The sequence below is a fragment of the Phoca vitulina genome, unplaced genomic scaffold (assembly GCF_004348235.1).
Source record: "Phoca vitulina isolate PV1807 unplaced genomic scaffold, GSC_HSeal_1.0 scaffold42, whole genome shotgun sequence".
Lineage (NCBI taxonomy): Eukaryota > Metazoa > Chordata > Mammalia > Carnivora > Phocidae > Phoca > Phoca vitulina.
The window spans coordinates 2332871-2402986 of record NW_022589745.1 but is presented as its reverse complement, the minus strand read 5'-3'; the positions used below and the strand labels follow the sequence as shown (position 1 = coordinate 2402986).

The following is a 70116-nucleotide window of genomic DNA, read 5'->3' as shown; positions in this document are numbered from 1 at the left end:
ATTCACAAAACCAGATCGTTTCTGAGAACCACAGCAGCCAAGATTAGGTCTGTAGAGCAGAGAGCACCTGCCAACATCAACTCACATTATCTGATTCTAATAAAGTGAATATTTTTATTTGTTTGGCCAGTACTTCCTAGAATGTGGGAGCAAGCTTTGTATATATAGAATTTTTCATTAATCAGAGTATTCTACTGAAACCAAACCCTATATATTTTTACATGAAAAATTTGATGAAACTGAGTGATCTGAAAAAATTTCAGTAGAACAGTCTTGACATTTACAATAAATAAAACCAGACTATGTTAGCATAATACCCTAAAAAATATACTAGAGGGAGTAATTTAGCAGAAGCTAACCTATGAGCACCACTGCTCTGGTTCACTGGACACGGTGATCCTCTTTGATGGTATAGAAGATACTTGTTTGTTGAGTGTAAAGCTGACTTGATATTTTAAAAAATAAGATTCTTCTTTACAGAGTTAATATCCAGCCTCACTTTTAATGAAAACTATCAAGGATATTAGACATGCCCCTCCATGCTCTGAGGGTGACTCATTTAAAGCAACCTGTTGCCATCCTATATGCCCCATCAGGTTGTCCTACTGCTTCCTTCCCCTTTATACTTGGACCCCAGGAGAAAATATTTGCAAATCATATATCCAGTAAAGGATATGTATCTAGGATAATATAAAGAACTCTTACATACTCTTACATAAAAAACAAAAACCCAACTTAAGAATGGGCAAAAGATACTTTTCAAAAAAAAATGTTTATAAATACATGTGTACATATACACATGTATATATAAACATACTCAAATGGCCAAAGTAAGGAACTGAAAATATGCTCACCATCATTAGTCATTAGAGAAATGCAAATTAAAACCACAGTGAGATACCACTTCACATCCTCTAGGATGGCTACAATAAAAAAGCCAGATAATAGTAAGTGTTAGGAAGGATATGGAGAAATTGGAACCCTTCACACTGCTGGTGAGAATATAATATAATGCAGTCATTTTAGAAAATAATCTGATGGTTCCTCCCAACAATTAAAAACATAGTTATCATATGACCCAACAATTCCAATCCTACATATATACCCAAATGAAAAATTTGTACAGGAATATTTATAGCAACATTATCCCTAGGTAGCCAACAGGTGGAAACAACCCAAATGTCCATCAACTGATGACCTGGATAAACAACGTGGTTTATCTGTACAGTGGAATATTATTCTGCCATGAAAAGGAATGAAGTACTCCTAATAATGTTACAACATGGATGAGCCTTGAAAACACGCTAAGTGAAAGAAGCGAGTCACAAAAGACCATTTATATGAAATGTCCAGAATGGTCAACTCTGTCAAGGCAGAAAGTAGATTAATGGTTGCTTAGGGCTGAGAGAGATGAGGGTTGATAGTAAGGGTATAGGATTTCTTTCTGAGGTGAGAAATCCTTCTAAAATTGACTGTGGTGATGGTTGCACATTGCTGTATATTTCTGTAGACTTTAAACCATATACTGACGTATAATATAACCCACTGAACTGTGCACTTCAAGTAGGTGAATTGCATGGTATGTGAATTACATTACAATAAAGCTGTTAAATAAAAGAAAATGAGGGTCATTTGTACACACTACTTGATCTGCTAATGTGCCCAGTGAAATAGAAATCATTAGAAGCTATTTAACCTAATACAGCTCAGTTCCATCATATCCTAATTGACCTAATGCTTTTTCAATAACTACCAACGGATGGTTGGGTTGGAACAAGAATTTCCTAGAGCACAAAAAGGGCAAATTATAACCCTAAAATGTTAGAGCGATGAGTGACTTCACTCTGAAATATGCCCACATTAAGTAAAGAAGCCACAGAACGGCAGATGGGTCCACATCATATTTACCCGGGAAAATGTTGAGTCTCACGTGACTCCATCTCTGCTGGGAATTGACAGGAAAATAATTGTGGCTGGAAGCAGGCTTTCCTGGTTTAAGCTCTGTCATAGGGACCAGGTAGTTCCAGTCATTGGACTTCAGCTAGCAATAAATATAAAAATGTCAGCAGCGGCTCCGGGGAACAGTAAATTTTCTCATCCTAGTGCTCACGTGGGGCCTACAGGATAGAAATACTTTGGAATAAAAATTGATGATGGATGTCTAGTAAAATACTTTAATAAAAATACTAATAAAGATTAAATCTCAGGGTTACTAAACAGAAAAAAGGCCTGAGGGTTTTTTCATCCTGATCAGAATAGCCACTGGGTTATGGTGGCAGGAGAAAAGGCAGGGGGGTTTGGGAATGAAGGACAAGATCTGAGATTCCCTCTGGGGATTCTTAGAAGAAACCAGAATGGTTATGTGAACATTCAGTAAAAACTGGGCTGTCCTCAGGGACCCTGAGACCTGGGGTTGACCAGTGACCTGAATGTTGTGACCATTTCCTTTAGATTCTTGTTCTTTAAACTGTTGTTGTTACTTATTTTCCAGTCTGTTATGATCAACACTTTTGTAAAAGAGAGTATAAATTAATTACTAGACAAACTTTAAAAAACAAGAATGTACCAAAACACAAGCCCAAGTTGTTTATCAAACTCATCAGGCATAAAGTTTGCTTTGTCAAACTGCTATATAAGAAGTATGTAAGCTATTACGGTGGATTTCTGTATTTATCTCATCAGGGCAGCATCCGGTGGATGAGCACGGGTAAGCAGAGCGCCCTGAGACACACTACTCTAGACCTCACACGGGCCATGGCATTCCCTCGTACAGGGGTTGCATGAAGCATTCGAGAAGCATCTGCAAAGTCACGCCGGGCCAGTAAATGAGGGGAGGTGTACCTGGGTTGAATGTCCCAAAGAAGCACCCTCGTGGCCAGCCATACAGAGCGGTTCCCTTGCCGCCCCAACCACCATGACAGGTCCCCGATCCTGTTTGCAGGCTCACCTCAGCAACAGCCTCAAACTCCTCCGGCGTGGCTGCCACTCCTGTCCTGACTCCTCTCTGTGGGATTTCTGGTTGTTTATCTGAAGGTAGATTGACCAATAGGGTTATGGTTCATGTTCAAAATCAAAAAGAATATAGTCTCATAGTGGGCTGTATGTTCATTTTCATTTTGCCAAATAAGCCCAAAGATGACATTTCCTAAGTCAGAGTGTCAGATGACCAAAGTAATAGACACACTTGAAGTTCCTCAGTATTTAAAACACTAAGTAATTCCAAAAAGTCCTGCAAAACATATGGTAGGACATTTGCTTGTCAAAATAATACATACCATTTCCAGGTTAAGTCCAACTGCAACAAATGTATCATGACTAGAGTTTTTAGAAGTTGGATCAATGGAAATTCTGGAACATTGCCAGGTCAGTTCCAGAAACAGGACCCCCCCCCGCCCCGCCACCCCTGGCATCCTTGGAATTGATATTTGGGCAATATCTGGGACAATTGCTGGACTTGCAGAAGGAATCTTACTGTTTGTCCTTAGTCATTTCCTGCCTCCAGAGTAGCATCTCTCCATCATCCCCTAACTTTTCAGGTTCCCCCACTGTCATCAGGAGCAGGGCCCATCCTTCCACAGAGCCTCGTACAGAGCTATTGAGGCAGTGCTCTCAGCGTAAATTTGCCAACTGTCATGATTTATCTTCCCTAAGTACATGCATACGCACACACATAATGGTACCTGTTTCTAAAAAAAAAAAATAATAATGCTGGGACCAACTTCAGATTATGCCAATTGAAGGAATAAAAACCCAGGTCTAACTTTAGAGCCTGTATGATTCCTGTGGTCCAGCATCCCACAAAGCAGCAAGGAACCCTTTCTGAAAACCCTGTGGCTACTGCATCATTATGCACACTGGGAGAACCAAGAAGAAGCTGATGCCACACGTCCAGAGCTGGCCCAGACCTGGCTCCACACTGTCCAGGTAGCCCACTCCCTGCCACCCTCCCCGGCAACCTCTCCCCAAACCTCACGGTGCCAGGAGGGTATGCCTCTGGGTGAGGCCTCAAGAGTGTGGGAATAATGAACTCTACATTTGGTCAAGCTAAAAATCAAAAATCACAGAACACTCTATTGGGAATCCAAGTTCTACAGCTCCGTGGCAGTAAAGTGGCCTTAGACAAGTCGCTGAACCTGTCTGGATGGAAAATGCACATCAGGGGGCTGGGCCAGATGACCCCACAACCCCACAGTGCTCATTCTGGGGGCTGGTGGTTCCCAGGACACCTTCTTCCAAGTTTGCTGCTTGAATTGACATTCGAGGAGCATAATCCCCCATGAAGTAAGAAATGTCCACGTCGAAGCCTCGGATAATCCCTTGTATCCCCAGCTTGATGATGCACCAGTCATGACCTACGAGACGTGAACAAGGACATCCCGTCAGGTTTAACTCGTTAGATGAAGCGTGGGGTTGAACAGAACTGAAATGAAAACAAGCAGCACCCTCCTCCTGCCACAGAAAAGTGCACACAGGTTAACTCTCAGCTGTGACTTAAAGATCTCCTATAACGTGGCCATACGTGGCCGCCGTGCCCCACGAGAACCCGTGTTCCAATCACAGCAGGATGTGCATATAGGCCTTGGATCCAGGGAGACCGGATTCTGGTTCCAAAGTAAAAACTGGCCTCTCTGAGCCTTGTTTCTACAACTGCGAGATCAGATTCTAAAAAGGTCAACTGTGACTGTGCACAGTGTAGACAAGATCCCACCCAGCTCACCAGGTGCTCATCGTGGAGCTGGGCCTCCAGAAGCGGCCTGCTCACCGTCACCTCAGGCTCTGGGGACTTCCTGTGGGGCCCCACCCAACTCGGCCCCCTGCGTCTGCTAAAATCTAAGAAGTTTCCAAGTTGTAGATCACCAAGTAGTTCTTGGTTACTTGCAGTCCGATGCAGACCCACCTTTAAATGCCCAGATTCATTGGAATCTGATCATGTCTGGAGTACCTTAGAAATACCCAGTATCTCTGTAATACTTGAGACAGACCCCCCCCCCAAAAAAAAACCGTTATTAGCCTAATGCTGGATTAGTTTGCTTTTATAGACATTCCTTCAACTTCAAAAGGAGTATTTTGATTGAGCCTGATGAGTAGCAATGAAGAAAAGTAGATCCTCAGGTGACAGGAAGTGTGTGCAGTGATGGGACCAGGGCTGAGCGAGTGAGGCTGCTTCCACAGCAGCTACGTGGGGATAAGAGCACCTGCCCCAGGGAACAGGGGTGAAGGCCCACCGCAAATGCGCCACACCACTCGGGGAGGTCCTCGCCGCCCCCCACAGCCTCACCGACACGTCCCAGCAGTGTGCACGCCCTCCTTCCCGCCTGCTGGTGCACACGTGACCCCTTCCTACATCCTCAGAGCCTGATGTTCAGAAGGGTCATCCGAGATACGGAGCATTCCAAGGGCCCGTGACCAACTGACCGGAAATGCACACAGGCTTTCCAACACGTGTTTAAGCTTCACCACAGTGAGAGAAAGAGAGATCTCGTTACCTGGAATCCTTTTCCTTCTGGTCTCCCATCCATCCATCCACTTCCCAAATTCAGTGTATTCGTGTACTTTGAAGCTTGGGCTGTCACTCTAAAGCAAAGATGCACAAGTCCGTCATTAACACCCATGCGAGGGCCTGGGCTTCCGGCATATCCACTCCCACCCCAAAGGGACAGGTGGGCCGTGCCCGCAGGGACTCTGTGGGAATCCTAGGTAGGTACAGGGGAGTCTGCTACGACCTTCACACACAGGGACCCCATTCCAGATCGGGGGTGCCTCCTTATCTTTGTACCACCTCCAGAGAAAGAAATTCTGCTTCTCTGTGGGCGGGCCTCAATACACAGAATAAACTGCTGATAGCAATAGGTAAAGCCCCATCACAGTTCATTCTGCGGCCCCGCAAACCACGCAGTTCCCTGTTGCAGCCTATGTGCATCCCGAAAGGAGCAAAGCCAGAGAGGACAGAGTTCCCAAGCAACCTAGAAAAGACTGCTTAACAAGGAATCTGGCCAAAGAGTATAAGTGGCAGGCTGAATGCTCGGGCCCAGCTGAACACTTAAACCCCAGCCCTTAGAGCTGCTCTGTGCCCACAGGGGGAAAAACAGGATGGTGTGAGGCTTAGCTCAGCCCCTTGTTGCCCCCTAGACAAATAGGTGAGCCCCCACTGCTTCATCCTGAAGAACGGGGATGGTGAACACATCCCTTGCAGGGCTGTTATGAGGTTGAAATAATACGTGTGAAAGCCCCCATCAATAGCATAGACTCAGAAATTGTTCTGTGCTTGGTGGGTGGCCAAGCTGGGGAACATTTTCACTTTTTACATCAACTCAAGTACAAGGAGAGTCTTATGTTTCTGCTTAGGAAAACCTCCCCAGCAGGTGCAGAGGAAAAGAACAAAGTCACGGACACGCGGTATTGGGGCCAGGCTGGGCCCCAGTGGAGATGCTAGGGGGGCAAAACCGAAGGTCCACATGTGCTCAGACGCAATGCCCGACCTCCTGTGCCTCAGTTTGTGTGTTAAAGGCAGAGATATAGTGCCGTGTTCCTTCTGAGGTCATGGCCAGCATTAAAATTTTTGGAGCAGTGCTTGGCATATGGTAAGGGCCCAATATTTGTTTAGCATTATTATGTCCAAGTTGGTGGCATTTGAATTGTGTTACAATCCGAACACATCTAAAGACAATCTGAACTCCAGTCTTTCCTGTGTCCGTAGAGGATTCAGAAGCTTTGTTGCGAACCCAGCAAGAGAAAGGGGGGTGCACCACCCACGGGAAGCCCAGCGCTCGCTCAGCCCCAAGCTTCCTGGTACTCGGTGTAGCTTTGGTGGCAGGGGTCCTCGCCGGCGCACTGTTGCCCTGCTGCCGTGGCAACCGGATCGACATGGAAGGAAACTCACGACTCAACTGGAAACAGTGCTTTCACAAAAATGGTACTCACCAAATGAGGACAAATCAGCTCGTAAAAAAGGAACACCAAAGCCCCATCCCAGGGGTAAACCCGCACGTGTGCCAATCCCTGCACACGGATGTTCATCGTAGGTAAAATTTAACCAACCTAAATGTGTGTCAGCACAGGAAAGGGTCCCAGTGGGGTGAGGGACCTGGTGGTGGGCAGTCCGGGGGCCACCGGACCGCACCCCTCCGCATGGGCAGAACACGTGCACATCCCATGCGACATGTCACAGAACGTTAAGTACTTTATAAGTACATGTATACAAATTTAAAAACAGACAGCAGGACTACTTTCTATATACAGATATATTTACTTAAAAGTATGAAATATATTAGAAGAATGTGCCAATCTCGCAGTAGTGTTAATTCTATAAAGGGAAGGAATGGATGGGCATTAAAGTGGGTGGTGAGAGGGACCTTAGCTTTATCTGTGGTTTGTTTGTTTTCAGAAAGGAAATGTACCTATGTACACACACATGCATATTATATGGATATATGTACACGCGTGTGTGCAGATATGTATGTGTATATAGAATATATACTTGAGTGTAATATAAGAAAAAGACCCCATTCTTTGTCCCATCCCCCTCCCAAGCCCAGCACCTCACAGACAACCACACTTCACCATTCAGTGTGTATCTTTTTAAACACTGTTTTATGTACATACAACACGCATGAACCTTCCGTTGCCGGCATGCGTGGAGAGCGCTAGCTCATTCTTTTTAGTGGCCACGTAGTATTCCACATCTGGAAGCTCATATCATGGGCTCTTTAACCAGTTCCCCATCAATGGACATTTAGTTGGTTTTCTCCCATCCGGACAACACCAGAATGACTATTTTCTACATATCTTTGCCTATTTATGCAAGTAATATCAATCTGTGGAACAGCTAGGCCAAGGCGTGTATGCATTTAAATTTCCTATAGAAAGACATATGGTAAAATGATCAGAGCTTTGACCTCTATTAGCTGTGTGACCTAGAACAAGTAAATCAACATCTCTGTTCCTCATTTTATTATCATTTTCTCTGAGGAGTAAGTTAATATAATTGACGAGATGCCCTTAACATGCTCCAGACCTGGCTATCTCCTGCCCAGGAAGACTGACCGGAGGGCCAGTGAGCACGGCGGAGGCTCACAGCGGAGGACAGCATGCTGGCCAGCGGGCAGACGCTCTGGCTGCAGTCACACTCGGTGCGCGTGGGCGTGGACGCTGTGTGCACCTGTGCTTGTCCGCCCACTCGCAAGAATTCACACCCCACAGCTGGTGTGACAAGGTTGCAGGATTCTAGCTGAGGCTCCCTTCTTCCCTCTATTTGTCAGTATTTTCTGAGCTTTTTGTTCAGTTTTTAGTAAGCATGTCCTACACTTTTATAATTATGATAACATTTTCCAGACTTTCGAGATGTGTGCCAGTTTTCTTCCCAGCACAGTTTACAGATCACGAACTCCACGTTAGACAGAGGACAAAATACGAGGATCTCAGTAATCTCCCCATAAAGCAGTGCGGTCCCGAATCCCTGTGTCGGGTGCCCGTCTGTCTCCAGTGTGTCTTAGCATGAGCTGGAGCTGGTTTCTACATGTTTCTACTGTTCTAACATGCTAATTCACTGGCACACGTTCCAGGACTCCCATCCCCAGCACCCCGGTGGATTTTAACTGCACAGATGGTTCTGCCTCAGCACTCCACGTTGCAGAATGCTGATGTACGATACCTTTATAAGGTTTTCCGCTGGAGCAAAAAAGTCATCCGTTGCAAATAAAATCTAGACAAATAAAGAAGTCAAGATGAAATAACCATAAATTAAAAACCATTTTATTTCATTCCCTAGTGAAACATTACAAGATGCAGTAAAAAGGAACATGGAATTGCCAGGGGGAGAGGGACGATCGGAATTAACCCACAATGTGTGCTTTTTAAATGTCTAGACTTCACCACCTGCCTCCTCCATCCTTCCTTCCAGCCTGTTTTTCACCCGCTTCACCATCTGGATGCGGAGGTGCTAACTTCTTACACTTCGCAAGAAAATACAGCAGCTCTCCTTTCCAAGAATGGAGGACACGGGGCTTTGTGATTGTCTCACAAGCAGAGCAATGGCCACCCGTGGTTTGGCCGGCTCACCGAAGGATGCGCTGCTGGAAGGTTGGCCTGGTCACTTACCAACCAAAAGCTGGACACTTTTGAGAGTGAGGAGGTTGCTGCTAATCACACCAGGAAGACAGGTGTAAAATGGATTTTCTGAGCAAAACAGGCTGCAGTCACCCCTACCTCTCCCAGGACCCAGGGACAGCTGCAGTCGGGAGGGGACACCATGCCCGGATGGTGGCGGCTGGCTGCTCTGTGACCATTTCAAGCCCACGTGTTTACGACATGAGCGAGGTGTTCATCTCGGGGTGAATGTGTGTGCGTTCAGGAAGCTGTGTCAGGGTCTCGTCGCCGACACCTGGCGTCAGTAAGCACTCAGCGGCCCGACAGCTGACAGGCTCAGCGGCGTCACGGAGCCGACGCTTAGACCTCGAACGTCAAGAATCCGAGGAGGACTTACCCGAGCGTTGGCCGATCTCAGGAGCGCTCCGGAGAACTAGACACCTGCTCCCGCGGTGGCCCTCCGGCTCCTCCCGCTCGGCGGTCTCCGGGGAAAAGGGACCTCTGCCCCTGTGTTGGCGAGGCTCCTCCTCGTGGGCGGGGTGCGAGCCCCACAACAGCCCCGGGGTACTAACCCCGCCGTTGCCCACCAGCTACAGGGACCCACGCTGGTAGGGGCCCCTAGCTTTTGGTTGGAAGGACTGACTCTACAAAGAACAGCCTCATAGAAAAGGACGCCTCACCTAAACCTGGACTTACTTTCTCTCATCTGCCCCTTGCCCGGAACAATAGTGTAATTAACCTATCATTGGTTTAGGATGTGTTATTTAGGAGACATTATCCCGCATGCTCTTGGCTTGTGAAATATTATTATCAGAAATTACAATTTCCACAGTGAACCTGTGTTAAATAAATTATTGGTGAGGACAATCTCAGTCTCTGAGTATAATTTGCCTCCAGTGAAACACCTGGTCTCCGACCCCAGCCCTGGACCTAAAAGGTCCGGGGAAGACCTGCTGCTTTGCAGCCGCAGGCTGTTTGGAAGGCAGAGTGTAGGGGAGTCCCTGCTGTGCGGGGGTTGACCTGCCCCCCACAAATGTGTCAGGTCAAAGCTCAGGCGAGCGGATGCATAGGAGTCCCTCACCTGTCCCGACCCTTCACCGGCTCCTTGGAAGAAGCCCTCAAAGGGCACACGGGGCCTTTCCAACCTCCCGAGGCTCATGCTCCCCAAACCCCAGCTGATGACTTCCAGAAACACTAAACCGACAGAGCATGTGGTGCTCCCCCCGCCCGGCAAGCCCTCCGCCCAGCATCCCGACTGAAACGGCCCCTCACCCCTTCGCCCAGCTGGCTCCCTCTCGCCCTGGAAGATTCCTTTGAGCAAACTCACCTGGACGGCCTTCCCCAGCACGCCCCCCACTCGGCTGCCCCGGCCGGAGGAGATGCGCCCCCCAGCACCTGTCCTTGCCTTGACTTCCACGTCTGTCTCCCTGGTGGAGCACTAGTGTCTCGAGGGCAGGCCCAGGCCCCTCCTGTCTGCACCGTACACAGCACTGTGCCTTGCTGGTACTCGGCACCCAGCACTGGGCTGCGGCCCCAGCCCTCGTGCACTGTTAACAAGGGCTCCAGGTTACGCCCGTGTTACCGTGTGAGGACCACTGATCTGCACTGTGAGAAAACACGCGGGGTAGAGAATCCTTCACACAGGCGCAAAATGTCTTCTTGTCCTAAGCTTAAGGCAATGCTGCCTTTGCTAGAATTGTCACCAGGTTTTAGAAAATTCTTTGGAAGCCTTTTGCAATAATGGGCTTCCTCGAGAAGACTGAACCTTGAGCCTGATTCTTGCTATTCTAACCAGGTTCACATTAACTACTCGTTCTTCCATGAGTCACATCCCCCCCCACTTACCTTTCCTCCTACAGCGTCAGACGCCATGTCAGCCAGCTGGGTGAAGTCCGGACACCTGGCCAGCTCTCCCTCCCTGGGAGAGTCGGCCATGCTTCCTAGCAACGAGAAAGGAGGCCCGGTCAGCCTCGGGTGTAGAGGGCGGCAGAACCTGCGCGAGCGAGCGAGGCCCTCACCCGGGTTCCAGGCCCAACACCCAGATTGTCATCCGGATGTGACGGGCGTCCACCCGCCACCGGTCCCTTCAGGTGACTGTGCAAACAGTGAACCAGGAGGGAATTAGAGCACGGTTTCCCTCTGAAGTAAGTAAGAACAAAATACCACTAAATACACAAATCCTACTGCCTCACATTGCAATTTTATTTTATTTTTTAAAGGGGAAAAACACTTTAACTTAGGAATAATTTGCTTTTAATAGGGTTTGGATCCATTCAAAAAAAAACATTTACTTGAGCAACTAGGAGGCAGGCCCTGGCTAGAAATGGGGTACGGAGGAGAATGCATGCCCCTGCCTACAGGGGCTCCCACATGGGGGAAACAGACACCCCCAGACGCCCATGCAGAGCAATGTTCTGGAACCATCTGAGGCTGAGGCACAGAGGTCGCTCCATCCAAGAGGATGCAGGACCACTTGTCCTATCACAAGTGGGGCTAACGTAACTTAATCCAACCCCCACCCCACACCCTTATTTTGAAGTTGAGAAAGCAGAGGTTTGGAGAAGTGCAGAGGTGTGGACAGGGGAGTCAGGGCTGGCCTGGAGGTCGCCCCACTCCTAAGCCAGTGGATGTCCCCTTGTTCCTACCGTTTCTCCTACCCCTCATGGTGAAAAGAGAAAAACTTTTTTTCTGTAGAGTCAGTCCTTCCAACCAAAAGCTAGGGGCCCCTACCAGCGTGGGTCCCTGTAGCTGGTGGGCAACGGTGGGGTTAGTACCCCGGGGCCGTTGTGGGGCTCGCACCCCGCCCACGAAACTAATCTCACTAAGAATTATTCACGATAGAAGAAACACAGTCAATGGACATGAGAAGTCAACTGTCCCTTGAAATTACAGGCGTATAATGAATCATAAAATGACATTTTTCTTATGTCACTTGTGGACGCTTTCTGTAACAAATACACCCCATCACCTGCTCTCGGGAATATGAACTTGAACAACTTCTGCAGTGACTAGTTATTATACCTTTGAAAGAGCAGGCAGCTCCTTGCCATTGTCCTGTGGGCGGTGCTCCCTGAGGTCTTCACGCCGCGGACCCGGGCTCTGCCGAGTCTCCCCCTCCTCCACACTCACCCCGGTGGCCTCACACCGTCTCCTGGCTCCTAACGCCACCCACACGCTGCTTGTCCCCAGATACAGATCGCCTTCCTAGGTTTCCTGCTGCCAACTCAAACGGTCTCGCCGGGATGTGTGACCGAGTGCCCCCCACGCGACTGCCGCCCCATCCTCGGTCTCCCCACCTCCCCTGGAGGCACCTCGTCCTCCAGCTGCTCAAGCAATCCGGGGGTCACCTCTCCTGTGTCTCCTCTTCCCCTTCGACCGCAGACCCTACCTATCAGAACATTACATCTACCCTGAAGTTGGAGCCTGAAACGGTTCACATACGGCATTACCCGAGGCGGAGGGAAAGTGCGTAAGGGCGTGGAGGACACAAGGCTGGCGTGGCTTCCTGGCTGTCGTCACTGGCGACAGCACATACACCAAGGGCCCAGATACCGTCATCTACACATGGAAATCCTCCACAGCACAATTATACATATTACGGGCATTATGCCTACACAGGAAGAGAGCGATAAGGGGGCACGGGGAGAGGGGAGGACATCCTCAATCCCTGCTGGATCGTTAACACACCCCCAGCTGGGCCGCGTGTCCACCCCTCCCTCACTGCAGCCGTCTGCCCCCAGCAACACGCCAGAGCAACCTTCTGCCGAACCCCCGGTGTGTACGGCTCCCTTCCACTCAGAGTAAGAGCTGGGGCCTCAAGGTCCACAGGGCGCCCCTGACTGGCCCAGCCCCGGCCCCCGTGTCCGTCCTGCCCCCATCGCTGGGCAGCGGCCGCTCCCCTGCTGAGAGGTCTCCCCTGGGTTTCTGCGCAGTGCACCCTCACCTCCCTCCAAGCCTGTGTCCCACGATCACCTTCTCAGTGCAGCCGGCCCTGACCCCCACTCACAGCCACATTTCCGCTCCCCCGGCACCTCCCACACCCCAAACCCATCTACCTTTGTTTCCATAGCAGACAGACGTACTGTGTCATTTGATTGTCATTTTGTCGTCTGTTCCTCCCAGTTAGATGTGTGCTCCATCAGGACAGCAATCTTTGCTGGGTCCACTGCTGTTGCCCTAGGGCTTGGAACCGGCCTGGCCCGGCACGGACGAGATGCTTCATAAATATTTGTTACATACATGAGTGAACGAAGAATGTTTTCTAACTCATTTTGTGTTTTAAAATCCTGGTTCCCTAACTGGACTAAGATCTTCCTGAGGATGAAAAGGTGCAGAAGAAATCTGCTAACATTTATCATGAGTTTGCAATAATGCCGTGCGCAGCTCACATATCTCAACTCTTCTAATCCTCAGAACAACGCTGAGATTTTGGTATTATTGGCATCTTACAAACGAGAAACGCAGCTTTGAGAGGTCACGTAAACTATAAGACCACACAGCTGGAAAGGGAGCCAGGTTTCCAACCCAGATATGCCTAACTGTGGTGGCTATCTGAAAGCCCGTAGCACAGTGCTTGCTCGTGGGGGGTGACAGACGGGTGGGTGAGCTCGTTCCGTAACCGCGTGTGCGGTCCTGTGACCTGCAGGCCCTGAGCCAAGCGCTGGGGTTCCACCTGCTCCCGGGGCTGACGGCGAGGGCAGGACGCGGACACAGCGGCAGGCGGTGCTGGTGATCAGGACGGCAGCGATGTCCTCGGCGCTCCAGGACCCTCGGGGGCCCAGGGGTTCCCTGCGGGGGCGGACTCCTGAGCCGGGGCTTGAGGAGAGGGAGGGGCAGGGGAGACACGCAGGCAGATGGGGCTGCAGGACCCACGGAGCTGGAGGACGATGTCCGTCTGCACCTGCGCCATCCGACCTAGAAGCCACTGGCCTTGCATGGCCACTTAATACACCTAATAATTTAATTATATAATGTAATTATAATGAAATACATGTAATAAAATCAACAGGGCAGTTTTTCCTTAGACTAGCCACCCTTCGAGGGCTCCGTGGCCACGTGTGGCTTCCGTGTGGGACAGTGCATGCACAGAACCGTCCGTCACAGAGAGCTTTCCTCGACTGTGCAGGGAGCGCAGAGCTCACCTCTCCACCGCCACGCGATTCCCCACTACTGACACTGAGCCAGGAGGCAGACACACACCGTACGCCAGCCTGGCACCACAGGGCTTCTGCGTGGAGCGCGCTCTGCAAGTTTGCTGGGTCCCGGCTCAGGCTCGGCCAGCCTCTCCAGCGGCCGGCACCCGGGCTCAGAACCGCAGAGCTCAGGGCCAGCCCGCCAGGTGCAGGCCCGACACGGATGGCCGCCTGGCCACGCCTGTGGGTCTCTCCGGGCTTTCCCCCGACAACAACAGGCTAGGAACTGTCCTGCGTCCCAGACAAAACCACACGGTGCCCGGCCAGCCATGGGTGCTCAACAAAGCCTTGTCGCATATTTAATTTTCTTAAATAATCACAAAACATTTTGTTTACCTGGTCATTCTTTTGAAAAGGCTCCATATTTTTTCCTGGCAGTTGCAGCAAGCTCGATATGCACCAGGACAGAGCATGCTAACATTTTGCCAAAGTCAACAACTTAACGCCCCTCTCCCAGCTACTCAGTTTGACAGAAAAAGCAAGGTGTCATGGCAACGCGGGGCAGGGGCCTTTGGGGGTCTTGTCATCCTGCCTCCCTGCTGGCCAGAGAGCAGCGGGAAGGGGGTGCTCCTTTCATCCTTGCTCTTTGATCTTGTTCTTCAATGTGCCTCGAATGACCTGCGTGGACCAGAGGCTGCCGATTTGTGGGGGAAAGAGCCAGACAGGCAGGCATTTTACATGTTTTTCCAAGGGATCCATGCTCCCAACCCCGAATTCTGACACTCAACTTAGACAATCAGTCACTTCAGCACTTCTTAGGGGAAAAAAAAAAAAAGCTCCCTTCTGCAAATGAATGTTTCCATTTGGCAAATAAATAAATGAGAAGCTCCTCTCGAGAAAGCATTAGTCAGGGTCGCAGTGCCCTCTGTGGCCGAGGCTGTGGAGCGGTAGGACCTTTCCAGCCCCGGCCTCTGTGGTCATACAGGGGAGGCCATACGGCCCGCCCCTCCAACTGGGTCAACACGCTTTCCTCGAGCCCCTTAAAACGCACGTGCATTCACTGAAGAGCTCTGAAAAACCAGGCGGACATTTTCGAGGCCGATGTCCTTTTTTCCAAATGAAGCCTAGTGTTCGGACACATCTGTTTTCATTGGCAGAAGTGAATTCGGTTTGGGGCAGAGATTTCTCCGCGGGCTCCTGCCTCAGCCTTCCCGCCGCCCCCACGCCCTGGCGTCCCCCCAGCCAGCGAGCTCCCCCCTTCTGTCAAGGGACCTGCCCCGCTGCCCCCGAGATTCAGTCACTTAGACACTTCACCCTTCTGTTGCTAAAGCTCCATTTGCAGCTAGGAGCCTGCAGCAGGCCGCTTACATGTGTTTCACTAAGATAAGGGAAAAACAACAGACTTTGTAAAACACCGCAGAAGCACCACAGGAGATAAATCTGCGAGGAGCATGAAACCCCTGCACGGTGTCATAGAGGTAGTGGAGGGGGGTGCAGGTAAAATCCAGCAACAATTTGCTCCACCCTGCGCACACCCCTCCCCACTACTGTGCACAAGGTCAGGCCTGGAGGTCGCAGAGACCATCAGTACCAGGTCCTAAGTGTGCAAAAGGCATAGCACCGGCCGGGTGCTTTATGGTTGCACTAAGATGGGAACCGTTTGCCACACGTTGTATATGCCGGTTTAAATCCGATGAAATATAAAACTCAGTTTCTTGGTCACACCAGCCACATTTTACGTGCTCAGAAGCCAGGCATGTCCGGGAGCCGCTGCACCGAACAGCACAGAAGACAGATTTCCATTGCTGGAGAAGGTTCTAGCCAACGGTGCACGTTGTAGGGGAGCACCATTGTCTTAATATCCCTTTTTATTAATTTAGACACAACGGTCGATGTTCAGTCATGGTCTTAGAACTCTTCAGCAACCTCTCATCAATGCAGGGAAGCGCCAACAAGGCAAACCGTCTCTTCGGCTCCCTCATGCCTGGCCCCGTGACCATGTGACATCACACAGCAAGGGGGAGTTTGCAGATGTGATTATGATCCCAAGACAGGGAGGTAATTCTGGGCAATCCAGGTGGGTCCGGTCTGCTCACAGGAGACCGTCAAAGCAGACACCTTTCTCTGGCTGGAAGCGTAAGAACCACAGGCAGAAAGAATCAAAGGTTTGAATCACGCTCCAAGAGAGAGGAGGCCCCTGCGTGCCCCCACGGAGGCCCCCGGGCAAGGACCATCTCACACCCCAAGGAAGCAGGAACCTCGGTCCCTACAGCCACAGAAGCGGATTCAGCCCCCCTCCCCAGAGCCTCCTGAGAGCCAGGCCCAGCCAGCGGGTACTTTGACCACAGAAACCCAAGCAGAGAAATCAGCCGAGCCCAGCTGGACTTCCGACCTACAGACCGTAAGGTAACGAACTGTGGTAAGACGCTGAGAATGCATGACGACACCACTAATACAAACCCTTACTTGTTCGTTCAAACTTCACAGCTGAGAAGCGACCATCACCAAAGAGGCAAGAGAGATGCAGAGAGTTCTCAGCTTCTGGGAGAGACGGCGAAGCCCATCGGATCCTTGAGGCCAGTATCAGCTGTGCCCGTTTTCAGGGACACACAGAGGTGCACCCGGGGACCCCAGGCCGACCTGTCTGGGAACAGCCAGCCCCTAACCCCGCAAATGCCCGGCTGGCCGCTCTGAGGCTGCCCTGGCCTCCCCGCGGGTCGAGCCCAGGCCCCACCCCACTGGTCGGCTTGAGGCTTGTCTGCCAACTCAAGGTCTGGGTCTGGTTGCAGTTGTGTTCCTGCCACGATTTCCATAAAATAAGTGTAACAACGCGAGACGGGCGTGCAGAAGACAACAGATGTCTTTAAGCCCCAACCCCGCATCTTCACACCTGTTCTCCTGCCTTCCTCATGCCAGCCGGAGAGTTGCAGAAAAGCCCAGAGAGGCAGGGTGCTTGCCCAGCGTCACACAGTAACGAAAGGGGAGGGGACGCGTTTCAAACGAGACTTGGGGTGAAGCCACAGCCCCACCCCTTTATTAACTACGAAGAAACCAGCACCGTCTTCACTGTTTCCCTAGGAGCTGCATAATGTGCTATGTGTGTTTTCCAGACAGCCTCGAAGGCCATGATATGAAAAGTCTCTCAGCCTCAGGATAGAAATGTGAGAAAGAAAATAGAACGACCCTACGAGCCAGCCCTCACACTGCTGGGGATTCACCCAGAGGATACAGAAACACTCATTCACCAGGATGTTTAGAGCTGCATTACCTACAGTAGCCAAGACATGGAAGCAGCCCCGGTGTCCCTCGACTCATGAATAAAGATAAAGAAGATGTGGTGAGTATACACAGTGGAATACTACTCGCCCATAAAAGAGAATGAAATCTTGCCATTTGCAATGACATGGATAGACCTAAAGAGTATGATACTAAGTGAAATAAGTTGGTCAGAGAAAGACAAATACCATATGATTTCATTCATGTGGAATTTAAGAAACAAAACAAACGAGCAAAGGGAAAAGAGAGAGAGACAAACCAAGAAACAGACTGTTACCACAGAGAACACACTGACGTCACCAGAGGGGTGAGGGATGGGGGAGGAGGAAACAGGTGACAGGGATGAAGGAGGCACCTGTTGTGAGGAGCAGCAGGTGATGTACGGAGGCGTTGAATCACTGCATTGTGCACCTGAAACTAATATAACACTGTATGTTAACTTTACTGGAACTAAAATTAAAAAATACTTTTTTTAAATGTGCCGAAGAAAAGAGGGGACCCCTCCCATGCGGGTTCCAGAGCACTGCACAGGCCTGACCACACACCCCACCCCAGGTGGACCTCGCGGTCTGTGTCTAAGTTTCTCTCCTGAACCACAAACCCCGAACGTGTCCCCCCGCAGCTTTCATACACTCAAGCACCGTTCATGCTTTATTGTTCCCTTTGGGATTTGCCTTAAAATAAGAAAAGACGCCCAGGGTGAGTGCAGGACTGTGGGAGGGTCGACCAGCAGGCCGGGCTATGCCCACAGGAGTCACCGTCGTGGGAGCAGACTCTCTGCGATCCTCGGCAACTGCCGTCACCGGTGGGGACTCCTAGTGAAGCCTTTGGCCAAAAGTATGAGGTTTTTGTGAGACAAAAGTTTATTCACGTTCAGGACAAAACCAGAGGGAGTTTAAGCAGTGATTGGTGTGGCCGGCGAGCCGTAAGCAGCCGCACACGCTCAGGCCTGGCTCTGAGTGCGGTTCTGCTGTGGGACACAAGCTCATTTCACCGCCAGGCCCAGCTCTGCCAGTGTTTTGGTGAAGACCAAAGTCACATGACTCACAGAGGGGCGTGGAGGGGCAGGAGGGAGAGGGGAGCGCCGGGGGGAGAGCAGGCCCCAGCCCGGCACCTCACGGGCCATGGGCTCTGGAAACACCACCAGCGTCAGGCCGGCCCCACGCGCACCCTGCAGTCCACAGACGCCACTGGGCCCGGTCCTTACCTCTCAACACTGTCAGAGGCTCATTGCGCTCCGCGTCGCTCCGCTACCTGTTCTTCCGGCAAGGACAGCTTTAAAATAGAAGTTATGTATAAACAGCACCCAACCTCACCCAGGAACCCGAAGTTCAGTGTTTAAGAGTGGATTTCTTGCTCCGCACAAGCCAGCCAAGGTCCCATGGTGCTCGCGTGCCAGCCAGGACAGAGTTTATAAGGGCCTCACGTAGCAATAGAGAACTTTCCAGAGATTGGCCCTGCCTCTGTGATGTCACAAGGGCTGTGGGGAGAGGGGGCTCGACGATGGTGGAGCAGCCCCTCCCGGGAGAATCCAAGGGAGTCGCTGCAACAGCCTTGTTGGGGGCCCACAGCCAGGCCTGGTCCCTCCCACAAAAGCCACCCCCACCATCCCCACTAGCCTGAGCCTGAAATCCCCACCTCACCTCCAGCCGTCCCACCCAGTCTCGTGTCCAGGAGCCTCCGGGAAATGCATTTATTCTGCACACCCAGCAATGGTTCTAGAGAAGACAGCCTCTGGGGAAAGAACCCTCAGCCCCGGGAAGATGCAGATGCACCCCGAGTTTTCACATGATTTAAAGGACTCCGTGGACCTTGATGAGAGGGGCTACTCCTCGTGGCGTGCAGCAGGCGCAGGTCCTGCCTCGGAGCCCACGGTCTGGAGAAAGAGCTCTCGGTGGGGCGGGAACAGCGCAGTGGCCCCAACATGCGTGGTCCTTAGCTGATGGCACCGTCACCCCACCCCCAGAGCGGTCGTGTCCTGGTCCACAGATGGAGAAACTGAGGCTCAGGAGGTAGAGATCTATCCAAGGTCCTTGAGTCATGAGCAGCTGAATGGGAGCAGGAGCTCGGCGCGTCCAGGTGGCCCCGAGCACGTGGCCTGGGAGGCCTGGAGGGCGGGTAGTGTGGGGTGGCAGTCTGTCATCGTCCTTGGTCCCTTCACCAGCCTTGGCCTGCCCCTCTCCCCTCCTGCACCCCAGCTCTCCCTGATGAAACCAAATCGGATGGGAAGCAGGCCACCTCCAGGGACCTCCCCGGGCTCTGGCTGGTTCCACGTCCTCAGGTCCGTGCTGACACGTCTGTCCAGCCTTCCAGAGGGAATTCTTAAGAACACAAGCCACATCTGTGCCTCTGTACATAACAGGTGGTGCCTTATTAAATTAACAGAAGTGACCCTGTGACCCTGTCCTGATGTTCCCTTCACCTATGACCCAAGTCTAGGCCCCGGCACGGAGAACAGCCGAGAGGGATGCTCAGGGGCTAGCGAAGGCTGCCTGAGCCACCTGTCCGCACCTGGAGCCCAGCTCCCCAAGTGTGATGTGCATCCGAGCCCCGGAGAGCCTGCTAACGTGCGGGTCCTGACTGCAGATCTGAGAGGCGCCAGGAGTCTGGACCTCTACACGCAGCAAGGTGATGCCGAGCGGCAGGTCTGGGACCACACCTGGAGAACAAGGTTCTGCAAGCCACACTGTCCAGCCACTAGCTACTTAAAATCGTATCTAAAGTTTAAGTTAAGGGATGCCTGGGTGGCCCAGTCAGTAAAGTATCTGCCTTCAGCTCAGGTCATGATCTCAAAGTCCTGGGTTCGAGCCCCATGTCGGACTCCCTGCTCAGCGAGGGAGTCTGCGTCTCTCTCTCCCCCTCTGCTGATCCCCCTGCTTGTGCTCTCTCTTGCACTCTCTCTTTCTTTCTCTCTCAAATAAATAAAAAAATAATAATAAATGAAAATAAAATTTAAATTAATTTAATAAAAGTTAAATGAAATTTAAAATTTACGTCCTCTGTCTCATTGAATTTCACGTGCTCGATGCCACATGCTGGGCGTGGACACAGAGCCCTTCCACCATTGTGCACGTGCTTCTAGGCGCTCTGGGGAGGGAGGAGGAAAACCAGAGCAAGCAGAGTGGTGGTCCCAGAGCCCCGAGCCACAGAGGAGCCTGTCGGGGCCGTGGGAGGGGTGACAGCAGACCCTTTACCCGGAGGCTGGAGTTGAGAGCCAGCCGCGGGCACCTTGACTGCAGCCCCAGAAGAGCCCGGGGCCAGAACCCCCCAGCTAGCTCAGCTGCCCCCCCGTTCCTGAGCCCCAGAAGCCTTGCAGGAGAACATCTGAGCTGCTGAATTGTAGGGTCCTTTGTTACACAGCAGTGGATGGCCAATCCCGGCGAGGGAGCCTGCTGGGGAATGACGAGGGCGACGAGAAAGGTTGGGGTTGAGGGTGGCCCAGAGACGGCGAGACGGGAGACACGGGCTCGCCCCGCATCGGGGTGCTGCCTCCGTGTGCTCGGTGTCAGTGGATGAAAGCAGGTGCGTGGGCCCTTGGGGTCACCGGGGCTGGGCTCAGCGCCCCCAGCATGGCCTGATGGCCTTGCCAGGACAGCATCGCCAGGAGCAGCCTGTCGCACGTGAGCCCCGCGGCGATGCTAGAGACTTCTGCCTTTGCGACCCACCTTGTGGCCCAACCTCCTCCCAGGCCCTGATGAGATTTGTGAGCGGCGGGCCCCACCCCGCTCACAGGGCCTGCTGCACCTTCAGGGACAGAGATAAAGGAACAGACGCAGCCCGCAGCTTGGTGGTCCCCTCGGGGGCTCCTTCCTCCTGCTTACACGTGCCAAACCCCCTGCTGGCCACCTGCAGCGTCCTTCCTGCTCCCACCGTCCTGGCAGGATGGACCTCTATACTCATTTTTGGCCACATCGGCCCTTTTTCCTGTGGGTGGCAGATTGCAAACGTGGCCACAATCCTCCACATCCCTGCGCTTCTCACATCACGCGTGGCCCTTGAATCTGGACTCACCTTAGCCGTAGAAGGGGACAGAGCCATGTTGTCCCTGCTCAATGCGTAGGCCTCGGGAGCCATTGTGTGCCCACTCTTCCTTTTTGGAACTGCCACCTTGTGAACACACTCGGGCTGGTCACTTGAAGATGAGAGTCACAGCCTGTCAGCCACGGCGCCCCAGACCAGCCACGCCAGCCCCTCCGGCAGGTGCCGGGAGACACGTGAGCCCAGCCGTGACCAGAAGAACCGTCCAGCTGGTCCCAGCCCAAATTGCTGACCCCTAGAATCACAGTTAATGGGTACACAGCAAAAACTAACCGATACAGTACATTTGGTATATGCTCATCCTTGGAAAGCCGTATTCCTCCCACCAGAGGCACTGAAAACTGTGTGCTTTCCCAGCCTCCCTCATAGCTCGGGCACAGACACACACCACCGCCATGTGTGGTAGTTCTATGAAATGGTGCTTCTGGATTTGTGCAGTGCACAACCTGTGCAGATGCACAAAATGGCCCCAGAACACTACGTGCCCAAACAGAGCCGCCCCTCTAGACTCTGGAGGTGAGCCAGTGAGGAACCAACACAGTGACTACAGCCAACTTGTATGGCAAGAGCCGCGGCAGCTGCCAGGAGCAGAGGGACCCAGCGGGCCCATCTGCAGCATGATTTATGGGTTCTGTTCCCTTCCACATGGCCCCCGATGGCTCTCCAGTCTTTCCAAAATTCCCGTGAACTCCCAAAAACCTTTCAACAAATCCCCTTTCTGCTTAAATTAGCCAGACTCGGATTTTCTTGCTTATGGCTAAGAAACACCTCCCACCCTTGGTTCGGATCTGCTGGATTAAAGTGCCTGGTGACTGTCCCTCGATCCTTGCCTGCCACCCAGTCCCCCAAGGAAGCAAGGTGGGCACACTGCCAAATAGTCCCCAGGGGTAGCCAGCTGGCATGGGCAGACAGCGAGAGCCTGCTCAAGTCTGAGTGAGGCAGAACAGGACGCAATGCTGCCCCGGGGAGAAGAATGATGGACAGTCTCACGACACCTGTCAGGGGCCCGAGTCTGCCCCGCAGAAACATCCCCGTGTCTTCTTCCCTGTCCCCGGCCTGGACCGAGCTTTGTGCAGGGATTTTTGTGCTGGGACCAGAGATTAATCCCTTCCCCTTCCTAGAGCTTCTCTTCCTCTGACACTCAGAACCACCAGTCCTTCCCCCGACTGGCCTTTTGTTTATCTGCTCTAGATGGCCACCACCGCCCTGGGGACGCGCTCGGGCTGAGGAGGAGGAATCACATGGCTGAGGGTTTTCTGAAGGGCATGGCGCCCCTGGGTCTGGGGGCCAGAGCCCCTCCTTCTTTCCCTGCCTGCCTGCCTGCTGCCCTTTGTTCTGCAGCATCTCTCCCCTCTGCCTCTAACTGCTCCCCCCTCCTCTCCCCTCCCCCCAGACGCACACGCATGCACATACACCATCCTAGAGATCTCCCCCCAGCATCTGTGTCGAGCCGACTCCCCACGTTCCGTGCTGCAGACACACGTCCTCCTCCCGCCGCTGGATGGCAGTGTGGACCCGCGGATCCGCCCCCCCCCCCCCCCCCCCCCCCCAACAGCCGGCGCCCCAGGCTGGGCTCCGCTCATCCGTCTCCGCCCACGCTGCACCGAGGGCTCTGAAGAAAACAAGTGCACCGGCTCCGTGGTCACGCCTCAGTGCGGCACCTCATGAATCCGGCTCTCTCCTCACCAGGCCGCCTCCCCCCTGCGGATCAGACTCTGCCGTCTGCACAACAGGCCCCTTCTTGAGAAGTCGGGAATTAAATTAGGGGCAGTGGTCGGCCTCTGTGCCCAGTTGTCGATATCCTATCAGATTGGCTTGGAAAGGATTCTAGTCCTGGAGAAGAGCGTGAGCAAAAGGCCGGTGTGTCTCCTCAGAGGACAGCTGAGTGCAGGAGGCGACAGGAGGGGCTGGGCCGGCCGAGCTCCCCACAACGTCTCCAGACTTGGAGGCCACATGAGAGCACAGAGGTGTTGCCCTGCACCCCCCTCGCCTCCAAGTGAGGGAAGGGAGACCCCGAGGGGCCAGGGCTCCCCCAGGACCGCACACGAGCCAGAAGAGCCCAGGGGAAGGCAGGTGCATGCCTGTCCCACCTCAGCCTGAAGGGGCAGGGGCTCTGTGCGGGGCGCTGGGAAGACGTCGCCGGGGCAGAGGCGATGGCCGTGAGGCTGTGCAGGCTCAGCTCCAGGCCCCTCCTGCCGGCGCTGCCCAGCCACAGCCACAGGCCCCCACAGACCAGATCGGCCCTGGGCGCGAGGGAGGCATCTGTGTGGTGAGGGGCGGACCCCCGGGCGGTGCTTGGGGAGTGCCAGGCCGCCCCACATTTCCTGCCCCCGTGGGCGGCAGTGGGGGCTCCGGCAGGGCATCCGCAGGGCACGTGAAGAGGACCAGGGAACCCCTGTGTGTGCAGCACGGGGGTTCCAGGGTAGGGCCCTCGAACTCAAGGAACCCAAGCCCTCCGGAGTAGGCGGGAAGCGTGCCGCCTCTCCCCCTGGAGGGGGTCATCACCTTCCCCTGCCAGACGGTGACTGCGCCTGCCCGTGGTCTCGGAGGCTCTAAGCAGACCTGCCCTTTTGTCCAGAGGGGCGACCTGGGGAGAGGCACTATTGTCGTCCACGGCAGTCAGCTGCACAACATCCTTAAAAACATGGTCCGGAACCTCGGGCGGCCAGGGCCTCACTCACGAGACGTGAGCCGCATGGGCAGCCCGTGAAGAACTGCCCCCAGCAGCTCCCTTCCTGCCCCCACGGCCCAGCTGGATGCCTTTTGCACGTGCCTATGTGCTGTGTTCCTTGAAACTAGAAGAAGTTTGGTTTTTACTGGGGAATCTGATGCACAGAAAGGAGAAGAACCACAGGTGACGTGGCGGCAGCTTCCGGACTTGCCTCCCGGTGTCCGCACCCTGTGACGTCGTCCCCTCCCTGAGCGTGCGCGGGACCCGGTGGGTCACCCCTCGTGAACAGAAGGCCTTTGTGATGGGACGGTGCCCCACTTCCCAGGTCAGGTGTGGCTCTCGGCTCCAACACAGCCACCATGCCGGGAGCTGCCCCGGGGAGAGGCCCCCGTGGCACGGAGCCGGGCCCCGCCACGATCACCACTGGTGGTCCCTAGTGCAGAAAGGGGTCCGGCTGAGCCCCAAAGAAAGTCCAGATCCACGGAAACCGTGAGATCCTTAATGCTGCCGTCACGAGACACTCCGGCGATCTGCGCCTGCCCCAAGCAAAATGTCCCTACTTACACAACAGTGAAAAGGAACGTGCGTTTTAATGTAATTTACAGAAGCATTGGCCAAAGTGACGTGGGTTCTTCTCACGCAGAAATTAAAAGGGAGATAGTCCCTGAAGCCCCCGCTACCATTGTTTGTACTCGACTACAGTCACATTTCAAGCTTTTATTCTATAGTTTGGACAAAGGCAAGCGCGACTCTGACTAAGAACTCCCTACTGAGCATGTGGCTACCGTACGAGGGGTAAAACCTGGCTTCTTCAGCAGTCACGCCCGGAAACGCTGTCTCTCCTCCCGAGCGCCCACTGCCGCCGTCTGGGGCCCAGGAACGCCGCCCGGCGGGAGGCCACCAGCGCAGGTGGCAGGGGCGGCCCGGGGCGCGGGGGGCCGGTCACCCCGAGGCCGCCCGCTCACACGTGCTCCTTGTCGAACTCGCACAGGAAGTGCATGGTGACGTGGCAGGCCACGTCGTTCCAGCCGCCCGAGGCCACCATCTCCACGCAGTCCTCCTCGTCGTAGGCGTTGTTGGGCTCGCCGCTGCGCCACTTGTTGAAGGTCTGCATGGGGGAGCGGTCCGAGTACACGAACGTGCCCTCCCTCTCCAGGTCGTTGATGCCGATGAAGACGCGGGCCAGGCCGGCCTGCGTGATGTAGGCGGCCATCAGGCCGTTGGCGGCCTCGTCCTTGGGCATGCCCAGCGTGCCCCCGCGGCCCTGGCAGGACAGCTGCGCGTCCACGTACCTCTTCTCCTCCTTCACGAGCAGGTAGATCTTGCTGTCCGTCTCGCGCACGCCGGCGACAGCTGCGGGGGGGGGCAGTGCTGGAAGGTGAGCACTCGCGTTCCCGTCATCACGCTCGGTGCGCGGCACCCACGCGAGGCCCGGACAGCGGGCGCCACACGCCGGCCGAGCCCCTCTGTCTCGGGGGTCGGGAGGGGGACAGGGAAGCCCTGAGAACGTACCATTCTTTATGAATTTTAGCTCCGTCGTCAGCTGGGTGACCTGGTTGTCCATCTCGCCGATGGCCTTCCTCAGCTGGCTGCACTCACACGGGATGCCTGTGGAGACCGGCCCCCGCGTTAGAAGACACCACCGGGGACGGCACTCGGAAAGCAGCCCCCCACCCAGACAGAAAGCTTAGCCGGCAGGCGGACCCCGTGGGCCTTCAAGGCTGGGACACGGATTCCGGGCTTCATCCCGAAGGCAAAGAGAAGCAGCGGAGGGACGTCAACAGGGCGGCCCCAGGACCGACCTGTTTTCACATAAGGCTCTGCGTGGGTGGGAAGGAAGAGGGGAGGTGCAGGGGAGACGGGGTGGAGGGCGGAGTCGTGGCAGCATCGCGGAGGATGACGGGGCTCGAGGCAGTGACGTGCGGACGCACAGAAGCCAGAACATCTGGGGACAGTGGGGGCCCCGCAGCATGAGGGTCCCTCTCACAGCTCTGCCAGCCATGTCACCTCAGGTCAGGGGTCCTGGCCCTTCCGGGACCCCCGAGCTGCCTCCCGTGGGGAGCTCCACTTGTCAACACCCCCCCGTCCCCACTGCAGCAGGGGGACCCGGCCACTGCCAGCCCATCACCTCCCCCAGGACCGGAGCACAGCTGCCCTGCACAGACCCTACCGAGAGCCCGCGTGCAGGACCTGCCTCTCCCCCTGCAAAACCCCACGGTGCTGAGCTCCAGCCGCACTTCCAGACTGAACCTCCCCCATAGAAGACGGGGCCCATCTTCCAGAATCTGAGCCCTCCTCCACCACCCAGAGTCCAGAACGCCCTCACTTCCACGCGCAGATCCGGTCCACACTCGGCGACCCCAGCGACGCTTGGGGCCAGGGGGTGGTTCTGCAGTGGAGTTCATCTGAGACCAGTGTCGCGTCCACGCCCCCTGAGGCTGTCCAAGCTTTCTGGATTGCTCTCTGCAGTGACAAGTGGTGGGCTTGTTCCTCCGTGTCCTTTCAAACTGTCCCCTGGCCTCCGGGCCGGCCCCACACACCACCAGGGCCTCCTCCCTGCAGGACCGGCCGTGTCCAAGGTGGCGGCGGGAGGTGCTGCCATCCGTCCCGTGACCGCACTCCTCCTCCTCCCCACAGTACTGACAGAGCCCTTCAGCCAAGGGCTTCTGACTCAGACAGCTCTTTCTTCCCCAGTTTCCAAGCTCCGAGCTCTCTCGAGGGCTTCTCTCTGAATGTCACACTCAGGATGAATGCCAGCAAATGGAGACACAGCATGTGTGAGACAGAGAAAGACAGGCTGACTCAGCACAGTGGATGCCGGAACGTGCCCACACACACGGCGGTCTGGAAGGGACCGTCAGGACCCAACCACTGGGAAGCCCGTTCGGCTCCAGGACCCCCCACCTGCGCCCCCAGGGCCTGACGGCAAGCTCACGAGAGGTCACGAGAGCCTGAACGAGGTGCTGGTGCAGGGACAGGACACAGGACAGCTGTGCAGACGCATGGACCATGAAGGACAGCAGGGACAGCGTGGAACAGTGTGGGACAATGTGGGTAGCGTGGGACAGAGGACAAAACCCGCGTGGGAAACGCCACGTGAGCCAAGAGGTGGTTGGACCAACGTGGGCAGCAGGACATGGTGGACATGCGCCAGGCAAGGGGACGGGTGGGGCCGGACTACGGGGGCCGAGGTGGACATGCAGCTGGGGGAGCCTCGTGGAGGACGAAAGGCAACAGACGAGCTCCACGGAGAGGGGGCCGCAGCCGCGGGACAGTGGGCCGAGAGGTCACTGTCACCAGCACCAGGACGCTGGCCACGTCCACTGAGCGGCTGGGTCCCGGGTGACCTTCTCGGGCGTCAGGCTGCAGGGAGCCAGCTACAAGGAGCTCCAGAACGAGAAAGTACAGACGTGCTTCGCGAGAAGTCTGGTGGTCAGAGGAAGGGGGAGGTACTTAGAAATGAGGAATGCGTGCCTGGGGACACATATATCTGAGCCAATCCTTGAAGTCGGCGAGCACTACAGTCCCAAGAAGGACGTGAAAATACTCAGGTAGAAGGAAATGGAATATTGAAATAGTCTACCAGAGGATGTGACAGACAAGGAAAGAGGATGCCAGTCATACATACTCTGTTTTCAGACCACTGCGGTTTTATTTCATGATTTATAGTTTTTTCTCAAGTGCAACTTTCCCCATGTCTTGATTATTCTAAATAGTGCTGCTGTGAACACGGGGATGCAGGTATCTCTTTGAGTCAGTGTTCGTTTCCTTTGGATATATTCCCAGAAGTGGGATCGCTGGGTCACATGCTAGCTCTATTTTCAACTTTCTGAGGACCCTCCACACTGTTTTCCAGAGTGGCTGCACCAGCTTGCATTCCCACCAACAGTGCACGAGGGTCCCCTTCCTCCGCATCCCCGCCAACATCTGTTAGCTCTTGTCTTTTGGTAACAGCCATTCTGACAGGTATGAGGTGACATCTCATTGTGGTTTTGATTTGCATTTCCCTGATGACTAGAGATGTTGAGTGTCCTTTTGTGTATCTGTGGACCTCTCATATGTCTTCCTTAGAAAAATGTCTATTCAGGTACTTTGCCCGTTTTTTTAATTAGGTTGTTGGTTTTGCTATTGAGTTGTATGAGCTCCTTACAGGTTTTGGGTCCATCCCTTATCAAATGTATGGTTTGCCAGTATTTTTTCACTCTGTTGGTGGTTTCCTCTGCTGCGCAGAAGCTCTTTTAGTTTGAGGTGGTCCCACCTGCTTACTTGTCTTTTTATTGCTTGTGCTTTAGGTGTCATGTCCAAAAACACATGACCAAGACCCACAGCAGGGAGCTTCATTCCTGTTTCCTTATAGGAGTTTCGTGGGTCTCAGGTCCTACATTTAAGTCTTTAGTCCATTTCTAGTTAATTTTTGTGAGCAGTGTAAGATGGGGGTCCAGTTTCATTCTTCCGTGTGACTGTCCTGTTTTCCCAGGGCCATTTATTGAAGGGTTGTCTTTTCTCCATTGAGGGTTCTTGGCTCCCTTATTAAATGTTAGTTGACCGTATGTGCCTGGGTTTATTTCCGGGCTCTTGGTTCTGCCCCCATGGTCCGTGGGATTGTCTTTATGCCAATGTGCACTGGTTCAAGTCCTGTCGATTTATGGTATAACTTGAAATCACAGAGTGTGATGCTTCCCGCTTGGCTCTTCTGTGTTAAAAGCTTCGTAAGAAATGCAAGCACTTCAAGACTGTTACAGAGAGGAACAAAAACCAGCCGACAACCTACGTGTCCATCCACGGAGGAATGGATTGAGGAGTTGTGACATGTATACAATGGAGTACTAGTCAGCTGTGAACAATTAGGAAACCCTGTCATTTGTTTTAAGATTTTATTTATTCATTTGAGAGAGAGAGCACAAGAGAATGAGAGAGAGAGCACAAGCAGGGGGAGCGGCAGGTAGAGGGAGAAGCATGCTCCCCACTGATCAAAGAGCCCAACGCAGGGCTCAATCCCAGGACCCTGAGATCATGACCTGAGCCGAAGGCAGACGCTTAATGCACTGAGCCACCCAGGAGCCCCAGGAAACCCTGTCATTTGTGTGAACATGGATGGACCCTGAAGGCATTATTGCTAGGTGAAGCGAGGCAGGCAGAGAAGGGCAAACTCCACACGATCTCACTTCCATGTGTAGCGGGGGAAGGGAGTGGGACTAAGGGGGTCAGCAGGTGCAGAGGTAAATGCCCACCAGGGATGTGATGCACGTGAGGACTGCAGCTAACCCTCTGCCGGACACACAGAGAAGCTGGTAAGAGAGCAAGTCCTTGGAGTTCTCATTGCAAGGATAATTTTTTTTTCCTTTTCTCTTCTTTCTTTTCTTTTTGTTGTGTCTATAGGAGAAGATGGGTGTTAGCTGAACCTATGGTGGTGATCATTTCACGGTATCTGTAAATCAAACCATTGTGCTGTACACCTTAAACCTTTCCAGTAATGTATGTCAATTATCTCTCAGTAAAACCAGGGGAAAGTGCAATTTTTAACACATGTTTTAAAAGCCCTTGCACCCTCTATGCCATACCTGGTTCTCCATTAGGGCCAGGGGGTCCTATGTCACCAGAATCTCCTTTTTCACCTGAAAAGGGAGAGCAAGATGGTCAAAGCAAGGTCAAGCAGAGATGGGACACGTCACGAGAGGTTAAAATTGCCAAGGTTCACAATGTTATTTCTTCCCTGTGTAATGTCCGAGGGTTTCCTGCAGACCCCCTCTTTGCTGTGAATACAGGGACTTGTGTTCTACAGGTAATTAATTTTTCGGGCTCTATCGATGTGATGTGGAATAGACGCCTATCACGAGATCTGAGAGATGACCCGACGACCCTTCTTTAAGTCGGGTCTGAAAAACCCTGGATGTGTCATAGAACAGTCTGCAGATATCCTGTCATGAACCCTTAACCCCCGGGTCAGTAACAGCTAAATCTGACTCCAGTTCTTGCCCTCCTGACGGCCGGGAAACGGTGATGCTGGCACTGGGGTGGACCTGGGGACAGCCTCCCCCCAACGCAACACCTGGGCTCCCGCCTGGCCTGAGACGCGGCCCCCCGTAGACAGGACACGCCATGCAGCCGCCCTGCCGCACCGGCTCCCAGCTGGTAAACCAAAGGGGGTGGACACAGTCGTGCCAACAAGGCTTTCTGGCTGCTCTAAATTTAGACAACAAATCTATTAAAGGCACATGAATATTCCTGCAGCGCAATCTTTCTCCCCCCGAGTCAACCTGAGCATCCCAGCCGGCGTGGGACGGGGAAGGAGTAGCGCTCCTCCCTCTGGATTCCGCTGCCTGCCATCCGCGCGGGGAGGGAGAGAGCCTGCCGGTCCCGTCCACACCATCCCTGTGACTCCCTCATCGGCCTCGGGGCTTGGAACTGACTGGAAGGTCAGCCTGACCAGGTCCCCGGAAGCAGGTCAGGCAAAGTAAGCCAAACGAGGGGCTTGCTGGCACGCTGGTGCTCGGCGATCCACTGGCACTCGCCCGGAGCACATGAGAGGCCCACACGTCCCTACCCGGAGGCCAACATGCATTGCACTCTCCACAACAGCTAAAAGGGGCAACAACCCAAATCTCTACCGACAGATGCGTGAATCAATAAAATGCGGTGGAGCCACGATTCAGCCTTAAGAAGGAAGGAGATGAGCCTGGAACACGTGCCGCTAAGTGAAATAAGTCAGACATCCGTGAATGACCTAGAATACGCCGCTTCGTGGAGACGGGAATTAGACGAGGGGTGACCATGGCTGAGGGAGGGACCAGGACAGAGTTCCTCTCAGGGGAATGAAAATGGTTTGGAAATGAGTTGGCTGCTCAACGCTGCAAATGTACTTAATGCCACTAACTTGTACACTTGAAAATAGTTTAAATGGCAAGCTTCGTGTTATGACTATTTTCCCACACTTTCTCAAAGCCTTTGTGGAGCACAGCTGCCCCTCTTCATACCACGCGTATGTACGTGCTCTCGAGCGAGGGCCATCCCAGCAGGGGCTTCCCACGGGTTTGCCAGGAGAGACGCTGGGCTGGCCAGTGTCCGTCACACTCCTGCCGAGGACCCCTTCCTGCCAGGGACGAGCTGCGGCCAGGGGGAGGTGCGTGGCCACCCATCAGAACAAACCACCCGAACCCACTCATGGCTCAAACCCGCCGGCAGGTTACCGAGGCAGAAGAACTCCAGCGCCAGCCTTGGGCAGACCACCACCCCGAGCCCCCTCCCTGCCACACAGGCTCGGCAGTGTTGCCCCACCGGCCCTCCCCAGCCTTGGCCTCCTCACTAGCACCAGGGGTGGAGGGGCAGACCTCCACGGGATCGCTCATTGAAAGCTCAGGGCCCGGGGTCTCAGCACAGGGGCAGGACACACCAGGGGCTCCAAGAGCGTTTGCTGGCTGGGTGGTTCGGAGCCGCCCATCCTCGTCTGCTGGGCCTCAGTCTCCCGGCCCGCCCACCCCTGCAGGTTGCGCGGTCAGACGCGCTCGCGAGACGGACCCAGGCGAGGGCAGCCGTCTTGTCACTAGAGGGCTGCTCTCACCCGGGCTGTTACCTTCCTGGGCCCCGTTCTTATGGAGAGCCACCCACAGTTCCAAAAAGTCACCGAAGCTGGAGGGGGACAGACAGTGTTTCTGGAGAACGGTCCTCCCGTTACTCAAATGGGGCTCAGTGTTTCATTAAGCTGGTTATGGAAGTGGCAGTGAAAGGTCTTGCCCAAGTAACCAGCCCCCAATTCTCCGCCGGGGTGCCCTGTGAATCCTTCAGGACGGGGAGCGCTCGCCCCACCCTGGTGGGCACTCAGCCAGCAGGTAACCCTGACTGATCCCAAGTGCAGACCCTGGACCGCTTTTACCATGTGTCAAGCACACAGAAATAAGCACAGCCACCAGGCAGGACTGGCCGGCCTGCAAGCATGGTCGAGCGCCCGCGCCAGGAGCCTGGGAGGGAATGGGGCAAGAAGTACGTCGCAAATACCTTTAGAACCAATGGGACCAATTTTTCCATGGCGACCCACAGTGCCCTTCTGTCCTTTGTCACCCATGTCTCCTGAAAAAACAACAAGATCAAAGTTGGTTGGTGCACAGGTGATTCAGTATACCTCCTGTTTAACATCACACGCTCGCACACGCACGCACACGCACGCACACACTCGCACACGCTCGCACACGCTCGCACACACACACACATGCACCGGAGCACACGGGAAGGGTGTAACGCTCAGCTTACTGTGAGTGACCCCAGAAGGCTCTTCAAGGTCCCTTGTTAGATTTCCCAGCGGAGGACACACCTCCCCTAAAAGCCGCACGCCCTGGGAGCGGAGGAGACCAAGGGTGCGTCCCCTACCCCGCCCTCAGCCCGGGCCTCCTGCTCTGCAGTTACATCAGTAGAGAGGGGCTGTCCTCCATCCCCGCCCCAGAGCAAGTCAACGGGCACGCGGGCTGCTCTCGGGAGCTGGGAGGCCCGCCGGGGGAGGTGGACGCGGTGGCAGAGCGCTGCTCCTCTCCGGGGAAGCTGAGGGGAGCGGAGGGAGGAGGAGGGAGAGGAGGGTCCAGGGAATGCTTCGTCACACGCTTCCCAGGGAGACTAGTCCTCCAGCAGGGCCTGGTGACACACCGCATCGGTCCCCCCAGCGTGGCTCGGAGCGTCGCCACCCCAGCGTGCCCCCTCGCCTCCATGCTGCCCGTCGCCACAGGCCGGCCCGGGGACTGTTCTCACGCGTGGCCCCCAGGACCGTCCCCGCTGACCAATGCACTGGGACCCAGAACGGCGGTCCGCACCCGGCCACGGCACAGGTCCTGCGGCGGAGGGGCTGTTCTCCCCCCGAGTGCACTCACACGCCTGGGGGCCCTCCTGTGCGCGCCGCAGACTGCAGACCGAGCCAGCAAGCGTCACGCTAACACACAGAGAACGCTTGGTAAAAGAAACGTGTAATCAGACTTAATTTAATAATCTGAAACTAAATGAAATTCAGCCGAGCAGCTCTGCAGGAGAGCGATGACAGGAAGGACAGCGCGTTGCATATGGATAAGGCTTTGTCCTGCTCTGACACCGACTCACGCCTTGAACCGGAGGACTTCCCAGCTGGGAACTCTCAGCTTTGCGACATTCCCTAAGTTAAGGATAGAGGTCAGAGGACAGAAGACAGGCTTCGGGACGAGCTCGGGCTGACAGGGACACACAGCTCCATAACACAGTCCCACAAACTGATTCACATCCGCTCTCTTACTGGGCTACAGAAGTGATTCCCTGCACAGACAAGGCCCCGAGGGCCTGAGCCGCTTGTCCAGGTCAAGTGCCGGCGTATGGCAGGACCAGGACAGAGCTGTGACCTGCTGATCTGAGGCCCAGTGCCCCTTTCCCAGTGCCATGGTAGCGGGGGCCCCGGGGAGGCCGAGGCCAGGCTGGCCCAGCCGTGACAGCGGCGAGCTGTGCATGTGCCGGGGACATAGGGCGGCAGGACTTAGACCGGTGGGGGGGATGGGGAGCGATCAGACACCTGTGACAGGTGTGTTGTAACAGGAAAGGCGCTGTGAGGAAGCCCTGGCCAGTGGGGGGTGGGGGAGGGCATCCAGGGGGGCACACAAACCTCCGGGGGGGAGTTAGAAGAGAGTGACAAGACAGGATTCATGCTTGACGCGTATCGGTGACACGCAGAGGGGCTGGAAGGGGGCAAGGACACCCGGCCAGGGAACAGACGAGAGCTGGAGGCAAGTGCACTGGAGGGGTGTTGGGTTGGGAACGGGAGGTGGCGGGGAGAGCCTGGGCACGCGGGGCAGGGGAGAGGAGCAGGAAGTGGCTGTTCCCGTGTCCCGCAGGGCTGGGTCTGCAAGGGGCCCCAGACCAGCAGGTAAGTGGTAACGATGATGTCGCCCTGCAGGAGGGGCAGGCCCCGGGGACCCCGCGGGGCGTTGGAGGAGGGGGCGCCCGCGGGGTCGGAGCTGTGCCGTGAGACAGGTGGGACAGGGACAAGCGGGAGGCCCTGGCTGGAGCGGGGTCAGCGGTTGAACACTGCAGAGAAGCCTCGGGATGAGGACAGGCACAGACCTCTGGCTACATGGTCACGGGGACCTGGGGGGGGTCCCAGAGGGGCAGAGCCAGCGGCAGCGAGCAAGGAATGGCGGGGTGTGGAGGTGGCACCCCGAGTGGGAGGCAGCCCCTGCAAAGCCCCGACTGCACCGGCGTGGGTCCAGGGGTCCACGGGGCAGCGCTGCGAACTGGGTATCTGCGGCCCCCCCCCCCCGTCTCCATCCTCGCCAGCAGGAGCCAGCCCTGCCCCCCTCCGCGGCCAGAGGACCCTGAGTCACTGCGAACCTGCTCCAGGTTCCTGCCCGTCCTTCCTGCCAGCAGGTCCCGGAACAGGCTCAGCCTCCCCAACCCTCCTGGTGAGCCAGCAGGACGGCCAACAAGAACCGCTTCGATCAGCCCCGAGCCCAGCGCGCAGCCCGTCACACACTCTCTGCCGGTAGCCCTGCCCCAGACGGCACCGCGAAGTGCTGGCCTGTGGGGAAACATGCCAAAAACTCCCCGTAGCGGAGGACACGCTACCGGCCACTCAGAGGGTGATGAAGGGCTGTTACTTCCCACTGGAGGAGGAGCAGGTGCTCGGTGCCCGCAGCCAGGGGGGTCGGCCGCCACCCAGCCCATCCGCTGCCTCTAAGCCGCCGTCTGGAACGCCTCTGGGACCCTTCCACACAGCCGTCTGGAGACAGACCCAGGGATTAGAACGTGGCTCTGCCCCGTGCACCCAGTGGCTCTGATTCGGCGTGCCGGAGAGACGCAGAGCTGTCTACCCCGGCCCCACGACGCGGCCCTCCTGACATTCAAGCACTGTTCTCTCTGGAATTTTCCCTCCAGCTTGCCCGCCCCGGCTGCCTCGTCCTCTGGGCAAAGCCCATGCTGTCTGCTCCTCCGAGGACTGACCCCCCACCCAAGCTGAGTGGCCCTGCATGGCCTGCCCACCGTCACCTGCCGCAGGGACTGAAGTGTGTCCCCCCCCAGTGTTGAAGCCCTGACCCCCGGTGATGGGGGCTGCAGGCGGGCTTGGCAGGTGAGCAGGGTGCGATGAGGCCACGAGGTGCCCCTGCAGTAGGGCGAGACCCCAGAGCTCGCTGTCTCCAGCACGAGAGCAGACAGCCGTCTGCAGTCCAGGACAAGCTCCTTGGCAGAGCCCGGCCAGGCCAGCACCCGGATCTCGGACTTGCAGCCCCGACACCGTGAGAAACAGACGTGTGCCGTTGCAGCGGTCCAGTGCGTGGTGCTCTGCGGTGGCAGCCTGGCCGACCGAGTCCCCTCCCTTGTCCTGACGCTCGCGCCCACGGATGAGGTCAGAGTCCCAGAGCTGACTCCAGGTGTTTCTGCTCAGCTGCCTGCAGAGAGCACTCTGCAGAAAATCAATGTTCCCCGGGATGCGTGCCCCGCGCTCAGTGCTGGACCAAGGCCTGCGTCCCCACTCCGGGGCCTCCTCCCTCCCTCAGCCTTCTTCCAAAGGGCTAAGCCCTCTGTTCCCTAACTCTGGAGGGTGCCCCCTTCCTGGGGTCTGGAATGGGTCACGAGTGCTGGAGAAGTTGGGCAGAACCGCAGGATAAATGTCAGGAGGACCTCAGTGTTTCTGCCTTTCTAATTTTCATGTCTCCCCAAAACTTGAGGTCCTTCTGTTGTTTTCACTCAGCGGTCAGCAGCGGTCGGCTGGGACATTCTGTACCCCGTCCTCGCGGGGAAGCTCAGACCGAGTGAGTAAACACAAGCTCCACACGGCGCTCTGACGAAGACAGCGCCCCAAGCAGGAGGCCGCAGTGCAGACCGTCCAAGCGAACCCTCTCTTCAGATGGGAAGACAGAGGCCCAGAGACACCCAGGGACTTGCACCTGCACTGACCAGCTGCGAGGATTATTTCCAACACACGGGACGCCCCCCTGAATTCCCACGAGATGGGCAGGGTTGCCAGAGCCCGGAGAATAAAGGAATGTGCCTTCCCACTCCAAAGCCCGAGCACTCCAGAGGAGTCTGGGCGCCACATTAGCGCACACACTGGCTGTGAGTGTGGACCCATCACGTGAACGAAGGGTCTGCTGTCCGCCAGGAAGACCCCACTAGAAAGGTGCGGGGGGAGCTCTTCTCCCTGAGGCCCCGGCAGAGAGAAACTCAAAACGAGCCCTGCCCCCTCTTCCGCCGCCCAGACAGCTCCTGCGGCCCGAGCACACAGCCGGAGGAGAGCGCTGGACCGAGACACCGGCCCTCAGAAGCGTAGCGGGTAAAATGCCTTCCCCGTCCCCACAGAACGATTAATTACCGGGCCATTTCGTCAGCGGAGGGATGCCCGAAGAGTCCAGCACACATCCTGCTGTCGTGAATAAGTTATAACCTGAGGATGACGTGAGAGCAGGTGGCTTTCGGCCCATCTCCACATCGCACAGCCAAATGTTAACACCAAGTGCCCCTGTCCCCAGCAGGGCCCGGGGTCAGCGCCCGCCCTTGGAGAAGCGTGCGACGCGGCCTGGGGCGCTGAGGAAAACCGGGGGCCTCACGGAGCAGGGTGATGGAGGCAGTCACTGAGCCCCGACCAGAAGCCCGCCACGTCGGCACCCCGGCCTCGGCAGCCTCCAGAACCCCGACAGAATAAACATCGGTGTTTAAGCAGCTCCGTCTGTGGGATTTTTTACGGCAGCCCTAGCAGACTAGGACACTTTCTCGGCCCCACGAGGGAAAGGAGTTCAGAGAGGCCAAGTGGCCCACCTTGAGTCACACAGCACGCGAGGGAAGACTATTGTTCCGTGACCCAGAGCACGGACTCCTGCAGTCAGGCAGACGAGACCCCGGTCCCGGTCCTCTGCCCATGCAACCTTGGACACGTTACCACCCGCTCTGAGCCTCAGCGTCCTTGTCTGTCAAGAGGCATCAGAGTGGTGGTCAGCCCCTGGGTCGCCGAGCACCTGGTAATGGGAGTTTCACCCAGGCTGAGGCCTCTGTTCCGCGTCCAGGGCTCCAAACCCGCACCACCACTGGGGAGCGGTGGCCGTGCTCCTGGCACCAGGGACGTTCTGCATAGACCAGTCCCAGCAGGAAGGCTGCATCTTCAGGAGCTGGGCCGAGGGCACGCTGCAGGCTTGTGGGAAGACAAACCACCCCCCCCACCCGGGGCCATGTCTCGGAGGCTGAGGACACTTGGCCAGTGGGGACCTGGGACACCTGCCAGGCGGCCCCACCTTACCTGCCCCCAGACTGTCCCTCTCCCTCTAACAATGGCCTCTTCCTCTGGGCCCTGCACGCCCTGAGACACGACAAGACCTGGTCATACCACACGCCAGGAGGGCCCGTGAGGGGAAGGGCCGGGCCCGAAGGGCGGTCAGAGACCCCACCCTGCCGCGTGCACGCCCCCACCCCACGGCACACCCGCTCAGTCGGGCGGAGAAGAGCCGCCGTTCGCTGGTGCTGGGCAGTGTTTACACACACACACGCACTTCACACGTGTAACATTCTACACTCTTGCGTGCACACACCCATACATGCTAACCCACATGCATCTATAAACACGTGCCCCGTGTGTGCATACACACGGGCAAACGTCCCTGCACCCGTTCAAACACTCGTGCACACACACACAACTACACACAAGCACACACACACCCCATACACATGTGTGCGTGTACAAACGTACCCTTTATCCTCACGCCACCCAAGGTTGTAAAGCTGGTAAGCATCGGCTGGGTTTGAGCCCAGACCACCAGGGCACACCAGGCCCCCCCAGCCAGCCCCCCACACGCTCACCCTGCCATACATAACCCCTACACACTGACCTATCACTGGAGTGGCCATCGCTCCGGTAGGAACGTTCTATCTCTTGGGTGTGTTGGAGAAGAAAAGGTGAGAAGCATTAAAATCCCCTGAGACTGTCAGCATGTTCTCTACAGCAGTCCCAGGGGGTTTGGGTAGCTGACTTGTTTTTACTGGCAGACATTTCTTGGGAAGTAGCCCTTGGGCAGAAAAGTACCGTGGTTATAAACCCAGAGGCTCTCAGAGGAGCACGGATCAGAACAAGAGCCCTACCGCCTTCTTCCTGCTTCCAGGAAGGTCTTCTTGCCCCTCCAAATGACAAGAAGCTTTTTGCAAGAAGCAAACAAATCTCCCTCCCTTGGTTGTGGGAGATGATTGGAAATGCACCAGACACACTTAGGCCCTGTCCCCTTCAGTTTGAAGAGCTTCTTGCAGAGGCTCCCGAGGGAGCTGGGAGCTGATGTAATGCTCCCCTCCTCCCATCCCACTAATGAGAAGTGTGCGAGAGCACGTCTGTCCTCTAGACACACACGAGGAACGAAAGAACGGGAGCAGCTCACAGCAGGCAGGTAATTCTTATTAATTTTAATGAAGATCTCACACAGTCCTTTGAAGTGGAGACGGGGCAAAAAGAGCACTCAGAATTCAGCTTCCCCAGCGATTTTTAACGAAGGGTAATGTGCACGTTGCAGAGCCCAGAAAGCCTGTCACTGACGTAGGGTCGCCCTCCACCTCCGCGTGCCAGGAGAGTCCCCCGCTTCTAAGACAAGTGGCCCAGGGGCCTCCCTGATCTTGTCTCAGCAGCACGTCTGGGGACGGGGAGTCTTGAAGCCTGAGGTGATGCACGTAGCAGGCTGTCAGCGAAGCCAGCTCTGTGAGGTCGCCCCAGAGACGCGCAGGCTAGAAACGGGGGAAGTATTCTTACCTCAGTAAAGGACAAAGGACAGCAGGGGGTTTCTGCAGACCCTTCGGCCTGTCTCTGTCATTTCAGAAAAGGCATCCATCAGCTCACACGCACTTTCTCTTGTTCAAGTTCCCCGGCAGGGGGCTGCTCCGTGGGCTGACCCGAGACCCCCCGGCACACACGGCATATCAGCCAAAGAGCCAGCCCCCCCCTCCCCTGCCGGCAGCCGGACCCGCTTGGACGCAGCCGCATTCGGTGGAGCTGCCGGGCGAGGGCGTGGGATGCTCCGGACGGCTCACCGCCCCCCTGCAGCGCAGGCCCCGGGGCAGCATCGCGGGAACAGCGCTTCGGGCGCCTTCCGGTGGACGCCCGCATCGCTGCCGCCCTGGGGACCCAAGCTGCGTCTTCACGAGAGCCCAGCTCGTTCCTGCACACGGCAGTCTGAGAGCCATCGGTGGAGCCGAGCCTTGTGGTCAGCAGGCTGCAGGGAGCCCAGCCCGGCGTGGCCACGGCCTTGGCTGCAGACCCGTCCTCTACCGCCTGGAGCGGGGGCAGGCGTGCGTACCCCCGGGACCCTCAGCACGGATCTCAAAGAAATTCGAAGATACTGAATTTCAAGGTCTTTTTCAATTGATCAAGGGCCTTCCAAGTACCACATCTCACCTGAGGCTCTGGGGTCCCCAAGACGGAAGTGAGTGCACCTGCCCAGAGGCCCATGATCTTGCATGGAGTCCGGTGTATAAAGAAACGGGCATGGCAGGCCTGTGGCACGCCATGCCCCCCGCACACCTGTCAGGTCTTGCCTTAAAGGGCCAGTCACTAGCAGGGCCCCTCCCCGAGGACCCAGGAGAACTGCCCCTCAGGCCTCAATGCCAGGGACAGTTTGTGAGTCCAAGCAGTTGATAGATTCTGAGTCCCATGGTCGTGGCGCCCTGCAAAGCCCTAAGAGGAGGTGGCAGGGCAGGAGGGTCCGCGATGTCCCCGAGCCCCCATGCTATTACACTTGCACTGCTTCACAAGGCACGGACACATTGGAGAACCACTGATGTAAGTGGCCGTGTCTTCTCCTGGCACCGATGTGAGGACTCGGGCCACCTTCGCAGCTCACCCCACCAAATGCGCAGGACCTCACAGCATGAATTTCATCGAAATAACCTCATCTTATACATACAGATAATATTTTTTTTTGTCCAAAATTTTGTACCTTAGCTGAAATGTAATATGTTGTCTTTTAAACAGAGCATGAAAAAAAACAAAAAAGAAAGGGGAGAAGGGGAGGCAGAGCAATTAGCTGTGGAGGCAAAGGGCAAGGGAAGTGCCCGCTGGAAGCCCCCAGCAGCCGGGGGGCCGGGAGGAAGCACCGCCCCCACCCCCAGGAGAGCCCATGAGACCCACAGCACAAGGCGCGCTGGGCGAGCTCTCGCAGGTGGTCTGGATGGAGCAGTGGTCAGTGGGGAGGAGCTAGCCAAATCCCAAGGATCCCCCACTTCCAGCAGCCAGTGCTGGAGGAGCTCCCTCCACTGGGGGGGGCAGCAGGCCCCATATCGGCAGCTCCTGCTGCATCTTCACTGGCCCCGGAGGTGAAGGAAGTGAGTTTGTCCAAGACGTGAAGGAGGGCCTGAGGCAGAAGGCAGGATTTGGGACCACAGATCCATCCAGTCCCAGCACTTCACAAAAGGGAGGAAGCCCTGTTCCAGGGCATTCACGGAAAATGGCTTACAGACATCCAAGGAAGGGACTCTGCCCACCCAGAGGGAATCACCCAGAGAATGTGCCAGAAGGACAGGAGGCTCAGGGGTGTTGCCAGAAGTCACACAACTCAAGGCCATGGAGCCTCAAATGAAAACGTGGGTTGGAAGAAGTTGAGGACAAGACTCTACACATGATCATTGTTGCAGCTGTTGGGGAGAGGGGCAGGGAGGTTCTGGGCCCCGCAACAACCCCCATGACTTCTTGCAAAACGCAGGAGCACCTCCAGAAGCGACCGGGAGAACCCACTGCCTGTGGCCCAGGACCATGAGGGACGCGCGCCCTGGCTGGCCGAGTCAAGCAGGTGTCTGCGAAACACCAGCCTCCCCTTCCCAGCAAGTCTGCAGGGCCTGCGGTCCTACCCTCCAGCGGGAAGCAGGGTTCCTGCTCTACCATGCCCTTGGGAGCTCAGCAGCCCCACCTCGCCCCAGGGCTCCTGCTCTACCATGCCCTTGGGAGCTCAGCAGCCCCACCTCGCCCCAGGGCTCCTGCTCTACCATGCCCTTGGTAGCTCAGCAGCCCCACCTCGCCCAGCCACAGCTGCCTGAACAGGTGCGGTGATGTGGGCTTGGGACCCCCCCAGCTGTGGCAGCCACCCCGCCCCGGGTTCCCCCCACAGACGGGCGTGCGACCCAGGAGCCGTCCGCAGCGAGAGGACGCAGCACTCAGCATCACCGCAGCAGGCGGGGCGGGCAGAGCGGAAGGTCCTTGATGGGACAGAGAGACTGCAGGGAGCAGCGAGGTGGCACGTGGAGGAAGGGGCCGCTGCAGGACAAACCGGAGTGTGTAAACCCAGAGAGACCGAGGCTGGTGAGCAAGTCCGAAAACAGAGCAATCCCGAAATACCTGAAGGGAATTCCTCACACTTTTTTTCATACACTAGCAAAATCATAAACAGGAGCTATTAGTCTTCTAACAATTTCATAAAGAATATCACTGGTAAAAATAACCATCGCAAAATAAAACTTATACTGGCTGAAACTACACAGGGAAAAACCCATCAGGAACTAAAAATCGAGGGTAGAGTCTCTTTGTACAATTTAGAACCGAGCGTTCCAATCAGGTGATCCAACCCAGCGCAAATGACAACGGAAGGAAGCTCAGCACAGCAGGAGCGATAATCAGTAAAATGTGATACCTATTTAAAAAATAATAAATTCTAGGGCCCCTGGGTGGCTCAGTCGGTGAAGCGCCTGCCTTCGGCTCAGGTCATGATCTCAGGGTCCTGGGATTGAGCCCCACGTCCTGCTCCCTGCTCAGTGGGGAGCCTGCTTCTCCCTCTCCCCCCTCCCCTTCTCCTTCTCTCTCTCAGATAAATAAATAAAATCTTTTTTTTAAAAAATAATAAATTCTAAAAATCTCTCAAGGGTCCAGTAATATTTACATGGAAAAAATGATTCCAGTGAAAATAATTTCTGAAAAATGAAAAAAGTCAATGATCCATTTGCCCTCACCTTAAAACCAGGCAAGTCCCAGCCCCCCGGTTTCTGGAACGCTCACGACTCCGCTGGAGCGAAGAGCCTTCTGGAAGCTACAGATGTCGGAGACTGGACATCAGGAACAGCACACCTGAGCCGTGGCCGCGACCCACTAACCCCAGCGCTGAGCTGGAAGGCCTCCGGGCGGGAGGAAAGCCGGGGAGGCGGGGACAGAGGGCGGGAGGACTCCGGAGCCCCGCACAGCTCCCTGCCCCACACCGCACAGAGGCCGCGGGAGCTGAGGTCATCCTTCCTGGGAGCTTTCCTGCAGGGGGGCCGGGAGCAGGACTTCTGAGGTCGCCCACGGCTCTCCACGGCCGGCTGGACCCGGAGCACCGCGTCAGCACGTGGGGCGTCTGCGGGAAGCGGCCAGAGGCTACAACCCGGGCCTCCAGTTACAAAAACGTGCTGACATCGAAAATCAGCACATGCTCTTTGCTGGGAATACCAAAAACGCAGAAAGGCGTAAAACAGAAAATTTAAATTCCTATAATCCTACAACCCAGAACTATCTACTACTAATGTTTTGGTTTATTTCTTTCCCATACTTTCTCTGTCTTTGTGTAAATATTTTAATCAGCCGTGTCTGTTCCTGTATCCTGTTTGATTCTCTCCCATGTGTCACGTCATGGCCAATCCTCTTTTCGAGATCGCCCCAAGAAGGATACTTCCGACATTTCTGCATAAATGCTTCCACTACTCAGTGATCCAAATACACACACGTGGGTTGATGTGTTCTCTATATTCTGCACTTAGCAAAGACCCCAAACCAGAGCTGCTCATTTCATCAGCGGCGGTGCCAGACCCCTGATGAACCCCACACTCACGGACTCGAGGACTGGCGTGCCCAGAGGGAGTCATGCTGGTTAACCTGGCCGCTGCTGGTAGGGGCTGTAAAGGGCCAGGTCCAGGCTCCTCTCTTCCACCCTAACCCCACAGAGGACTCCATACTAGAACACGCCGCCCAGGGTGGGATTTTAAGTTACCCGTGGATATTGGGCATCCATTAAAATGATTTCACAGCATGAAAAATGGTGGCACTGAAATCTGACATTAAATTTAAGAAGTAGGATGCAAATTTATGTGAACAATACAATTATAACAAAGCAAAAAGGGCACAAAAAAAGGAAATATACTAAAGTAAGTGCCAACCTCTGGATGATTTTATTATGGATGATTTTCTCACCACTTCAGGTATATTAAACTTTCTATCACTAGCATATGTTGGAAAAATTTGAAACAAGGCAGTTACTTAATGAAGGTAGGACTTTACTGCCACTTGCATGCTGAGCTCAAATGTCATTACTTTGAAAAAACATCAATGAAATAGGATCGTGAAATGAATTTGTGACCGTCTAGAGTAGGAGAACTACCACTTCCTGACTGTGAAATATAAAATCGCCCACACAAAAAAGTAGAGGAACATCCCTTTTATCACTGGGTAAATTTCATAATTAGTTCAGTAATAAAATAAGACTATCTACAGCACTTTCCACTTTCATAAGAAGTATAATAATAAAATAAAAACTACAAGCACTTTAGTTCTGAGATACTGTTAACTTACCACAACCCGAGAACTTTGTGAAGCGGTTCCTTCACTGCCTACCCTTTGCAGATGGGAAGACAGACACGGGGAGTAAGCAGACCACAGAGCCCACCCCACCGGCTCCCTGGGTCAGCTCTCCTCTCAGCCAGCTGGGCTGGCCTCTGCTGGGATAGCCGCCACCTTGTTGTTTCTCGCGGGGGCCCCAGGAGAGGAGCTCCTGCCCACTCACTCCTGCATGCTGAGCACACAGTGGAATGCTCCCCGAAACACGGGAGGATTGCTCATTTCGAGTGGGAAGTATATGGACCAGCGTAAGAATGTATGTACAGATAGTCATTTTAAAGTTCCAAATTCCACTTACGGCAACTTATTCTAAGGAAATATTCAGAGATATGCACAGAAAATACAAGTACAAAAGTATCTTACATTTCAAGAAGAAAAAGAACCCAAAACTTTTTTTTAAAAGATAGAAAAAGATAACCAAGAAAGGAGGAGGAGGAGGAGGAGGAGGAGGACCAAAAGACAGAAAAGAAATACAAATGACTTTTAAATGCCCAGATGATGACTCTACTTCATTCATAATAAGAGAAGTGAAGTCCAACCTACTAAGGCGGCATTTTACTACTATCCGATTTGCAGCTTTCCTCCCAGGGAGGGCAGCAGGTGTCCCATTCCTTGTGTTGCCTGTGACATTGTTTCAATCCTTTCGGAGGGCAACATCTACAAAATGTCAAATGCACCAGCCCCCTGTTACACTGTTAGGAATTTATCCTCAAGCTGTACTCACAGACATTTAAAAGTGACACATACGAGACTATTCTCTGCAGCAAACCCCTCTCCAGGAATAGGAGATCAGCTGAAGCATGGAGCAGCACGTCACCACACGAGAGGATGAGGGAGACATGTCTGTGCTCCTATAGAATGATCCAGGGCGTACTGTTAAGTGAAAGAGGGAGATGCAGAACCATACGTGCAGGCGTAACTGTTTGTACAAAAGGAGGGAAGAATCAGGTATACATTTGCTGCTGTGCTTGCTGACTCCTAAAATACCGCTGTAAAGAGAAACCAACCGACAGTGTTGGTGGGAAGGATCCCAGGGAGCCCGGGACCTAGAAGGAGAGCATTCATTTGCTGTGAGTTGTTTCTATATGCTTTGAACTTTGAACTAGGAGAATAGTTCATTTATTTTTTTAACTGATTTTTTTATGAGTAAAGGAGAAAACAAGAAATAAAAATCATTAAGGCTAATGGAGGGATGTGACAGAAATGCTCTTGGTCTCGAATGTGACAAGGGTTTCCCAGATGTGTACAGCTGTCAGACTCATCACTTGTACATCAAAAGGAGAATGTCCATAAACTGTACCTCAAAAAAGTGAAAACACAGTGCATGGACTAAATATATGACTATATATACTCAATGGCCTTTATTTGCATTGTCATAATAACTTTCTGGAAACTGGAAACCGCCTAGCTCTCCAGTGCTGGAGGACTGGTTGGGGGACCAGCTGGATGGGTGTCAGTGTAAGTCCCAGAGCACAGAGCATGAACGCTGAAAAAGCACTTCTACCCCCTTTACTGCGCGGCAATTTGCACGTACAATCTACTTCCTGTAAGACTCGGCGCAACCCCAGGGGATTCGGAGAAATACGCGATTGTACTAAGAAGGAAACAGAGTCAGCAATCAGGATCTGCTAGCCACGGGTGCCTCCACCCCTGTGTACCCTGCGCACCCCGCCCAGGGCTGTGCACTTGGTCTTTGCACGCCTCCATCACTGCTCGCACACCTCCTTATCTGCTCACACACCTCCATCGCTGCTTGCACGCCTCATCTGCTCACATGCCTCCTTATCTGTTTACACACCGCCATCACCACTTACACACCTCCTTATCTGTTTACGCACCTCCACAACTGCTCACACACCTCCATCGCTGCTTGCACACCCCCATCACCGTTAGCACACCTCCATAACTTTTGGCACACCTCCATCACTGCTTACACTTCTCCATAATTTTGACACACCTTCAGAGTTTCTTGCACACCCTCACAATTGCACTTATATGTGTAACGCTCCCAAATGACCCCTACGTTGCAGAGGAGGCTGGTGAGGGGCCGGGCTGGGACTGAGTTTGCACGCATGTGACCACACTGTTATGTGCCGCTCCCAGGACGCGCTCTGTTTCTTGGAGCGCAAGGAGCACTCTCTGCACCCTGGCTCACTACACAGGTGTCAAAGTCCTCTGGAGTCCCCGCACCCTGCCACTCCCCTGAGGCTCCTGCAGCAGCTGGAGCAGCGGCTGTGCCCTCTTGGGCAGACCTCGACGGGCCGAGGGGCGGCAGGTACCTTTCTCTCCTGCGGGGCCGACTCTCCCAGGCCGTCCCGGCGCACCTTTGTCTCCCTTCTCTCCAGCGTCCCCTGCGGAAGAAGGCACTGCATTTAGGAGCTCCTCGCAGCACGGATTCCAGTGTCAGCTGCCCACCCTGTGTGTGCTGTCGGTCAGGCCCCTTGGCCTCTCCCCCGCCCCAGCCCCCAGGAGACTTCATCTCTCATCCAGACCATCTCCCACCCCCATCGGCTTTCCCCCATCTTCCCACCCTCCATCACCGAGGGCTCTCAGGTTTCCCTGTCCCAGATCTGTGTCGGGACTCTGCTTCCGGGCCCTCCTTTCCCCTCTAGGGATGTTGTGTCCCTCTCTCCAATTATCCCTCTGGGCTAGCTTGCCCTCTGGCGTACAGCACTCCCCGAGACCCCCTGTGCCTGCCCTGCTGACCCCCTGCCCTCACGGCAGCATGAGGAGAGCAGGGGTCTGGAGGACCTCCCATGGCCCTGGTGTCCCTCTGTACCTGTCTGATGTGCCTGGGAAGAATAAACAGGTGCTCACATCAGCATCCCCTGGTCCCTTCAGCATGAGCCCCCCACACCCACCTGCAGCACACACTCGGGGCTGGGGAGCCTGTGACCAGGTGGGCACATCCACCTGATTCAGCTTCACTGGCCAAGTGTGTCCTGCTCTCAGCCCAGGCTACATGACCCCAGCTTTTGTCATGAGTCCTGGTCATGTTTTGGCAGACACCTGCGAGTCTTTGATCTGTCACTTATCTCATTCAGAACTGAAACAGGGAGATGGGCTGTTCATCTCCTGATATCCCACACTTAGCTTAGCTCGCTGCAAATCGACCTGACGGTTTTTCCCCAGAGATGAGTCCCTCCTGTGACAATACTGGTTCTGACTGACACACTGATTCTCCCGGACTGCAAGCCCCAGGCCCGGTGTCATCTCTGCTTTCCTGTCTCCCTCATCAGCGAAGTGCAAGCCTCTGCCCAGCTCTGTGGGGTCTGACCGGCCCACTCCCTGTCCTGTCCATGGTCTGGCCCAGTCAGCCGGCCCCGGGGCTTCGTGCAGCTTTGGGGACTGCGCTCACAGTGCTCATGCAGGACAGTCACGCACAAAACGTGGAGGAGCCCACAAGCAGCGGAGGGTGGAGTCCCGATGGGAGACATCAAGGTCCCTCCCTAGGCCTCCTCCTCCCCGCACTCTAATCCACACCAAAACCGTCTTCCTAAAATACAGATCCAATTATGTTATGTTCCTTCTTAAAACCACCAAGGCTGAATGTGGTGACAAATAATGTCCCATTTTTAAAACCGTCCTCAGTAGGCCTTCATCTGGAGCCCCGGTATTGGCAGCCACCTTCTCACCTGACCCTCCAGGTTGCTTCTCCTGATTCCCTCACCGGCTACCTCTTCTCTCCGGTGACCAGGCCCCTTGTTGCCTATTATATGGCTCGTCTGCCTGACTGCCGTACCGTTCCCCCAGGAGAGCACATGGGTGCCGACAGGGGGTCGGTGTCCCTCCCCAGGTACACACAGCACCAGCCAACATCTAAGTTAGTCCAGTTCTCTGCGATTCTCTTTGGGCACTCACACTTGGTGAGAGGCTAACTGAGGTTACAGAGGCCCCAACGAGATGCCCAGAACTGATCATCTGGCCTGAAGGAGGGGACATCCCACTTAAACTTAAGTAAACAAAGAGAAAAGCGAAGTGAGCGCCACCAACAACTGGAAGACAGAGCTGGCCTGTCACTGTGCCCTGCGTGCCCCAGCCTTGAAGGCTCCACCCAGGCTCCTGCTGAGGGTGGGTTCACACACGCCTAGCACACATACGTGGCCCTTAAATCTCTGGGTACTTTACCGTTCTTAAAAAAGGAAATTATTACAATCGCAATACTTGGAGACACATTGATAGACCAGCAGGAAATACCAACTAACAGACTGAGCTCGCCACCAAAACCTGTGGACATTTGAGGAACACCAACATCCTGAAGAGAACCAACAGAGGAAAGGGACTCTTGGAGCAGTCAGCCTCTGACCCCGAAATACGATGCTGAATATCTTCATAAAGGCAAGAGAGAATAGGCATCTATGAACAAAAGTAAAAAGCACTGAAAAGAACCAACTAGAAATCTTGCACAGGAAATAAATTTTTGCAACGAATCTCTCTACAGGAAGGCTGAGAAGCAGGGTGGCCAGGGTGGTGAAGCCACTTCACCAAACAGAAGGTCAGGATGGAGAACATTCTCACAGTGCGACACAAAGAGATAAAGGACTGGAAAGTTTTGTTTGGATTTCAAGTTATCAAGTGGAGAGTGAAGGAAAGCCCCACAAATTCCAGTATCCGACTGAAAGGAATTCCAGAAAAGGGAGAACAGACATTGGAAGCCGAGACGGTCGTGCAGGTTTAGGAGCTGTGACCTCCCGGCACTATGGGAGGGTGTGGGAGAACATAGTGCAGGTGCCCCGGGGAGCCAGGCGGGAGGACACAGCGCAGGTGCCCCGGGGAGCCAGGCGGGAGGACACAGCGCAGGTGCCCCGGGGAGCCAGGCGGGAGAGACGAGGTAAAATAACTTAGACGTGTCACAGTGACATTGCAGAACCTCAAGAATAAAGAGAAGACTCTATCAGTTACCCAAGAGGAGGAGGATTTTGTAAAGATGACATGCACCTGAATGAGTCAGGCCGACCTAAGAATTCTCATCAGCAGCACAGGATACAAGATTAAAGTAAGATAAAATGCAGCAATAATTTCAACCCGAAAAAGCCATAATTGAGATTGAGCGATCAGAAAAGGGCTCTGACGAAGTGACTTCTAACTGAGACCTGCCGTAGCCGGGGAAACGGTGCTCGGAGAGAGGGGCAGCACCCGCACAGGCGAGGGGCCGGGAGGCGGGAAGTGACTGGCGCGCACAGCTCATGCCTGGGGCCGTGGGAAGCCCCGCACGCCGTGCCCAGGGAGCTAGCAGGGCCGGCCCGCGAGTCGGGGACAGGGGCAGGTGTCCGGCTGAGGGAGTCCGCGCCGAGGCGAGCGCATGTCACCGGCTGCGGGACAGCCCCTGTTTCCACGTGCCGGCCCCCCTGGACGGAAACCCCGGGAAGGCGGAGTGCACGTCCCACCAGCTCGGGGTCCCCCAGCGCGCCCGGGGGGGGGCCTTGACCACAAAGGTGTGCCGTCCACACTTGCAGGAAATTCACGCCTCCACCCGGCGGTCCCCTACGTCCTCCCGTAAGCCCGGCCCACAGGTGAGGCAGGACCAGGCCGCCTTGCAGAGGCGGGGCCCCAGGAGAAGTAGGCTGCCCATCTTGGCCACCCCTCCCTAGGGCATCCGAGCCTTCACAGAGGAGCACCGAGATACCCAGACCCTCCGCGGACCGACACTGCGCACCCAGCTTCACGCTCCTCGCAGAGACAAAGCAGTGAGGACGCAGCCCTGGTGACCGCCGGCCCTCCACCTGCCGCCTCCCGCCGCGTCCAGCCTGACCACACCTGTGTGCGCCGCAAGGCTCCACGGACGGAAAGTCCCTGAGCCGCACCAAGCGTTACCTTGTGCCCCACAAGGCGTCTTCCTAAGGGGAAAGAGGAGTACCATTCCATTAAAAACAAGACTTCCACCTCACATGGGTCTTGTCTCTCTCAGATCATCAGAAAATCTCACTGTTCTCCCCAAGATTCTGCATCACGGGCGATTGTCTCGGCCAGTACTGGGGGGCAGGCGCCCCGAGCTCGCCTGTGGTCCCTGTGGTGGGGGCGTCCAGAGCCAGGAGGCAGAGAGCCTCCTGAGCACCTGGGCAGCATAAAGCCCCCCAGCCCGAGGAGGGGGCGCACCGTGTCCTAGAAGACAGCAGGTGGGGATTGCTGCAGAAGCTGCATCCAGTCCCACGCACCCACGCTCGGGAGACATCAGTGGCGGGATGCATCCTGGTCCCACTCTTTCCTAGTGACCTTGGCCTCCTCCTTGGAGCCCAGCCTGGGTGTGCCTCTCAAGAACAAAGCTGTCTTCAAGTGCTGCTCGTCGTGGGCAGGGCCCGAAGGGTCTGTTGGCTGCTGGTCTCAGGGGACACTCAGAGCTGTGTCCCCGCTGGTGAGAACCCCAGGACCATACTGCTATAAGCTCTTCCCCCAAAACTCCCGCACACTCCATACTGTCTGCCCAGGGAGCCCAGTGTCCTCTCCCCACATCCTTTCCTTTATCAGACATTGATTTGGGGCCGATGAGCCGTATAAAGTTCTATGTGACGAGTCATTTCTCCACCACGAGAGGCTGACATTTCAAGCGTCGATCTCATGCTTCGCCATTGACGACCTGCTCCCTCCTCCCTCAAAGAAGCAAAGAATACGCGGCCAGAATTTACTTCTGGCTTGCCTCCCTGCCAGTCACATGATGATCTATGGCACAAAGCTTTTGCCTCAATGGCATTTGGGGTCATTGGCGACCCAACCAGGAAGACACACTTCAGGTACTTGGACGTCTTTGCGGCCAGTTGAGGAAGGGCTGTGGGCGCTCCTGGCTCTCGAGCACCTGCTTCTACAGCGGAGGTCACCCCGCGGCGGGAGAGGAAGCAGGCCCCAGCGGCTAAGTCATGTCTCAGAGGAGCAAAGTCCCCGAAGGTGTGTGTTAGTCGGGGCCCCTTGTTCCTGGGCCAGAACAAGACCCCCGCAGTCCTCGCCCCCACCCCCTATACACAGAACGGGAATGATGTGAGGTGATGTCACTTCGCAAGGTTTCCGTGAATTCAGCTGTCACCTTAAACATATGCAATTTTTTCTTATCAATTATACCTCAGTGAAGCTGGAGATAAACACAAGACACCCAGATTGTAAGGACTTCAGTAAGTGTGATAAGAAGTTTCTCGGGGTGTCTGGGTGGCTCAGTCAGTTAAGCATCCGACTCTTGATTTTGGCTAGGGTCATAATCTCAGGGTCGGGAGATAGAGCTCGGCGCTCAGTGTGGAGTCTGCTTGCAATTCTCTCTCTCCCTCTCCCTCTGCCCTGCCCCTGCCCCGAGCTCACTGGCTCTCTCTCAAATAAATAACTCTTTTTTTTTTTTTTAAGATTTTATTTATTCATTTGACAGAGACACAGTGAGAGAGGGAACACAAGCAGGGGGAGTGGGAGAGGGAGAAGCAGGCTTCCCGCGGAGCAGGGAGCCTGATGTGAGGCTCAATCCCAGGACCCTGGGATCATGACCTGAGCCGAAGGCAGATGCTTAACGACTGAGCCACCCAGGCGCCCCTCAAATAAATAACTCTTTAAAAAAAAAAAGTTACTCTACTGGAATTGTCCCTCTGGTGTGGACAGACTGTGGCCATCAAGACTACAGAGCAATGTTGCTGTTTATCAGGGTGTCTGGAATGTATGCTCCGAGGCCCCAAAACATCCTCCCACAGCTTCCGCACAACCTGGGGACATGTCTTGTTCACCTGCTAGAGGACAAGCCTTCGGGAGCAGGGTCTGCGTTGGCGTTGTTGTCCTCCAAGGAGCCCACCCCCCGTCCTGCTCACCGAGACCACCTGCCCCATCCGCCCTCAGCTGGAACCTGCCCTCACCGGCCCCATCTGCCCTCACAAAGGCCTGGTCTCTGGAGACGCCCGGCTCTGTCTTGGGTGGCGGTCATTCTCATCAGGGGTCGATAGCCCCTAAATATGAGTCTGCTTCCTCCAATGTCTCCATAAGGAGACCTGGCAGCATCCCCACCACAGGACCATCTGGCAGAGACCAGGCTCTGGGGCCGGGTCCACATAGACCAAGTGGGAAGGGAGGGAGAGAAGGGAATTTGGGGAGTGAGTCTCGGGCCGGCCCCTCTTCACCCAGGCCTCTTGCTCCTAGAGTAGGAGGCCCAAGCTCGCCCGCCCCATGTGCGGCATGACCCTGTCCCTGTTTCAAAGGTTTTTTTTTTATAACATTTGAACAAGAGGTCCCCACGTTGATCTTGCACTGGGCCCTCGAATTGTGGAGCTGATCCTGCTTGGGAATTACAAGGTTTTGGAATCTCTTGCCTGTGCTATGGAGAAACCAGGGACTTTTCTAAACGAAGATGCCCGTCTGAAGGCCGATACTTTCCCTGGGGCTGGTGCCCACCCCCGCCACATCTGCTCTGCAGAGCAAAGCTCCCCCTGGAAGGAAATTATAGGAAAGCCAATGAGAGAAAAGCTTTGGGGTTTGTTTGTTTGTTTGTTTGTTTTTTAAAGAAAAAATTAAGAGCTCTCAGGAACCAGTGGAAGAGCCCGGGCTTCATAGCTGTGTGACCCAATTTCCGTCGCTCATCGATTATCTATGTCGCTGAATGTCCCTGAGCCTTGAATGTCCTTATCTGCAAAATGGACCAGACGAGATTATCTCATTCTGAAAGTCATCTGAGGTAGTGTGTGTGGTGCCTGGAACGAACGTTAGCGGCCTTTACGGGGTCCCTGTGGGCGGAGGTGCAGATAAGTGGCTAGCTTCAGAACTACAGAATCCCTTGGCCAAAGAGAGTGTAGACATTATGTAGTCCACCCTGAATTTGGCAGATGGGGAAACTGAGGCACACCTTGCTCAGACCCTGAGCCGGCAGCAGCACCAGCCCTCGGGCCTCAGCCACGCTCGGGAGGCCGAGGTTGGGGTTACCTTTGAGGCCTGGGACGAGAATGTGCAGGGAGCAGGCCTCTTCGGCCGTCTGCTGAGGACGTCCGGCCGGAAGCAGCCACAGGAAGGCCAGGCCGATCAGAGCCAGATCCCTCTTCATCACGAGCGCTTGCGGGACGCTGGCTCCTGCACCAAGGAAGGGGACTCAGTGACGGGAACTCAGACACCGGGGCCGGCGAGTGACAGCATGCAGGCCGGGGCCAGGGCGCAGGGAGCTGTCGGGGCCCCTCCCAGCCTTCGGGTCTCTCCCTCGGGGGCCCACCTTCGCCTCCCCTGCCCGGCCACGCTGGACTCCCATCCTGACGGCCGCCAGATTCTCGCCTCTGCTTCTCTGTGGCTGATACGTCAGACGCACAAAGGCACGCGTGTGGTGCTACGGAAACCCCGACACGCCGCCCAGAACAGATGGGAGAGCCCAGCCAGCTCCCAGGACGGGCCGGCCCCCGCGGTCCCCGCGCCCAGGACCCCCCCATAGCCCTTGAAGCTGCACTCCTGGGCTGTGAACGCGTGTCTCCTGCGGCTTCCTAGCCTTCTTACACACCAGGGTGTTCTTTTTTTTTTTTTTAGTAGCATGGTTATACTATTTAATTTAATTTATTTATTTGACAGAGAGAGACACAGCGAGAGAGGGAACACAAGCAGGGGGAGAGGGAGAGGGAGAAGCAGGCCTCCCGCCGAGCAGGGAGCCCGATGTGGGGCTCGATCCCAGGACCCTGGGATCATGACCTGAGCCGAAGGCAGTCACTTAACTGACTGAGCCACCCAGGCGCCCCACACCAGTGTGTTCTTAACAAAGTTGTGCAGTGTGCCTGGCTTGGAGCGTTCCCGGCACCAGCCGTGTGTGCGGCCTCTGAGCGTGCCCGTTCTACTCAGCATCGGGCCGTGGGCTCACGTGCAGCCGTAGCTCATCGGTCTGTGTGTCGCTGAGACAGCACCCGTCACCCCTGCGTGTGGCACGGGACGGAAGGCACAGGAGGCCACAGCTGGCCCTGCGTCCCCGTGGGATCAGGCATCCGGTTCTCCCCTCAGGGCCAGAGAGGAGGTCCTGGCGGCAGCACCCAGAGAGCCCCCACCTGAGACTTTGACGTCCACACGGTGCAGGGTCTGGGGACAGCTGTGCGTCTGGCAGCCCCGGACCAGTGCCCTGGCCTCATCACGTGTCCGTCTCCGGCCTGTGTCATCTTAGAGGGGAGGGAAGAGCCCGAGAGGCCAGTTCGAGGAGGAGCTGGGTGAAGCACAGAGAGGCCCGCGAGGGGCATGTGCGCACCGGAGACAGCCGTGATGCTACCGTCACCAGGCAGGGGGCCGCGGCCCGCGGTGGCTCCAGGCGCAGGAAGCCGGGGCCTCTGAGCCGAGACCTTCTGTGCCCAGCCCCCAGCTTCCTGCAGCTTCTCCATGAGATGGACGCAGGCAGAACCCGCGTGTGCTCTGGGACACCCTGCAGCGGGGACCCAGCCCCCCTCGGCGGCGGCACGGGACAGACTGTGACGGGCAGGTCCCCCTCGACGGGGGACAATAGAAGGCCGGCCGCGGTCAGCACATCGCGCCCATTTCACAGGTCAGGGAACCAGAGGTGAGAGAAGTGAAGTCAGCTGCCCAGCGTTACCCCACTAGCAGGTGGGGAAGGTGGGGTCGGACCTGGGGCCTCCTGACGCACCTGACCTCTCCTTCCTGCTCCTGTCAGCCGTCAGAGTCGGGACCCACCCACCTCCTTACATCACCATGGCCGTGCGCTTTTACTGTGTGTTATTTCATGTGTGGGAGAGAGAAAAGGAGCCACTATTTACTACCAGACATGGACACACAGACCTTATTTAATTCCCAAAACCACCTTGGACCTGGCTTCTTGCTGTAACGGTGACGAGGCCCAAGCCACTGGGGTCTGGACAGCCAGGCTCCCTCCCAGCTGGACCTCCCAGCTGGCGCTCGGCCTGCCCGTGCTCACACAAGTGAGCAGCTCCAAGGAGAAGGAAAAAGACATGCAAGTTCGCCTACAGTCTGCAAGGATGAGCTTTGCCTCTTTCACGTCTCCCCTGTCGCTGGGCCTTGGGTCCCAGTGCCAGGGACTTGCTCTGGAAGTGGGTCACATGTGACCACCGCTTGCAGCTGGGAAAGCGCTGGGGGCCACGGGCAGGAGCTTAGCAGACACTGAACTGAGCAAACAAAAGGATGCGTGAAGGAATGAATGAATGAACATACAAGTTCACAGCGGCAACACCTGGAATTTAATGCTCTCTTCGGCTACTGGTTTTCCTCATTCCTCGAGGGCTCTTCATGCCTAGATTCACATGGGACTCCCGGGGCCGGCGCCTCGGACACACGGCCGGTGCTGGATGGCCTCGCAATCCATCCTGGCCCTGCCGTCGGGTCCTGGAATGCCTAAGGGTTTCCCGACAAAGGAGCAGCCGGGCCTGTTTGCCACAGTGTGTCTCTCACCGAAAGGAGCTGAGCTGCTGCTTTGGAAGCAAATGTGGGTTCTCTCCAGAATGTAGCTCTTAACAGTAATGATAATATAATGTTGTATGTCAATTATATCTCAATTTTAAAAAGTCATGATGAACATTTGATCCAACTACATTTGGGCTCGAGCCTATAGATACTTGTTTCTTGGTGTTTGTGGATGCAGATGGGGTTTAGATTTTTTTAAATGTCTCAGGTGGCAAAAGCTGACTTGGGAGTTTCCTCTCCAGCTAGAAATGGTTGAGTCAGGACACAGCCACGCTGCTCAGCAGGACTCTGTGCTCCCACACACGGCTTCGGCTTCGAGGGACAGTGGTCGCCACCTCCCAAGAAAGGAGGTGCAGGGCCAGCAGAGAGCCTCGCACAAGGCGCACAAGACGCAGCCCGAACCCCTCCCTGCGGCCCTCAGCCCTCACCTGCTCGCCTTCTGCATCTCCGGGACAGAGAGCAGGGCAGCCCTGGGGCGGGGGGCGGGGGAGGCCTGCCCCAGGAGTTCCAACTCCTCCCTGTCCTCTTGGGAGAGGAATTCCATTTGTAAACGGAGGCCCGCCACCGGGCCCTCTTTAAGAACCACATCCTGATCCAGCCAGAGACCAGCAGGTTCCCACCCTCCCTTCAGCGCAGGAAGCCAGGGTTTCCCAGGGGAAATTCAATTTGGAATTCTTAGTAGAAGTTCATTGTAAGAATGAAATTCTCTCTCTTTTTTTAAAAAAAGAATGAAATAGACAAAGTAAAAAAATGTGGTATAGGGGCGCCTGGGTGGCTCAGTCGTTGGGCGTCTGCCTTCAGCTCAGGTCATGATCCCAGGGTCCTGGGATCGAGCCCTGCAACGGGCTCCCTACTCTGCGGGAAGCCTGCTTCTCCCTCTCCCACTCCCCCTGCTTGTGTTCCCTCTCTCGCTATGTCTCTCTGTCAAATAAATAAATAAAATCTTAAAAAAAAAAAAAAAGTGGTATGATTTGCCAAACTCACAATGCTACGTTTTCATTAAACATCTGTAGCATTTATAGCTGGAGAACCACATCTGGAAGCGCCAGGGAGCTCTGCGGATGGACACTCCCCCCCCGCCCAGCTGCTTGCTCCGCACAGTGACACGGGGTCTCCCTGAGGGCCCACCCGAAGGGCACACACTAAGGAGGAAGAGGCCCTTCCCCTAGCTTTCCGCGAACCATCTGTCTGTCCTCTCACGGCCTCCAGATTTCTCAAACTCGTAGATGAGCTGGAGACGCGATGAAAGCTCGCGGCGAAAGCCCGGGCTCGGCTCTGCCCGGCCAGGAGAGCGTTTCCCATCAGATCAGAAGTCCTGTTATGCACGTGCGGCGGCTTTCCCACTTTGTCTTTTAAATTGCTAAGCAACCTGACTTCAGCCTGGAAGGCCGGTTGTGACAGCCAGCGGGGGAGGAAGGGCCCCCGTCACACCAAGTCTTACCCAGTTTGGGAGACCAGAGGCCCCCACTCCAGTCCTGCCTTTGCCGCATTACTGAGCCAGAACAGAGCCACAGGCCATGAGTACAGATTATTGATGCGGCCCACGGCGCCCCACCCGCAGGTGGCGGACATTCCCCGGGGACAGGCGGTTGGTGCTAGGGCCACCTTTCACACGGGCACTGGGGGCTCGGGAAGACATGGCTGAACCTCTTGGACCCTGTGCAGAGCTGAGAAGGCTGCTCCTCATGAGTCCTCCTCATGAGCCAGCCCCACGAAGTTTCCACCATGAGCCCCTGAATTAATCAGACCTTGGAATTCTAGAGCCAGATCCATTTGACAGACCCCATCCTTCGTGGGGACCAAAGAACAGACTCCCACCCCCCCTTCAACCTGAGTCCTCCCTCTGGCCGCGTCTGGAACCTCGCCTTCCTAGCTCAGTGTATTCCCATCGACTGGCGGACTCCCGCCCTGCTCCCCGAGGCTGCCGGGTCACCGGGCAGAGCGTCCCTACCTGCAGCGCACGTCAGGCGAAGGGGGCGTCCTGACCGTCGGGAACCCGCGAGGACACTGCGCCCGGGAGCCTCATGGCTGCTATTTACAGAGGCCGCGAGCCCCACAGGCCAGGCGAGCACGGCCTGGCCTGTCAGGCTGCCCAGCAAATCAGGCTGGTGTCTGCAGCCTTATCTGCAGAGTTTCCTGTTTGAAATACATCAGCTGTCCTGGGGGAGGGCGGTGGTAAGAGTGTGGGAACGCTGGAAGCAGCCCCGGGGTCAGGCCGCAGACCCGCTGGAGACGGCCTTGCAGCTCTTCACCCCAAGCACCCCAGCCCGACTCTTCTGTGTCTCTTCTGTTCTCTTTCTCTTCTCCTTCTGAAAAAGCAAGCATGAGTATGGTGGGCGCTGAGGAAAGCATGAAAAGCCATCACTGGGTGTCACATCAGACAGAAATAAATGTGGCTGACATGCTTCCTTCCATGCCCTCCATATAGGGTTTCACTTCAAGGCATTCCCTGCTTGTCTACTGCCTGTCGAGACCTAACCCATGCGAGACCCAAACTCACTCCACCAACTGATGTTTCACGTAAAGGCAAAACACGTCTCTGGGGTGGGTGGATCCGGCTCCTGGCTCTTACCCGATGAGCGGAGGGGCCTTCTTTAAGAAAAAGATACAGACATACAATTATGATCACAAAAGGCTACATTCAAAAGTGCATTTTTATTTAGACTGAAAGAAGTCACAACAGAGCACAAATTTTGTAAAAACTTTTGAATTCAGGATGCCTAGGTGGCTCAGTCGGTGAAGCATCTGCCTTCGGCTCAGGTCATGATCTGGTGTCCTGGGATTGAGTCCCACGTCGCACTTCCTGCTCAGCGGGGAGCCGGCTTCTCCCTCTCCCTCTGCCCCTCCCCCTGCTTGTGCTCTCTCTATCTGACAAATAAATAAAATCTTTAAAAAAACTGTCCAATTCCACATACATCACAAAATCCATGAAAAAGAATGGATTCTTTATTAAAACTACCTAATAACATAAATAAATCTGAAAACTTAGACCCAATGGACCACTTCCTGGAAACACACAACCTACCACTTAGCAGCCCCCTAACAATTAAGGGGATTGAATTTGTAACTTAAAACTGCCAGAAAAGAAGCTCCAGGCCAGATGACTTCACAGAGAATTCTACCAAACTTTCAGAGAAAAATTAACACCAATTTTACACACCTCTTCCAGGAAAAAGAAGAGGGAGGAGCATTTACTAATTCATTTTACGAAGTTGGTGTTACCCTGATACCAAAACAAGAGACAGTACAAAAAAAAAGAAAGAAAAGTATAGACCGATAACCCTTATGAATATAGATAAAAAAATCAAAATGTTAGCAAATAGAATTCAGCAATATATAAAAAAGATATATACACTATGACCAAGTGGAGTATTTCAGGGATGCAAGGCTGGGTCAATATTCAAAAGTCAACCAATGTAATCAACCATCCTTTGTTAGCACAATGGAAAATCACCTGATCATATCAATAGGTACAAAAAAAGCATTTGACAAAATTCAACACCACTTCATGATAAAAACCCTCTGAAAAATAGGGACGGGGGGTCCTCCTCAGCTTGATAAAGAGCATCTATGTCAAAAACCCGACAGTAACATCATACTCAGGAAGGACTGAACGTCTCCCTCCTAATATCAGGACACAGCCAGGACACCCACTCAGACCAGTTATCCAACATGGTGCTGGGAGTCCCAGACGGCGAGAAAGATGTGGGAAAGGAACAAAAGGCACATGGGTCCGAAAAGAAACACAGAACAGCCCCTCCTTGCAGATGACATGACTGTCTGCTTGGGGAATCCCAAAGAGTCTACAAAAACTCCTAAAACCCAGAAGGGAGCTCAGCGAGGCTCAGAGCACAACATGAACATACGGAAATCAAGCGTACTTCTAAAAGTTAGCAATGAACACATAGACTCTGAAATCAAAAATCACGATCACTCAAAGGAATGAAATGCCTCGGGGTAAATCTAACAAAACATGTTGGGATCTAAGTGCTGACACACAAGGTGCCAACGAGGAAAATCACAGCAGCTCTAAGAAACCAAGTCGCGCTCCCGGACTGGGAGGCTCAGCACCCGGGGAAGACACCGATTCTCCCCAGAGTGACCTGCAAGCTTAACACAATTCCTGTTAAAATCCCAGCAAGACATTTTGTAGATAGAGACAGGATTATTCTCAAATTTATATAAAAAGACAAAGGAAGCAAGTAGCTAAGACAACTCTGAGATGAAGAATAAAGTAGGAGGGATCAGTCTGCCCAGTTTCAAGATACAGTGGGACAGACCAGAGAACCCACACAAACATACCCAACTGATTTAAGGGTTTTTTTGAGGGGTTTGTTTTGTTTTGTTTTGTTTTTTTAAAGATTTTACTAATTTGACAGAGACACAGCAAGAGAGGGAACACAAGTAGGGGGAGTGGGAGAGGGAGAAGCAGGCTTCCCTGCTGAGCAGGGAGCCCGATGCGGGGCTCGATCCCAGGACCCCAGGATCATGACCTGAGCCGAAGGCAGACAGTTAACGACTGAGCCACCCAGGTGCCCCTAAGGGTTTTTTTATTGTGATAAAATACACATAACATACAATTTACCATCGTAATCACGTTTTAGTGTAGAGTTCAGTATATTAACTACATTCCTAATGTCCCGTGGCCCTACTGTCCATCTCCATGACTCTTTCCATATTGTGAAACTGAACCTCTGTCCGCATACCGCTGAATCCCCATTACACCCCCACCTCAGCCCCTGGCCACTACTCTCTGGCTTCCTATGATTTTGACTATTCTAAGTATCTCATGTAATTGGAATCCAACAGTATCTGTCCTCCCGTGACTGGCTTATTTCACAGAGCGTCATGTCCTCAAGGTTCATCCGTGTCATAGCAGGTGTCAGAACAACTTAACCCACCTACATCCGAAGGAGTACAACCCCAACTCAGCTTCACCTGGCCCCCACTCCCTGCTTGGGGACACGTGGCGATACTCTGGAGACACTGTCACACCGTGGGGTTGGGGGTGCGGAGTACCGGCTCCTGGGGACAGGGGCAGGGATGCTGCTAAATGTCCCACGGTTTCCCGGACGGTCCCCACCGCAAAGAATAACCAGGCCCCAGATGGCCAGAGTGCTCACGTGGGAGCCCCGTAGCCGGATCCCAAAGTCACCTCTGGCTACTCCAACAGCTCCTGATCCGAGGCCCGAGACAGCAGTCGTAACTGGTCCCGCACCGTGTCGTGGGGGTGCATCCCCTCGGCCCACGCTGAATGCCTTCTGGGGTGAAGGCCCAGCAGCCGGGCGCCAGTGAGGACTGCTCAGTCAGCCACGAACTCAGTCCTCAAACCAGCCCGGCCAGCCAGCCACCTGTGCTCCGGCTAGAGCTCAAGAGACAGGGCAGAGAATTAACTTGCCCAAGATGACAGCTGGGGCACGTGCCAGGTCGGGGCCCACCCTGCCTCCCCAGAGCTGTGCTTTCCAGGCTGCGTCCCACCCTCCCCCGGTCTCACCACCGACCTGGGGCACTTATCTTTTGGTTTGTGTCCCGAACTGTTCAGGGGTTTTTCAAAAAAGTGTCCAAACCTGAGAATTACTCTCAGTTACAGAGTAAGTGATAATATTATACTAACTGACCTGTTTCAAGTAAATTGTCAGTTAGAACCGTTTTTCAATTAGAAATCATGTGTACACCTGCCTTGCAAATAAGCACCAAAAAGTCACAAGAATCCAGTAGGTCCTTCTCCCTTCGGGCCTTCTCTGGCTCCCTTGCCCCCCTTTCCCTCCTTCCCTGTTTCTTCTTGACGAGCACAGAAGTCGTGCCGTTGGGCGCAGGCTTTTCCTCCTGAGCTCTGCCCTCTCGAGCAGCCTGGCCGCTTTCAGCGGGTCAGGATGAGAATCTGGCTCGGCTCCCAGGGACTATTTACATTTCTCAGAGATAACGAAGAAATCTGCACCCAAGAGCCAGATCAAGCCCATTTGTGTCTGGACGGGAATTTTCCTTGGAGGTCACCCAGCCAGGCCTCGTAGCTCTGGATACTTTGTCCTTAAGGACGTTAACCTGGGCCACCCCTCCCTGCCTGACGGCTCCGTTTCTCCGGAGTTCCCTGACACTGCAGAGCGGCACTGGGCCTCCCATCCTCTCAGTACACTGGCCCCTCGCGGACACGGTCCCACCAGTGCCCACATGTCAGAGCTGGAGCCCGCCGCGCGCACCGGGAGATGCAGCTCCGCTTCCCAGGGTAGCTGGCCAGCAAGACGATGTGAACGCACTCACCTGAGCACATCGTGCCATCCAAGGTCATTACAGCACCCAAGATCACGGGGTCTCAAATGTGAGTGTGCACCAGAACCATCCAGAAGACCTCGGAAAGCACATGCCGCCGGGCGCCCCACCCCAGACTTTCTGAGTCCGTCGGCTGGTGGGGGGATCTGGGCACCTCCATTTCTAACCAGTTCCCAGGCGATGAGCGATGCTGGGGCTGCTGGTCCAGGGACCGCTCTCTGCGAACCGCTCCCTCCTTCATGGCGCTGCAAGGCCTGGCCCCAACAGAGCAGGTGGCCCACCGCAGCGCCTGACACGCGGGCACTCACAAATCATGTGGCGCTGTCCTGCACCTCTCACTCCCCGCCTCCTCGGACGCCCCACGAGACCACACTCTTGCTCCAGCACAGGAACCGAAAGCCAACAAATTAAGCCCTGATGGAAGGAGGGGAAGACCTGTTGGCCGTCGCACCTGGCCACACAGCAGCCCCTGGGAGCCGTGAGGAGCAACCATGCAACCACACGGTCGGGCCCATCAACGGGCCCGAGGTGAGCGGCCCGCGAGCTGGCTTCCTGCGGCAGGAAAACAGCATGAAGATGAACAGCAAGGGCAGCTGTCCCAGCTCGTGACTGGGACAGCAATGGTTCCTTGGAAACTGTGACTCCACACGGGGGCTCCTGGGCCGGGTCCTCGGTGTTTGTGTGCTCCCTCCCAAGCCGTTCCTGCGCACCTCGTTCGGGGTAAACCTAAGTCAAAGGAACAGACTCGGCGAGCCACAGGAAAGCAAGCCTCTAAGCGCCCCTTCAGTGACAGAAGTCAACGCCGCCTTGTCTCCTGACTGCCTTACGTGTCTGCCTCGCCCGCTGGGCACTGCGGGCCTTCGAGGGCAGAGGCCGTAACTTCCTGGGTCTACCAGAGGACCGGGCATGGAGCCGGCTTCACGACCTAACGGGATCTGAGCCGTACCCCCGTCTTCATTAGGTGCTGGTACGCCATTCAATCAGGGCTGAATCTGATGGTGACGAGCAGGGCAGCTGTGAGTCGATAATCCTAATTACACCAAAGTCATCGATATATACTGACCACTAACTATAACATCTTGTCTGAAATACGCCCATCACGAACACACACAGCCATGTCATCTCTGTGCCTCCCTGACAGGTCCTTGATGTAAGACCGCAGCTCGGATACCACCTCACAGACCGTGTCCCTTAAGCGGGCGGGGATTTTAAGAGCTTATCCTTCTGCAACCCCCTCAAGTTACCAAGAGGGCACCGAGGCCCAGGGGCATTGAAAGACTTCGGGAAAGCCACACAGCATGAAATGGAAAAAGCAACCAATTGAAAAAAAGAATAAAACTTTTTTTAAAAAGGATTTATTTGTTTATTTGAGAGAAAGAGCGTGAGAGAGTTCAAGTGGATGGAGGGGCAGAGGGAGAGGTAGAGAGTCTCAGACTCCTCGCTGAGTGTGGAGACCAATGCAGGGCTTGATCCCCACCATGAGATTATGACCTGAGCCAAAACCAAGAGTCGGACGCCCAACCAACTGAGCCACCCAGGCACCCCAGAAAGCTCATATATTTTTTCAACAAACATTAAGTTTTGACTCTGTGCCAGGCACTCTGTTAAGCACACGCACCTCCCTGACAGGGGCTGAGAGGGAGTCTGCATTGATTGACTCAGGGCCATGACCTTTCCCACTGGAAGAACTAGAACTTTCCCACCAGAAGAACCTAGCTAGGCCAGGCCAGTCCTCCATCCTACAAATGAGAAGTAAAGTCACAGAAACGAGGCAGCTCACGGAAGGCAGCAGCCCCAGCCCCGCGATGACCGTAACGCGCCTGGGCGCAGACCCTAACCGCAGTGGACTACAACATGACCGCTGGTCCGCGCCGCATTCAGGCCCTAACTGGCCCATCTCGGCTGCCCCAGGCTTGCAAACCACCAGACAGTTACGAATAACACGAGCAGAACAGCAACCGTCCGTGGGGCGTGCTGGGCTGTCAGGTCACGACCAAAGACTGCGCAGCGCTTTGTCCCATTTCAGTGGGGTGCTAAGGCTGCTTGAGGAGCAGGTAGCCGCTAAACGAAATGGAAGTCTCATTTAAATACGTTCCCACAGAGCATGAACTTGATCGTATCAGTGTAGAATTTTGGGTAAAAATGTAACTGCCAAAGAGGCATTCAGACTAACCTTCCTTATCCCTCACCCACCGCTGCTGCTGTATTGATTAGAGTTGAGGGCACCAGCAGCTTCTCCAAACAGGAGTCTCCGTAACCAGGGCCATCCTGGAACTGAAGGGTCTCTATTGCCATGACCGGTGGTTTTATTGTTTGGTTATAGATTTTTATAAATATCAAGTGTAATATTAGAGATCTAAAATTATGCATCTCAGTGCCTCAGAAGAGCTCAAAATGTTCTACTCCTTAGGAGCTTTGCAACTTCGTATACCTTTATCAGTCAGGGAGAAAAGACCAGAGCTGATACACAACTAGGAGGGAAAAGGAAGATTTAAACACAATCACTTTCTATAATAAATGATGCACATCCATTCTTGCAGGTTTAAGATCTAGCCCTTCAAGAATATTCTAAAGTTGGCCCTTGAACAGTGTGTTTGAGCTGGGAGGATCTACTTATACATGGATTTTCTTTTTAATGAATACAGTGTGACACTGTAAATTTGCTCATAACTTTAGAGATTTTATTATTTTTAAGTAGTCTCTGCACTCAACATGGGGCTCAAACTTACAACCCCGAGATCAAGAGTCGCATGCTCCACTGACTTGAGCCAGCCAAAATGTGCTAACCATTTTACTGAGACCTCCAGCCAACATAAGTGGAATAGTTGAGTTTCGGAGGAAGTGGATTTTCAACGACATAGGGGTCAGTGCCCCTGGTCCCTGTGTTGTTCAGCTGTGTAACAGCAAGTTTACTAAGTTTACTAAGGAAAGTTGTGGTGACGTTTAGCACACTAGTCCCTGAACTATTTCGTTGTGCAGCCCACCAAATAGAAGTTCTGAGCAGGTTATCTCCAGTATGTGTGTGGGCATTAACATAGTATAGAATGCACACTAGTAAAAGAGCACGCATATGGTTATAAACACAGCATTTTAAGTGGACACGAATAAATACTAGTTTTAGTGAAAGCCATGTGATTAATTTTTTAAAACTTGGTTTAATGTCTTGTGATTTAGCAACTTAAAAAACTGGTTCTTCAATGGGCAGAAGACATGAACAGACACTTCTCCAAAAGACATACAAATGGCTAATAGATGAAAACAACGTTCAACATCACTAGCCATCAGGGAAATACAAAACCACAGTGAGATACCACCTTACACTAGTTAGAATGGCAGAAATTAACAAGACAGGAAACAACAAATGTGGGCAAGGTTGTGGAGAAAGGGGAACCCTCTTACACTGTTGGTGGGAATGCAAGTTGGTACAGCCACTCTGGAACAGTATGGAGGTTCCTCAAGATGTTAAAAATAGAGCTACCCCATGACCCAGCAATTGCACTCCTGGGTATTTACACAGATGTAGTGAAAGACACAGATGTAGTGAAAAGGGGCACCTGCACGCCAATGTTCATAGCAGCAATGTCCGCAGTAGCCAAACTGGAAAGAGCCGAGATGCCCTTCAACAGATGAATGGATAAAGATGTGGTCCACTTATACAATTGAATATTACTCAGCCATCAGAAAGGATGAATACCTAACTTTTACATCAACATGGAGGGGACTGGAGGAGATTATGCTAAGTGAAATAAGTCAAGCAGAGAAAGTCAATCATCATATGGTTTCACTTATTTGTGGAACATAAGGAATAGCGTGGAGGACCACAGGGGCAGGGAGGGAAAACTGGATGGGAAGAAATCAGACAGGGAGACAAACCCTGACTCTGGACTCCGGGAACTGCAACTGAGGGTCACAGAAGGGAGGGGGGATGGGGTAACCAGGTGATGGGGATTAAGGAGGGCACATAATGTGATGAGCACTGGGTGTTACACGCATTTAATGAATCGTTGAACACTACATTAAAAATCAATGATGTATGCTAATTGAACATAATAAAAAAATTAAAATTAAAAACTGGCTCATTTGATACTGGATTTTAATAATTATCTGCTAAAAAAGACTCCTAAACTTAACACATCTATTGCTTCAAAAATCTCCAGCAAAGAAAGGGGGTGGGAGCAGATTCAACAGGGTCGGTAAGACAGCACCGGCTCGAGCCGGGTGACGAGAACACAGCTCACCAGGTGTCCGTCAGACCTGCCATGTGGATGAAAGGCTTCTCCGAAGACCCTTTAGGGAAGACACAAGCCCATCATCGGCTGTGCTTCCACTCAGTAGTCGTGCGGCTACACGTACACTAAAATGTCTCATCTCCTCACACCTGACTGGTCCCGTCTACCTAGGACCGATGGTGAATGTGTGAACTCAGGGAATCCGAAGGAGGGACGAGGGGCTGCTGCACCGGCAGTTTCCGACACCATCAGGCGCTCCAGGGTCTGTTGCACAGCGGAGACAAGTACACTAACGGCCACTGAACTTAGAGGATAAAATGGTAAATTCTGTACGTGGGTCTTTCACAATAAAAAAGTTCAGTGAGAACACTGCTTTATCAGATTTTGCTCTTGGAGAACTTTCTATCACACAGTTTCCAAGGAGCCTGATTGCTGGCCTGATTTCAGATGCTTCTGAAGCCTGTCCTTTCTCTTAGGCTGGACTTTTTTTTTTTTTATTTTTTAGGCTGGACTTTTAGGCAGGCTTCCCAGGAGACCCAGCATTCGGGGAGAGCCCGGCGCTGGGACCAAGCCGTAGGCTAAGTTATCCTGTCATCCACGGCTCCGGTACCTGTGTGGTCTTGAGGTTGAACTTGTCCAAGTGCCAATACTCAGCCACTTGGGGCAATTTCATAGGATTATACCTCTTACGACATCCCTGGATACAAATATATCCCTCCCGTGCATCTAACTGCCTGGTATAACCCCCAGGCACCCTCTCTGTTCAAATCTTCCAGCCTACGCAGGGAGCTGCTGCTAATGTAGACAGTTACACAGTGACATCGCTGAAATTTTGAAAAAGACGCCTGAAACAATACTGTGAAAGTTTTATTTAATCATTTTTGTTTACAACTGAAACTCTGGGAACTCAAAGTTAACATCCTTGCCTGTAAGCTTCTTATAGACACCAGAAAAAGTTTCAACCTACAAGGAAAGAAAGAATTCATCACAAAACTTTTAAGCACACACTTTCATCTTAAAGCCAAACGGTTTTGTGAGACTGTCCTGCATGGTTTTTCCCCTCAGCAACCGGTACTACTCAGTAGATGAGGAAGACACAAGCCTGGGGACAAGCTCACCCACAATGCTGCGGGACAGGGCTCTGTCTACACCGTGGTGCTGGAGCCTGGTGCTCCTCTGGGCCACACAGACAAGAGTCCACGAGGGAGCCCAGGAGTCGTCCACATCCGCTACGCTTCACCAGGAATGAAGCGAAGGGACAGTCCTCCCGGATTCTAACACTACCATCCCACCCCCAAAGGATATACCATCTTACTAAAAGGAATTATTTTACTTCTATTTTCCTAATAATTTAAAAGGCAGAGAAGCCTCATTTTCAAAACATCCCCCACTATAAAACCTGACATATAATCCGAAGGGAAGTGGGCTGAGGTCCAGATGGAAAAAAAGCTGGCTGAGTTTACTACCACTGGTTCTGATGGTACATGGAGATGGGTTATGCTGTCTCTCCCCGTCATCTGTGTCTGAAGCTTCCGGCAATGAGCCACCCCTTACCTTGTGTTCCACGTTGTTCTGCTGTGCTTTATCCAAATGAACCTTGATCAGCCGGCTGCCATCCAGTTTCACACGGATTCTCTTGCCCACAATTTCACTTGGGAAAACCAAGTCCTCCAGGATCGCGTCGTGCACGGCTGTCAAAGTGCGGCTGAAAGAATACAGTGACAAAAGTAAGACATCAGGGAAGGCCTGCCCTCTTGGGAGCCCCTCAAAAGTCAAAAACGTCAACAGCAAACCCCAGGTTTCTGAAACCAAGTTAACACCAGTTTTCAAACAGGCTACGTACATGTAATGGATCACACCAGAACCACTGCCAAACCAGACAGGGCGACAAGCAGCCTGTTTATTTCAAAAGCTCAGGGTATATCAAACGTGAAACCTTACAAATCACACACACACCAAGCCATTCCAGGTGATCATCTCCAGGAAAGGGGAGATTAATGAGGTCTTTCACTTTCACGCACCTCTTCAGGTTTATCTTCACTCACGACTTCTCCACCAACTCGCTACAGGAGCCCTTTTACTACTCGCTTATCTCCAAAACCATCCCTCTCCAATGCTGTCAAATTAATCTAAAACTTATGTGATCACCAACCTATTAGGAAAAGATCCTTCAAGAGCTCTCCATGGCCTCCAAAACACCTCCAAGATTCCTTCACATTCTCTAGGAGGAGGGAGGCACTGCTCTATCACCAGCTCTGCGATGCAGCCCTGCCTGGGCCCCCATTTTCACCCCATCACACAAACTGTTGCTGTGACCTCACTCCTCTCCTGGTGGCACTTCAAGTTCACAACCTATCTCTATCTGGCTGCCTGACAACAGCAAGATTCGACAAATTCCAAACTATGGGGCTATCTGCCGTGTACCCCAAGATGCCAAGAATGAGAGAGTGAAGAGGTGGTTACTTCCAGTGTTTACAGAGCGACCTTATAGTAGGGAACTCACCCAGGTCGTTTTACCCTCAGCAGATGGGATACTACACTCCACTCATTTGCATTTTAGATCCAGCAGTTCCTACACGTACCACACTTTCTAGGGGCTCTCGAACGCCTGCAAAGGTCTTACCGTTCCACGGCCACAGAGTTGAGCAAGCTCAAGGGAAATCCACTTCCTAAAGCCTCTATCACCTTCCAGAAAGCAAATGACACAGATGGCCTCACTGATCACTGCTGCCCATTAATTAAATTACCAGGAAGTCACACAAATACGGAATTTGTCGTCTCCTTTAAGACAAATCCGAATGGCATCAAAGCCAGCCTTAGCATCTTCTCTCAGATGCCAACACCGTCTTTACAAGGGGAGCCACGGCAATGCAACTCTAATATCACCAGCCAGAGAACTGAACGCCTCAAAGGAGAAGTAACAGAAACCCTGCCGCAGTCTGGAAACCCACACAAGTAAATCTCCGAATCTAACCTGTGCAGGAGAAAGCGAGGCACTGACGAAGGAAGAGGTCTGCAGGCAGTGCGAAGTGGCAGAACCGCCATGCCTGCCGCCCAGAGCTTGGCCTCCATTAACAGAAGGCCTCCAATGTGGAGACTAGGTCACCAGAAACCCAGTGACATCATCACTGAGAAAATGTGGAAAACACAAGTTTGGGATGAGGGGCTGTGGAGGGGCGAGTCCACTGGATGCAAAGCCAGTGTTTGTTTTCATACTTGAAGTACAAACTCAGGCTCTAACAGACTAGATGCGCTTGGTTATCTCCTATATTTGGTGTCTCACAAACTATCCAGAACACCAAAAAAATCCCTAAATTCTTATGTTACTCCAACTGCCCATAAAACAGGTTCAAAGTAGGGGCGCCTGGGTGGCTCAGTTGTTGGGCGTCTGCCTTCAGCTCAGGTCGTGATCCCGGGGTCCTGGGATCGAGCCCTACATCGGGCTCCCTGCTCAGCAGGAAGCCTGCTTCTCTCTCTCCCACTCCCCCTGCTTGTGTTCCCTCTCTCGCTGTCTGTCAAATAAATAAATAAAAAATCTTAAAAAAAAAAAAAAAAAGAGGTTCAAAGTACTGAACTGTACGTCTCAAGTTCCAGAAACTCTGGCACCTGTCCTTCCAGTCTCCCCCACCACTCATCTGGCCACAGCACCAGAGTCCCATCACGAACTCCTAGTGGTTTTACAAACAAGACTGAGTTTTTAAAATCCCAGCATTACCAGCACTAGCTGAAATAGCAGTTTTCCAAGCCCTGGATCACTTTTCCTTATCCTTTTAGGAAAAGTAATACAAAGTCCAGACTGGATAAGCTTGTTACCTATCTGGCAGTTAAGAGACGCTAGAATATTTTTTCCCAAGCTGGTCCCCAGGGCAGGGCCTGCAGGGATCCACTAATCCAACTCTGTGAAACCACACTTCACAAAACACCGAAAGGCCCAGATCAAGGAGCCAACAACACTCAATATCTGAGTTATTCAGATAAACTGTAAGTCAAGCTTCAAGAACATTGTCCATTGGCATCTACAACTGCAGGAACACTTTCAACCTGTAACATCAGCAACAGGAAAATCCACCTAATTTCTTAGCCTTAATTCACAGCAAAAATGAAAAGTGAAAGACACCTCCCAGCACGCCTGTACTACATCTGGTGCGTTTAATCCCTCAGCACTACACGAACCATCCCCTCACTGTTCCTACCCTTTGCCCAGAGAGCCGGAGGAAAGAGTCTCACCTTTTGAGATACCAGTGACCTATTTTTATGCTACCTATGTAAATACACGTAATTCTTACCTCCAGAATTTTAATACATTTATACATAATTACAAAGAACACAACAATTTTTACTCAGTAAAAATTCCCACGTGAACCGCTTTCCTAAACTATCACTGTTTAATTTCAGAAACCTACTGCTATTCTTACTACAAAAAAATCATGCAAATCAAGTCAGTAGTAAATGGTCTACAACACACTTTATTTTTTTTAAAAGCAGGCTGCACACCCAGCAGGGAGCCCAACAGCCTAAAGTGGGCCCAACACAGGGCCTGAATTCATGACC

At 54.0% G+C, this 70116-nt stretch overlaps 3 protein-coding genes across 6 annotated transcripts in view; all 3 read right to left on the bottom strand.

Moving 5' to 3' along the window:
• The window catches only part of ALLC (allantoicase), an 18091-nt gene extending 7072 nt beyond the window's left edge, over positions 1-11019 (bottom strand). Inside the window, exons 1-6 of the mRNA XM_032430173.1 lie at positions 10930-11019; positions 8651-8701; positions 5487-5574; positions 4227-4352; positions 2948-3027; positions 1909-2041 (exon numbers count right to left, since the gene is read on the bottom strand). Coding sequence (XP_032286064.1) covers positions 1909-2041; positions 2948-3027; positions 4227-4352; positions 5487-5574; positions 8651-8701; positions 10930-11019 — 568 coding nt within the window. The remainder of the gene's footprint in view (positions 1-1908; positions 2042-2947; positions 3028-4226; positions 4353-5486; positions 5575-8650; positions 8702-10929) is intronic.
• A 12147-nt stretch (positions 11020-23166) lies between these two features.
• Positions 23167-57112, bottom strand: COLEC11 (collectin subfamily member 11). Of its 3 annotated transcripts, XM_032430170.1 has the most exons (7): positions 57021-57112; positions 52604-52747; positions 46009-46080; positions 32194-32265; positions 29763-29816; positions 25714-25809; positions 23167-25554 (listed from the first exon to the last, which is right to left on the bottom strand). In XM_032430170.1, exons 2-7 carry the CDS (start codon positions 52719-52721, stop codon positions 25163-25165), a joined length of 804 nt encoding a protein of 267 aa, XP_032286061.1. In that variant the 5' UTR covers positions 52722-52747; positions 57021-57112; the 3' UTR covers positions 23167-25162. The 3 variants fall into 3 exon arrangements, with proteins under 3 accessions (XP_032286061.1, XP_032286062.1, XP_032286063.1); XM_032430171.1 differs by lacking the exons at positions 32194-32265; positions 57021-57112 and having other exon boundaries at positions 52604-52721; XM_032430172.1 differs by lacking the exons at positions 46009-46080; positions 52604-52747; positions 57021-57112 and adding an exon at positions 38915-39204.
• Positions 57113-66417: 9305 nt separating this feature from the next.
• The window catches only part of RPS7 (ribosomal protein S7), a 6206-nt gene continuing 2507 nt past the window's right edge, over positions 66418-70116 (bottom strand). For both annotated transcript variants that reach the window (XM_032430150.1, XM_032430151.1), the window contains 2 exons: positions 67120-67270; positions 66418-66528 (listed from right to left, as the gene is read on the bottom strand). In XM_032430150.1, the coding sequence (XP_032286041.1) occupies positions 66451-66528; positions 67120-67270 (229 nt within the window). In that variant the 3' untranslated portion in view covers positions 66418-66450. The remainder of the gene's footprint in view (positions 66529-67119; positions 67271-70116) is intronic.

What these genes read in the sequence shown, in the direction of transcription:
- COLEC11 (XM_032430170.1), bottom strand. Translation starts at nt 52,721, where the DNA reads ATGAAGAGGGATCTGGCTCTGATCGGCCTGGCCTTCCTGTGGCTGCTT. An exon ending in CGGCCCCGCAGGAGAGAAAG is followed by an intron (nt 32,266 to 46,008) that starts GTACCTGCCGCC and finishes TTGTTTTTTCAG; the next exon opens with GAGACATGGGTGACAAAGGA. An exon ending in TGGCCCTAATGGAGAACCAG is followed by an intron (nt 25,810 to 29,762) that starts GTATGGCATAGA and finishes CGGTCTCCACAG; the next exon opens with GCATCCCGTGTGAGTGCAGC.